A 62,821-nucleotide genomic window follows, 5' to 3' on the forward strand; every position below is an offset into this window, starting at 1 on the left:
CGAAGAAAAGGGCGAATTTATACAATATTTCTTTTAAAAAGTACCATGGGGCCCACTTCATGTGATGATCCAAACCATTCATTTGTTGGGCCACAACATAAAAAATCTGCACCCCATAATCCATCTCCGCAGGATGATCCTAACACTCCGATTTATAGGGGACTACCAGTAGAAGAAACCTCTATTGATCAAAGGGTTAGGATCATCTTATGGAGCCGATTAACAAGGTGCAGCCTATTTATGTTGTGGCCTAACAAATGAATGGTTTAGATCGTCCTGTGAAGTGGGCCCCACAGTACTTTCTGAAAATACTGAACTCCTCGCAAGCACAACACAATCTCAAGAATATGACGTGTAAATTGTGAGTTCAACCTTTTGAATTGGTTCGAGGGAGATGGTAGGCCCCACTGATCAAAACAAACATAAAGTGTAAAATGGTGCGCCCCAGCATGCTATGCATGTGGTATCAAATGGTGGGTCCCACCCTATCAAAATGTAAGGTTTAATGCATACCTTCTCTACTTATTACAAACAATTTAACTTATTTGTCTCTGATTTTTATTTTTTTTGCATAACTTTTCTATTTTTCAATGCCAAATTACCCCATATTAACAACTTCATCATGTGATAAAGATCAACGATCTGGAGCATATCAATGGCTAAGATGATCACAAATTCCTTATCGTAGGTCCCACCATAGTGGGCCCAGAATTGGCATGAAAAAAATATTAGTGGATTTTTAATTAAAAAATTAAAATGAAATTTGAGCCCTCTTTTAATTTTTTTTTTTTTTTGTCATTTTGATAATTTATTGATTATTAAATAACAACCATTCTGTGCCCCCCAGAAGAAATTCCTGGCTCCTTCCCTGCCCACATGCCTAGTAGTTTTAAAATTAAGGCTTTCTCTAATTAATGCTTGTCCCCTCTTTTGTCTCCTACCTTTACCCTCATAAATCCCAGGAAAAGAAAAAAACCCGGCAACCAAACAGAGTTAACTGAAAACACTAATCAATCATAAGAGTTTTAACTGATAACACTTCTATTTATTTTTTATTATCAACTTCCAAAGAGACAAAAGTGATGATAACATGGAGGAAGAGCTTATAGAAGTTTGAGTGGGCAAATCATGGGTGGGACTGGCAACAACATTTCACAGAGAAATCAACGTACATGCATTGGCCAGCATTATTGAAACCCCTTTTAATGCACTCCTCGTAGCAATTTAGGAATTCGTAGCAGTGCTCAAAGCAGGTAGTCACTAATTGTGCTTCAACCTTCTCAACTGCATGCACACGTTACAAAAAAATATATATATGAGAAAGAAAGTAATACGGAGACCGAGAGTGCCATCGAGCAACGGATCTGCAATGAGAATGTGACATGTGTGCACGAAAAAAACTACTTTTGTTATTTCATAATTCTTAGGATTGGCACACGTCATTTCTGATATTGTGGCGAGAACTGATGCAGTCCAAATCATAAGGCTGATTTGTTTCTATTTTCTGCATGATTATGGCTGATTTGTTTCCAATTTCATACATATCAATTAGATAGATTTATTTCTATTTTCATGCATGGCCAAATAAGGAATATGTTTATTCCTTGCATAGCTAAATAAGGCAATTTAAGATTGAGTTTACTTTTAAATATTTTGGTTGCCTTCAATATGAAGGTGCCAATTTTAGATGTTTTCTTTTGCTTGTATGAGATTCCATAAAAGAGGTAGATGAGACATGTACTCGGACTTCTGATTTTGATTATCAAATCAATGAATTGAAGAGAAATGTCCGTTCTTGAAGTTTTCTTCTTTTTTTCTCTATTTTGCTATCGTAGGACTACGATTTCTAATTCTTGTGATTTATTTTCGCGCTTCCGTTGTAAGCGACTACATCATCTGGTATCAGAGCTTGAGTATGTGATTGAGTATTCGCCGATGGCACTAAGAATGAGGTAGATTGCTCGATCAGCGGTTTATGATGTGATAAAAGAATCCTAAGAGGAGATCCTAGCGCTGAGGAGGCAAGTGGAGGAACTCACGGAGCAGTTGAGATCGGTTCGTAATACTTCTCAAGCCGAAGATGACAGATCATTGTGGTACCCGGATCCCGCGAGAGGGGTGGGGCGCGAGCCGCCTCGCACTCTCTCTTGGTCTCTCGTTTCCACGCGATTGGCGTGTGCATTTTAATGTTGATTTGAATTAATCTTTCCTGTGAACTTGGGATCACTAAGGCAATCCGAATTCCACACGAAAGAGACTGACAGAGTCGCCACCTAGATGTGGGATCTAGGACCCGTAATTAACCAGAAATCTAGACTCGCTACCTGGTTACGAGAATGGAAGGTATGGGGAGTTATCCGCCACATGCACCATTCCTGCCCGATAATCGGTCTTCGATTCCAAAAGCTAACTCTTTTAAATTTATTTTAAATGGCTCATTCAACTCTATGTTAATGTGCGAACTAAGTGACATGCATCCTATGATCTAATTTCAATGTGAATCCTAGATGTGTATCTTGATTTATTAATTTGTCTGGATTCAATCTAAATGAAAGTTCTCCTAGAATTCTAATTTCAAGGAAAGCCCTAAATAATTTGATTAAGCATTTACAAGAAAATTAATATCCAAAACACCACAATTTGTTGTGGTGCCGACTCGCGGGTGGTATGCCATCAGACATCCAAGCTGCCTACGTACCCAAGCCTCATTGGGATCAGAGTCGACGTAGTTCGGTGCACCTAAGCCAAGCTACTTATGCCTAACTCAACTAGGACACCGACCTAGACAGAATTGACTGTTTCAACAGTTTTGAGAGAAGTTATTTAATTCAAGTTGAGGATTTTATTATCTTAGGATTTCATCTGAGATGCTATATGATTCTTATCTAAATGCAAATTGTTCCTTAGACTAATGCAGGTTTGCCTACATCCTAGGTTACTAGGCTCGTCTTAAGGAAAGATTGGGTGACTAGTGTGACTAGACCTATGGCACGGTTGTTATACATAACAAACGTCCGTGATGAGGCTGGACTCCTAACTCTAGGACTCCCTAAAACTTAGGACACGACACAACACTAGTGTTCCTAAATTGGGTTCTAATGGTTCTTAGATTGGAAACCATAATCCAATGGTTCCGGAAGACTCGAGACAAATCAATTCAAATTCTTGAAGTTAATTAATTTCAGATTTCATGGATTTTCGATTTATGGACACTTGAGGATTACCAATGGTTCTAGGGTTCACCAATTTCGGCCCAGAATAGCATCCAAGGAAGGGAATCGTGCGTTCTTTCCTTGCGCAATTTAATACTTAGGTTATAACATCTTATTGCCTGGCATATCTCAGGATTTCCGTGGACAGTAACCTCGGAGCCAACAACATGCTATAGCTTAAGTATTCAAATTGTCAAAGATCGGTTGCAATTGGGATACGATTATGGATGCACTGACCATTTTTCCAGGGAATTCTAATGATCCTAAGATTTCTGTTTCAATGGATTAGGGAGTTAATGTGTGACAGAGATTTAAGGTTCTTTAGAAATATTCAGATGATTTTCAATTAATTTCGGATTTTCAATGAATTTTATCAATTTTAAACATATGAGTGATTTTACAAGTGAAATTGTAGCAAACGAATTCGAAATGAGTTGAAATTTCTACAGCAGCAAGATATGATGAAATGTAGCTTACGGAAAGAGTTTTACAGATTTTTACATTAAGCTCATATTTAATTTCGATTTAACAATTGATTGACCAGATTGCACAAATAACACAGAAACCACTAGAAATATGAATCTAAATTCAATGAAATTTCTACATTAATAAGATATAAGTAAAAATAACATACTGAGAAATTTTCATGAATTTTGGAAACCATTTACTATCAGTTTCAGATTTTTTAATTTTCAGACCAGATTATGAATTAACCCTACATCCCATATGAAAACAGATCCAAATCACTTGAAACTTTTACAGTAACTAGAAATGTGAGATTGAAGACTACTGTAAAAATTGTAAGAATTTTAGTTGTGATCTGATGTCAGTAACAATTCCTCCAAAAGCTGGTAAATTTCAAAGAAAGCATAAAATAATATACCAAACAAATTCTCAAAATTCTCAAAATTTCATGGTAGAATGTACTGGTATCATATTAGTTTCCCACGAAATTTCATTAATTTTGGAATTCATTTAGTATATATTTTATTTTCGAAACACTCATGGAGATCATGATTTTGAGCATACATATTTAATTTTCAACTAAATCCAATTAAATACTAAAAATCATGCAAATATACCAAATAATTCTAGAAAAATCTAAAAATTAAGTACCTACCTGTGATCGAAATCCTCGCCGAATCCGAGAGCCGAAAAATTCGAAAATCGCACCGCCGCTTGATCCGCTTCCGCTTTCTTTCTCTTTTTCTTTGTTTTATTTTCTTTTATATTTTTTTTTTATATGGAACAAGGGAGAGAGATGGGGAGAAACAAATAAGGAGAGAAAGTAGATAATGATAGTGTGAGAGTGAGAGAGTGAGAGATATTGAGGGAGAGAAAGAGAAAACTATCCAAAAACAATGTGTTCCTTTTTTTTTTTTTTCTCCTCTCATCACCTCTCTTTATATAGTGAAAAACTTAGTGGAGAGGTGGAAATAAACAATGAGAATGGTGGGTGTGGTGGAGAATAATGGAAATAAACAATGAGAATGGTGGGTGTGGTGGAGAATAATGGAATATATAATGGTAATGGTGGGAATTGTGGTGGGGAATAATGGAATATATAATGTGAATGGTGGGTGTGGTGGAGAATAATGGAAATAAACAATGGTAATTGTGGGAATGGTGGTGGGAATAATGGAATATATAATGGTAATGGTGGGAATGGTGGTGGGAATAATGGAATATATAATGGTAATGGTGGGAATGGTGGTGGGAATAATGGAATATATAATGGTAATGGTGGGAATGGTGGTGGGGATAATGGAATATATAATGGTAATGGTGGGAATGGTGGTGGGGATAATGGAATATATAATGGTAATGGTGGGAATGGTGGTGGGGATAATGGAATATATAATGGTAATGGAGATAATGGTGTTATTTTAAAGGGAAAAATGAAGTTAGTGGAAATGGTAGAGAAAGTTAAGTCATGCTAATGGTGAGTCCCACATCAGCGGGTTCCGCACAAGCGGGTCCCACATCAGCGGGCCCTACACAAGCGGGCCCCACATCAGCGGGTCCCACAGAAACGGGTCCCACATCAGCGGGTCCCACACAAACGGGTCCCACACTAGCAGGTCCCACACTAGCAGGTCCCACACCAGCGGGTCCCACACAAACGGGTACAAATTCTCCCTAGTTTAGATTTTTCTGAATAATCCTTCTCAACATTTAGCGGGAAAATGCGAAACACGACGGAAATGACCAAAAATATTTAGAAATGTAACAAACGGATGCGGGAAAGAAAGACATTGGAAAACCGACGGAAAACAAACCCTAATTTCTTTATCGATTAAGGTAGAGCAAAATGGGGTGTCTACAGATGCCCCTCTTTGGTAGAGATGACGTAGTCATCGAATACCAAAGTCAAAATGACAGAGCCATTTTGCGTAGCTTTAATCGACAAAAGACTCTACACAAAACGGAGCCTAGACGCAAACATTTACTACCTAATGCAAGACCCTAAATGAAATCCTAGAATTAGAACATAATAAGAAATCCTGATGCGGTGCCGTTCACAAACGGGCAACGAGAGAATGAGATACCAGTTTCGAATGGATTCAGAAGAGAAAGAACAAAGATCGTTCTCAAGCGGTTTTTTAAAGAAAATGAGACATCTTTCACAAGCGGGCTCAAGGAGGATAAGAGACCATTCACAAATGGACTCAGAAAATGAGGTACCGTTTACAAACGGGCTCAAAGAGAACACGGGACCATTCACAAATGGACTCGAGAAACGAGGCACCGTTCACAAACGGGCTCAAGGAGAACATGAGACCATTCACAAATGGACTCAGAAAATGAGGTACCGTTCACAAACGGGCTTAAGGAGAGGACGAGACCATTCACAAATGGACTCGAGAAACGAGGCACTGTTCACAAACGTGCTCAAGGAGAACATGAGACCATTCACAAATAGACTCAGAAAATGAGGTACCGTTCACAAACGGGCTCAAAGAGAAGACGAGACCATTCACAAATGGACTCGAGAAACGAGGCACCGTTCACAAACGGGTTTAAGGAGAAGACGAGACCATTCACAAATGGACTCGAGAAACGAGGCACCGTTCACAAACGGGCTCAAGGAGAATAAGAGACCATTCACAAATGGACTCAGAAAATGAGGTACCGTTCACAAACGGGCTCAAGGAGAAGACGAGACCATTCACAAATGGACTCGAGAAACGAGGCACCGTTCACAAACGGGCTTAAGGAGAAGACGAGACCATTCACAAATGGACTCGAGAAACGAGGCACCGTTCACAAACGGGCTCAAGGAGAACATGAGACCATTCATAAATGGACTCGAGAAATGAGGCACCGTTCACAAACGGGCTCAAAGAAACAAGATAGCTTCAACAACGAAGAATTTAGAGATTTTTCATAAACTTGAATTTGACGTAGGATTGGATTTGATGAATTTTTGATTTTTCAGAAATAAGGCACCGTCCACAAACGGGCTCAAGGAGGACATGAGATCATTCACAAATGGACTCAGAAAAATGAGACACCGTTCACAAACGGGTTCAAGGAGAAGACGGGACCATTCACAAATGGACTCGAGAAACGAGGCACCGTTCACAAACGGGCTCAAAGAAACAAGATAGCTTTGATTGATGAATTCAACAATGAAGAATTTAGAGTTTTTTCATGAACTTGAATTTGACATAGGATTGGATTTGATGAATTTTTGATTTTTCAGAAATAAGGCACCGTCCACAAACGGGCTCAAGGAGGACATGAGACCATAAATGGACTCAGAAAAATGAGACACCGTTCACAAACGGGTTCAAGGAGAAGATGAGACCATTTAGAAATGGACTCGAGAAAAGAGGCACCGTTCACAAACAGGCTCAAAGAAACAAGATAGCTTTGATTGATGAATTCAACAACGAAGAATTTAGAGATTTTTCATGAACTTGAATTTGACATAGGATTGGATTTGATGAATTTTTGATTTTTTTGAACTTAATGAAATCGAGGATGTTATAGATCGTGCCTGACAAAGATATCGGAAACTAGGACTTTGACGAATGATGAAACGGCAAACCGAAGAACCATTACTAACAAGAATGGATTAGAAACACTTTTATGAAACTTCAACAAGATTTTTCTCAAAGAGACTGCTGGTCTTGTCTTTGGGGATTTGGATGACTGAAACCTTGAACAAGACACTTGAAATTGGTAATCTAGAACAGCGGCTCTCTTGGATATAATCATGGAAAAGTGGGACTTGCCTCTTGATAGGTGTTTAGATAAACATTTCTTGACCAGGAAAGTATTTAACTAACTGGAAGGAAATTCTGAATTTTAACGGTTCATCTTTCTGAGAAATTGGCTCGACCATCATTGCATCTGAGGCTCTTCCAAGTTTAAGATGCCTTTTTGAGGTATGATCTTTTTACGGAAGCTGGGCTTTCTGATGTTTCCACTTCTGAATTTTTCTGAGCTGATCTTTTTTGAAATGAAGTTGTTTGACTAAATTCTCGAGCTCTTTCAGGTACAATTGAAGGGAGCTGCCTAGGCCGGGCCTCCTTCACCAAGACAGTTACATCATTTGGACATAGGAACGACGATTGACTCTTTCTAAAGAGAAAACTTAGATAAAAGACACTACTCAAAGGATTGAGGAGCTCTGAAGGAATGAACATAGAATAACAACGATTGATTAACTACACTGACAGACACAGTAATGCTTCTGACTTAGTTAACGTTTTATTTGGTAAGTCTATCCTTTCAAGGAATTTTATTTTTTTTTTTAATTGGTAAACACTGGACTTTTTCCTTAAAATAGTAATGCCTCAATGATTTAATTACAACTCCTAGGATTGCTTAGCTCCAATGCCCCCAGTTTTGAGGATGTCACTTGAATTTGCTTGAACTTCAGTTGATCTTCAGTCCTGATACCGGCTGTAGCCTTCTTACAATGATTCTCTTACCATGACCAAGTCACATCTTCAGGGTTTTTAACTTGGCGGACCGTGGTGGCCTTAACTTTTGCCTGAACCGCCCTTCTAGGTTTTCGATTCAGCAGGCTATCCCCTTAGCTTTTGCCTAAGCCGCCCTTTCGGGTTTTCAACTTAGCAGGGGAACGATCTTAAATTTTGCCTAGACCGCCCTTTCAGGTTTTCAGTCTAGCAGATCTTCAAACTCCGTTCCTTTTTTTTTTTTCACTTTTTGTGTTTTCGGTACCTAGATCAATAATTCTGAACACTGGAAGGACTTTATAGGTAGGATAGGGTTTTTCAAAGAATGGCTTAAGGCTCGACAAAGATTTCGACCGAACCTATGAATAGGTTGCATACATATCCCAAGATAGGAATCAGGTCGTGTGTAGTTCAGGGCGAATGCCCCTAGTTTGAAGATAAATTGTTTGAAGGTTAATTGATTTTTTCCTTTTTTTCTTTCTTTCTGGAATGATTGACCTCTCTTCTTTTGGAACTGGTCCCTCTTTTTTTTTTTTTTTTTTTGGAACGATTACATTTCTTTTCCTTTTTTCTTTTTTTTTGAATCGACCGAACTCGGTTTAACCGAGCTGCCTACGTACCCCAGTGTAGGGATCAGGTCTCGCGTAGTTCGGGGTAATGCCCCGAGTTTGATGGGTTTTCAAGAAAATTTGATTTAGGCTCGAAGGGTTTGCAAATCGGTATTCTTTTGACATTGGGTTTTGATTTTGGGATTTAATCGGCCAAAGGAGGCCTTTCGATGTTCAGATTGGGAATCGATCTAGGTTACTAGAGTCCGTCTGGTACTGATTATTTATTTCTTTCATTTTTTTTTCATGGAGTTTGACGGCATTTCCAGGTAAGAGATAATGTATCTTCTTCTTCCAAGATTCTAATGCGTACTTTCGACTTTCATAAAGCGAAACTTGTTCTTTGACATCCTCCATCTATGGATTTGTAACTCTTGATATCTGATGATCACTTTTCAATGCTTGCTCTTGAACTTCTTATCTTGAATTTGTTGGCTTTATGTTATGAATTTGAGAACCAAGGTCATTGACTGGAAATATGAAAGTTGTTTCCACTCTATGCCCCTTGTATAGCATATATCTTCTCACTTTCTTCATTTTCTTTGAGCTTTCCATCTATGTCTTGCCCCTGGTATCGGTTGTAGCTTTTCTAGACAATCTTCTTATTCTTGAAACAATTTTATCAATTCTTCACACTCTTCAGAGGGTAATGTATTTTCAATCGGCATTCACTGAATCAAAGTTTCAGTCCCAGTGTTTACCACTTCAATTTCATCTTTGAAAAGCTGGGATTGGCGCTCCTCCTCTTGTTCAAGTAATTGCTGTGACTCAAGTGGAGTTTCGTCAATTTTGTCCTCATTTGAGGAGGGAGTCTTACTTTAAGATCAGAAGCAAACTTAAGAAACAGACACAAGTGAATTATTGGACACGACCTATCCTGAACATGCTCAGGATTCACAACTCTAAATAAAAAAGAGAGATGACTTGCCATGGACTAGGCATTAACCTTGAAATGTAAAACCGGACTCAACAATTGTACTGACCATGATGACTGATTCGCATAGGAGAATGCCCCTATTTCAAGGATTATGAGAGTAAACTCCGAAGGACTTAGCAAAATATTCTTGAAAAAGGTTGCCCTTAGAGTAAGAAAGGACCAAGGATACAAGCAAGATTGGATCATCTGGACCAGGCATGATCAGATCATGAGATTGCATAATCAAAAGATTGTGAGATTCTGCTCCTGCCAGTTAGGGGATGGCATGAAGATACGATCGAATTGTATGACAGAAGAATGAAAGACGCACGATCAAGAGATTAGATGAGATAGCATAAGATTGCTTTCAACGGATAGATCATGAATGATTAATCCTATGAGATCTTTGGAAATGATGGGATTTATATCCTAACCCAAAGGGAATTTTTTTTTTCACATTTTATCAGTGTTACCTGAAGGCATCAACCCTAATCCTAATCAAGCGGAGTGGAGAGAGGATCTCGACTCATGACTTTGTTCGTGTACCTAGGACCGATCGTAGCCATTGGAAGATGGTCTACGGCCTAATCTAGACACAAATAGGTAGGATATCCTAAACTAGGCTCACACACGTGATACACATGTGTTCGTATACTACATGCATGTGTGGGTTAATCTAGGGGTAAGGCCAAGAGTTCCCTTAGCGCGAATCCCTGTTCGATATACTGTACCAGTGTCCGCCGTATCAGTACGTGAACAAGAGATCCGTTTACGTACCATACAGGTACTAGGCTAAGGGTGGAATGCTTCTCTAGCACAGAGGCACCAGGTGATGAAATCCCAGTCAACCATGCTAGATAACACTCCGGGTTCCTAAAATAGGATGTGTGTGTACGTGAGATGCAAGGGTTTAGATGCAAGTGATGTAGGTGTGTGCAATATGTTTGCGCAATCTATGATGCCTTCAGGTTTTGTTAGATTAAGTTCAAGTAAAATGTGATGAGAAACTAAAACAAGACAAACTAATCTAACAAGTATAGAGTTTTTATGAGCCAGTTAAATTAAATTCAAATGAATTATCTTTTGAAATTTTAATGAAGTTAGGTGGTCCCCAGCAGAGTCGCCAGACTGTGGTACCCGGATCCCGCGAGAGGGGTGGGGCGCGAGCCGCCTCGCACTCTCTCTTGGTCTCTCGTTTCCACGCGATTGGCGTGTGCATTTTAATGTTGATTTGAATTAATCTTTCCTGTGAACTTGGGATCACTAAGGCAATCCGAATTCCACACGAAAGAGACTGACAGAGTCGCCACCTAGATGTGGGATCTAGGACCCGTAATTAACCAGAAATCTAGACTCGCTACCTGGTTACGAGAATGGAAGGTATGGGGAGTTATCCGCCACATGCACCATTCCTGCCCGATAATCGGTCTTCGATTCCAAAAGCTAACTCTTTTAAATTTATTTTAAATGGCTCATTCAACTCTATGTTAATGTGCGAACTAAGTGACATGCATCCTATGATCTAATTTCAATGTGAATCCTAGATGTGTATCTTGATTTATTAATTTGTCTGGATTCAATCTAAATGAAAGTTCTCCTAGAATTCTAATTTCAAGGAAAGCCCTAAATAATTTGATTAAGCATTTACAAGAAAATTAATATCCAAAACACCACAATTTGTTGTGGTGCCGACTCGCGGGTGGTATGCCATCAGACATCCAAGCTGCCTACGTACCCAAGCCTCATTGGGATCAGAGTCGACGTAGTTCGGTGCACCTAAGCCAAGCTACTTATGCCTAACTCAACTAGGACACCGACCTAGACAGAATTGACTGTTTCAACAGTTTTGAGAGAAGTTATTTAATTCAAGTTGAGGATTTTATTATCTTAGGATTTCATCTGAGATGCTATATGATTCTTATCTAAATGCAAATTGTTCCTTAGACTAATGCAGGTTTGCCTACATCCTAGGTTACTAGGCTCGTCTTAAGGAAAGATTGGGTGACTAGTGTGACTAGACCTATGGCACGGTTGTTATACATAACAAACGTCCGTGATGAGGCTGGACTCCTAACTCTAGGACTCCCTAAAACTTAGGACACGACACAACACTAGTGTTCCTAAATTGGGTTCTAATGGTTCTTAGATTGGAAACCATAATCCAATGGTTCCGGAAGACTCGAGACAAATCAATTCAAATTCTTGAAGTTAATTAATTTCAGATTTCATGGATTTTCGATTTATGGACACTTGAGGATTACCAATGGTTCTAGGGTTCACCAATTTCGGCCCAGAATAGCATCCAAGGAAGGGAATCGTGCGTTCTTTCCTTGCGCAATTTAATACTTAGGTTATAACATCTTATTGCCTGGCATATCTCAGGATTTCCGTGGACAGTAACCTCGGAGCCAACAACATGCTATAGCTTAAGTATTCAAATTGTCAAAGATCGGTTGCAATTGGGATACGATTATGGATGCACTGACCATTTTTCCAGGGAATTCTAATGATCCTAAGATTTCTGTTTCAATGGATTAGGGAGTTAATGTGTGACAGAGATTTAAGGTTCTTTAGAAATATTCAGATGATTTTCAATTAATTTCGGATTTTCAATGAATTTTATCAATTTTAAACATATGAGTGATTTTACAAGTGAAATTGTAGCAAACGAATTCGAAATGAGTTGAAATTTCTACAGCAGCAAGATATGATGAAATGTAGCTTACGGAAAGAGTTTTACAGATTTTTACATTAAGCTCATATTTAATTTCGATTTAACAATTGATTGACCAGATTGCACAAATAACACAGAAACCACTAGAAATATGAATCTAAATTCAATGAAATTTCTACATTAATAAGATATAAGTAAAAATAACATACTGAGAAATTTTCATGAATTTTGGAAACCATTTACTATCAGTTTCAGATTTTTTAATTTTCAGACCAGATTATGAATTAACCCTACATCCCATATGAAAACAGATCCAAATCACTTGAAACTTTTACAGTAACTAGAAATGTGAGATTGAAGACTACTGTAAAAATTGTAAGAATTTTAGTTGTGATCTGATGTCAGTAACAATTCCTCCAAAAGCTGGTAAATTTCAAAGAAAGCATAAAATAATATACCAAACAAATTCTCAAAATTCTCAAAATTTCATGGTAGAATGTACTGGTATCATATTAGTTTCCCACGAAATTTCATTAATTTTGGAATTCATTTAGTATATATTTTATTTTCGAAACACTCATGGAGATCATGATTTTGAGCATACATATTTAATTTTCAACTAAATCCAATTAAATACTAAAAATCATGCAAATATACCAAATAATTCTAGAAAAATCTAAAAATTAAGTACCTACCTGTGATCGAAATCCTCGCCGAATCCGAGAGCCGAAAAATTCGAAAATCGCACCGCCGCTTGATCCGCTTCCGCTTTCTTTCTCTTTTTCTTTGTTTTATTTTCTTTTATATTTTTTTTTTATATGGAACAAGGGAGAGAGATGGGGAGAAACAAATAAGGAGAGAAAGTAGATAATGATAGTGTGAGAGTGAGAGAGTGAGAGATATTGAGGGAGAGAAAGAGAAAACTATCCAAAAACAATGTGTTCCTTTTTTTTTTTTTCTCCTCTCATCACCTCTCTTTATATAGTGAAAAACTTAGTGGAGAGGTGGAAATAAACAATGAGAATGGTGGGTGTGGTGGAGAATAATGGAAATAAACAATGAGAATGGTGGGTGTGGTGGAGAATAATGGAATATATAATGGTAATGGTGGGAATTGTGGTGGGGAATAATGGAATATATAATGTGAATGGTGGGTGTGGTGGAGAATAATGGAAATAAACAATGGTAATTGTGGGAATGGTGGTGGGAATAATGGAATATATAATGGTAATGGTGGGAATGGTGGTGGGAATAATGGAATATATAATGGTAATGGTGGGAATGGTGGTGGGAATAATGGAATATATAATGGTAATGGTGGGAATGGTGGTGGGGATAATGGAATATATAATGGTAATGGTGGGAATGGTGGTGGGGATAATGGAATATATAATGGTAATGGTGGGAATGGTGGTGGGGATAATGGAATATATAATGGTAATGGAGATAATGGTGTTATTTTAAAGGGAAAAATGAAGTTAGTGGAAATGGTAGAGAAAGTTAAGTCATGCTAATGGTGAGTCCCACATCAGCGGGTTCCGCACAAGCGGGTCCCACATCAGCGGGCCCTACACAAGCGGGCCCCACATCAGCGGGTCCCACAGAAACGGGTCCCACATCAGCGGGTCCCACACAAACGGGTCCCACACTAGCAGGTCCCACACTAGCAGGTCCCACACCAGCGGGTCCCACACAAACGGGTACAAATTCTCCCTAGTTTAGATTTTTCTGAATAATCCTTCTCAACATTTAGCGGGAAAATGCGAAACACGACGGAAATGACCAAAAATATTTAGAAATGTAACAAACGGATGCGGGAAAGAAAGACATTGGAAAACCGACGGAAAACAAACCCTAATTTCTTTATCGATTAAGGTAGAGCAAAATGGGGTGTCTACAATCATTTGTGGGCCCCACTGTTTTTAGCTCGACCGAGTAGATAAGCTTATCTACTCGACCGAGAATATATATATATATATATATATATATATATATATATATATATATATATATATAGAGAGAGAGAGGTGTTCCTACGCAGCTGCTCAGATAGCTTATATGGGTAGTTGCTTCAAAAACTCATGTGGCCCCACATTTTTGGGGTGATCCAAAGCATTTATTTGGAAGGCCCTTCCATGAATAGGGTGTTACCAAAACTGAGCCATTTAGGATCATCCTAACCCTGCCATTTATGGAGGGAAAAAATGGTCAGAAACAGTGTCTGTCCATTTTCCCCTCCACCTTTGATTGGGTTAGGATGATCCTATAGGGCTGATTTTTGGTACACATCCTATCCATGGAAGGGCCTTTCAAATGAATGCTTTGGATCACCCCAAAAAATGTGGGTCACATGAGTTTTTGAAAGCTAGCTAAGCAGCTGTGTAGGAACACTATTCTCATATATATATATATATATATATATATATATATATATATATAGAGAGAGAGAGAGAGAGGTGTAGCTACACGTATGTGTAGCTAACTTAGCTACACCGACGGCTTAAAATACAGTGGGCCCCACATTGTTTGGGTGATGCAAACCATTCATTTGATGGGCCCTCACATAGATAGGGTGTGCCCAAAAAATCAGCTCCATGGGATCATCCCAACCCTATGATTTGTGGAGGCAAAAATGGACGTGTAAAAACCTTTACAAATCTATCCATTTTTGCCGCCACAGATTGAAAGGTTGGGATCATCCGATGGAGCTGATTTTTTGGGCACACCCTATCAATGTGAGGGCCTATCAAATAAATGGTTTGGATCACTCAAACAATGTTGGCCCACTGTATTTTAAGCCGTCAGTGTATCTAAGTTAGCACACGTATGTGTAGCTTCACTTAACACACACACACACACACACACACACACACACACACACACACACACACATATGTGTGGGTGTGGGCGAGGTTTCTGAGGTATCGCGCAGGGTGAGCAGCCCTCTACAAAACATCATCTCCATGTAGCTTCACTCATCCAACTCATTCATTCTATAGAACCTCACATAGATTAGCAGTTCCTAACAAACCATAACCCTAACCATAACCCCAATAATTACTAGCCATCCATTTGAAAACCTCAACTAATCATAACCATAACCATAACCCATAACCATAAACCTACCTATAACCTACAAAACTAATGGCGTGGATGAGTCAACCAACTATGGGAGATAGGGTATCTAGAGGGCTGTTCAGGGTGAGTGATACCTCAGAAACCTTTTCTCTTATATATATATAGGGATAACGTTTTCTGCACGATACCTCACCGTGAGCAGCCCTCTATAAAACACCACCTGCATGTTGTTTGACTCATCCTACCCATTCATTCTAAAGGACCTCACATAGATAGGGTGTCCCTACGAAACCACCTCCATACCATAATCCTAACCATTCGATTTATAGGAGTTTAATTTGCAGCCATCCATTTGGAAACCTCCACTAATCATAACCATAACCCATAACCCATAACCCTAACCCTAACCATAACCCTAATCCTACCTATAACCTACATAACCAATGGATTGGATGAGTCAACCAACTATGAGAAATGGGGTATCTAGAGGGCTGCTCACTGTGAGCGATACCTCAAAAACCTTTTTCCCTATATATATATATATATATATATATATATATATATATATATATATATATATATGAGACACCTAAACTGTTATAGAAATATTAATGAGCTCTATAGAGAGCGAGGAAGAAGAAGAACAAGAAGTTGGTTACCAGAAATGGAAGCTGTGATGAAAAGAAGGAGCATAAGGGCAACAGAGAGTCGCTTCATTAATCCGAAGGAAGCCATTGTTCCAGTCATGGCAATATCAAACAGCCTAATGAGCCAGAGTGAGCGAGGAGAGTGCTAGCTTTGAGCCCTTTTTATAGCAAAGGATGGGGTTTAAGCCTTTTGATTTGTTTCTATACTTCTAGATTTCATTCTTTATGTGTCAAAAACATTGTTAAAATTAGAGAGCCACGCAAATGACAATATATATCTTGATTTGTATAGCATCTAGTGATTAATTTGTTTGGGTGCTGTTATCTATTGTCGATGAACACAAAAGGCAAGAAGATCCTAGTAGGGATGTCATGTGATTAGTATATTTGGAGTAAAAAATACATGTACAATAGCTCTCCCTTATCCCTTTCATTCTATGTTAGGATTGTTTCCTAACATAGCAACACGTGTGGCCTTTCCACTTATTTACATTTCTATATAGAGGGCCGTATGAACATGTAAAGGTGGTACAATAAAGGTACCACCATTGATATTTGATCCAACAGCAGCTCCTCAAGAATTGAACTGCTGTTGGATCATATATCAAGGATGGGATGATGAGTACGTGTTCATAAGGCCCTTCGTCATATAATACCTTTCAAGCTTTCACCTCTTTGTCCATGGAGATTAATCCCACTAAATAACCATGGTTTTTAATCCTGCCCCTCGCAAAAACAAAAAAAAAACGGTGAAAGGTTGATTTTTAGGTGGGGGTAATTGCCCCGTTTACCCTATTTCCATTGAGTTCCTATACTTTGCCCCTTCTAAAAAAATAGGATGTTTTAAAGTAGGGAATGTTATTAAAAAAATGCAAAGTTTTGCTGAAATTATAAATCAAGGGTACACTTTTTGAAATCATGAAAGAGAGGTTGTTAGATACTTTTAAAGTGGTTTTAATTAGGACAAGAATACCCTTCTTGCTTTTCCCTTAACCTTTTAAGCTCTAATCCCAATGCACTTTCACCGACCCTTTTCACCTTTTATCTTCTTCTTCCCCAAGCCTTCCAAACGGTAAAAACTCCATTGCCGTTGCCATTGCCATTAGAAAAAAACTCCATTGCCATTACTGTTAGGAAAAAAACTCCATTGGTTCTCTTTATTTTGCCTTGGATAATAAATCTAGGGAAATGTTATCAGCACTACTGTGTTTTGATGTGGGCACTCCTCAATTTATTAAAAGTACGGTATGGCCCGCACCATAGGATGTTCCAAACCGTCCATTAGATAGGCCATAGGTTATATAAATGGGACAAGGCTCCTAACTCTAGGCTTTACATGTGTAAGCAACACATGTTCGTCCCTATGTAAATGCAATACAGATGTATATAAACACAGGTACTTCCTAGTTGGGTTTCACTAAGTCAGTAAGTATATACATAATATATATAAAACAAAGTAGGGCTCCGGACTCAATCTAATGGGTACTATGCATATGACCATACCCTTGATGTATAACGCCAGCACGCCCAGCATTATACAGAGTATGTTCACCGCTCATCGACTGCTGTAGAACACCAGCACACCCAGTGTCTACGGCTGCAGCTCCGGCGCATAGCTTGGAAATAGATTCAACAGTACCATCAATGTGTAATAACATCCCAGTCGGGCACGCATTGAATCTATCCCGTGGAGCCAATAATGAAAAACAATGAAAGAAATAAAATAAAAAAAACAAAAAAAAAAAACAATGCAATATATAGAAGGGGTACCGCTGCGAGGTCCACCTGGCAGGGTGCATAGTTACTTGTACACTGTGACATAGAGTCCAGTGTACGAACTATGTCCGTTTTACACACAAAGTGTCCAGGTGCTGAGTATACTACTGGTGCGGTAGCACTAGAAGGCCGGTATAGCCCTCACGGCTCCTACTCATAGTATCTCGAATAGGTCATCTGATAGTATATCCACAGCAAACCATAGCAGAAAGTAACCACAAAACAGATAATACAAGCATGGATGAAAGTGGTGTGTGAATCCCTCGTTTTATTTACACACCTATCTGGTGCCCTTGGATTCTAACGATAGAATTCCCATTTAAAATGATTTTAACTCAAATTTCTCCCAAGTTAATAAAAATGGTATTTTTAAAGAGTTAGGCAATGTTTCAAAAACTCCCCAGCAGAGTCGCCAGCCTGTGGACCCCGATCCGAGGACGAGTGAGGGAACGGGTCCCTACATTCTCCTCTGGATCTCCACAACGTGAAGGAGAGCTCTACCAAGGAACTCTCGAAACGGATGCCACCCTCACAGCATATCATGAGTGGCGATATAAAAAGAAAGAGATACATCCTGATCCGGAGCCAGGGCTCGAAACCAAGATATATCTAAAAATAACTCAGAGTCGCCATCCATGGATGCGCCATGGAACCAAAACAAATGCTCTGTTTGCAATGGATAACCAGAGATACAAAAGGTCCGTGCCTGATGACGAATGGAGAAAGTCCGAAGAGCGCCCCCAATTCGCCCGAGTGCGAACACTTGGTCTCTTATGCCCTAGAATCCTCTTTTTACCCTCCACCATCAGATCTAACTTTTGGAAACCCCCATTAAAACCCAATCAACCCAAACCCATTTCGTTTTCATCTTCATCACAGTGCTCATCTCTAGCCTCCCCCCCACCGACCATCATCTTTTTCTTCTTCATCACAGCCACATCACCTCCTTCTTCATCAACCACCTTCTCTTCCACGGCAGCCAATACTTTAAATCCCTTTGAAACCCATTTCAAATTCCCCATCATCAGCCCCTTTGATTTCAACCTTCAACAGACCCATTCTCATCTTCAAATCTGAGGTTCTCGACTCCCCTTTTCGGCAACATTCATGGAAATCCGGGTATCCCTGCACCATATCTGAACCCCATCTTCTTCATCTCACCCTTAGACCCCATCTCTAACCCCATCCACTACTTCTGCCATTTTCATCATACCCTTTTCCATTACAATCAAAACCCATCATCCCAACTTTCATTAATGACACCACCCATTCCACCACAAGCTTCATCTCCTCGTTATCATCGCCGTTCTCATTCCTAATCCATTTTCCCGCAATTCCGGCAGAAATCTGAACCTCCATCACTGTCACAAGATCTGATCTGAACCGACTCTGCAATTTCGATGACTTAGTGAATTCCGATCATTTTTCAGCGAGCATTTCCGTCAACAATTCCAGTGACAATTTCAGCAGGTATTCAACTGATTTTCACTTTCATTGATTAGCTTTAAGAGCCTCATTGATTGATGCCTGAAGTTGTGTTTATCTATGTGAAGTGAATGAGATCAGTAGTGTAACTTCTTTTACTTGCATATAATGTCTGAAGGTAACTAGTGATATAACATAGGAGAAAAATGAGCATTAATCTGTTACTCGATCTGAGATACTAGTGGCTTATAACCCTTACATGTTATGTGTTTGACGAATTGCTTGTGAAGGACATTTGAGATTTGTATTCTTGAAATTTTTTGACATGCGTGGTTGTGGATACCTTCTTTGTAGTGAGAGTTAATCTCAAATAAATTCAGTTCATGTCTTATCATTTGGATCACTCTTATTGTTGATTTGAAGGATATGAGTCCCCACAAATTAATCAACACTTGATTATCAAGTCTCATCTTTTGTCCTAGACCATTAATTCATTGTGGTTTCTTCACGAGCAATTAGTACATATATTGGAGTTTTGGACTCACAATGTTCAGGAATTGCTTGTGTTGAAGAGGGTTACTTACATTTGTGTAGTAATTTTAGAATTAGATTTGGCAGGTGTTTGATCTTAGTTTAAAGTGGGTGGCTTCTTTGAAATTGTTTTCAAAGTTGATAACTAGTTACCATTTGACACAACTTCGAAAGATGTAATGGGACCTATTCGCTTCCTGTCTCAGCTAAAGAATGCTCCTTAGTTCGGTTCCATCCCATTTGGAATGTCACTTCCATTCCCTAGCAGCCCAGTGGAATATGATTTCCATTCTCGAATAGCCCAGGGGAATTTAATTTTCGTTCCCAAGCACCTCTCGGAATATGATTTCTATTTTCAAATAGCTTCATTGAAATATTAGAATCTTGTGAATTTAGCTCGTTATGCTCAATTTGATTGTAAATGGATACCCCTTTTGTGAGCTTTGTAGAAAAATGTCACAACTTATTTCTTGTGTCAATTGAATCATACATGCTTTGTAGGCTTACCTTGGTTTATAAAGTCACAATGTTCTGTAGAGATGCCATGTTCATAATAGCCATGATTCAAAAATTGAATATAACTCGTTAGATTTGGAGCCTCTTTGTAAGTTATATACAATTTGTTGATTTTGGAATCGTAGCTGATTGAATATAATTTGTTGAATTCAAAATTCTTCAGAATTGCATATAATCTGTTGACTTTATATCATATAGCTGTAGGAATTTTAGAGTGAGAGGTAATAGATGAGTCTGATCCTTACATTTTCATGTACTAAATGAGATGAATGAGCTTAATACTATGTTTATCACATATTTAGGATCAGTAGTTATGTCCAGGATGACTCTGTGTGTTGTCATTGCTGAATTTTAAGCTATGAAATCATGAATAAATGTGTATGTGCCGCTCCATTTATATATTTGAGAAGATTGCACTAGTCCAGTCTCTTGAGTCTTATAACCATTGTATGTATTAATCCTTTGATGATAAGTTATGATCGTCTTGTATCTTTGTCTTGGTTATCATCGAGTCTTGGTCCTTTGCTTGTTTGCCTCACATTCTTATGGTTTAGGGAGTCAGTCCTAACCCTTTTAGGGAGTCGGCCCTAACCTCTTTAGGAAGTCGGCCCTAACCCTTAGGAATCCATCCTACCCTTTGGAAGTCGCCCCTACCTCTAGAGTTAGGAATATATCCTATCTTTAAAGGTCTCACCCTGGGAGTCTGTCCCACCCCTAAAGTTAGGAATCTATCCTGTCTTTAGAGGTTGTCCAACCTTCAGGAATCTGTCCTTTTGTCATAGAGCCTTAGGAATTTGTCCACTAGTTTAGGAATCAGTCTTTTCAACTCAATAAACCTCTTCTCTTCCCGCCTTAGAGGCTTCGTAGGTTGAGGGATCACTTCCTCTTTAGGGAGAGTTAGGAGTCTGTCCTACCGTTATAGGGTTTAGGAGTCTGTCCTACCCCTATTAGGTTTAGGAGTCTGTCCTACCCTTATATAGTTAAGAGTCGGTCCTATTCTTATAGAGTTTAGGAGTCTGTCCTACTCTTTATAGAGTTAGGAGTTTGTCCAACCTCTATAGAGTATAGGAGTCTGTCCAACCTTCATAGAGTTTAGGATTCCGTCCTTCCATCTTTCAAAGTCAGTCTTTGCATGTTCCTAGGCTTTGTAGTTTAGAAACATTCCGAACTACGGATGGCTTGATCTCTAGCTGAGGGGTACGTAGGCAGCTCAGGCTTGCAGCTGGCATCTTGAGTCCAGTCACAACTTCAAAAACTTCCATAGCTTCAAAACCTTTCAAACCTTCCAAAAATACAAAAATTCTTCAAAATAACCTTGCAAACTATTTTTTCAAAAGATCTTCCCATAGAGTTAGGAGTTTGTCCTAGACGTTTTTGTGTGTCTGGTCGTGTGAGTGTCCCTAGAGTTAGAAGGCCTTGAGTCGTGATCGGTCAGATATTTAATCGAGCCGATGGCTAGACTAGAATGCACTTAGATAGCCCAGGATTTTCCTTATGACACACAGCCTAGTCACGCATAGGGTGTAGGGCCCACCTGCATTAGTTAGGGCATATAGGAGGTCCTAAAAGTTACCATTCACTTGAACTTAAGTAATAGCGCAAGAAGCTTTAAAAACTAGTCAAGTCTAGTTGATCGAGTCTAGGATAGCAGTCCTAGATGGTTAGGCATCGTAGTTTAGAATAGGCCGCCGAACTACGTCGACTCTGGTTCTTCCCAAGGCCGGGATACGTAGAGCAGCAGGGATGGATGGCCATCCTGGTCCGAGTCAAGTATCACATTAGAGTCTAGGGTTTGTCATGTTATGTGTATTGTTGTGTTTTCTTACTTTCCTATACAGACCTTATACCTTTAGCTGCAGCGTGCATGTGTTTGTCCACCAGAACTTAGACACCAATTATGCATGCCACCTATAACCTAGCTATTCTTAGGTGACATTTCTTTCATTTCTTTTTGTGTGTGTGCTTATCATTCATCTCCGATGCATGCATGATTAGATAGACGTTATCTCGGGTATATTCGTTCCCATTTCGCATGATTTTCGCCCAAAACTCTTCAAGGTTAATAATAAATGGCATAAGAGACCAGGTGCTTGCACTTGGGCGAATTGGGGGCGCCTAACCCCTTCCCCATTCGTCATCAAGCACGGACTTTTTGTTTCTCTGGTTATCCGTTCCGATAGAGCATAGTATGGGATCCAGGGCCTACTTCCTTGGATGGCGACTCTTCTTTGTTTAAGGTACGTTTCGAATCTGGGCTAGTCCCCGAATCGAGAGGTATCTCACTTTACATCGCCACTCATGCTGTGAGGGGCACTCTTTCGAGAGTTCCTTAGTGGAGCTCTCCTTCACGTGGACGATCTAAAGACTTTCTGGGGGCTCGTCCCCCGCCTCTCTCGGATCGGGGTCCACAGTACTCGAGACAAGATTTGATACTTGAATACGACAAAATCTAAGAGCAATCGAAGCTTAATATGAATTCTTAAACAGATAGCTTGTTTAAAAACTAGAGTTTTTATATGGTGTAAGCATGTATTGTCCATTATTTTCAAAAAGTACTGTACGGCCCACACCATAGGGCGATCCAAACTGTCCATTGGATGAGCCACAACGTAAATAGGTTGTGCCCAAAAAATCATTTTTGTAGGATGATCCTAGCCTAACCAATCTATAGAGGTTTCCATAACACGCGATGGAGGGCTAGGATCATCCTGTGGATATGATTTTTTAGGCAAAGCCTATTTACATTGTGTCCCTCAAATGGACGGTTTGGATCTTCCTATTGTGAGGGCCGTACAGTACTTTTTGGAAAAAACTGAACTATACAATCATACACCATATAAAAAGGGAAATGATAAATGCACCTGTTTTCATCACTTGGGACCCATCTACAATGTATCTATGACTGCAAAGAGGCTTATGTACTTCACTTTTGAAGGAATGAAGTGACCTGATTGCGACGTACAATGCAGTTGGGTGTTCCAAGTGATGAAAAGGGGCGCATTTATCATTTTCCTATAAAAACTCTGAAAACCAGGGGGTGTGGGAAGATCAGAATGCCGCACCTAGTAGTCTCTAAATAAAGGGTAATTTTGTCATTTTCAAATTTACATTCTCTTCAGTTTGAATTCCGTGTAGTGACTGTCTGCCTGACCTCATTGGCAAAAAAGAGTCAAATGTGATACAGTGGGCTACTCTTTTTGCAAATTAGCAAACTAGGTTTTTCTTTTTGCAAATATTAGTGGCTTACTCTTTTGCAAAAACCTATGTAAAGATTGTTTCTTAGGATAAATTAGTGGTCTTTTGAGTGCATCATGTGGGGTAGAAAATATTTATTTTTTCCCTAATATGAAGGGCCAAAGTTAGTTGAGGGTTTATTAATTTGGCAGGTCAAAGTAAAATGTAAGGGATGTACCATGTGTGGATCCCAGAATATGTATATATTTTGAAGGCTTCATATGGGTATCTATCATACGTGGGGCCCAATTTATTTGAGGGTCTATTAATTTTGAACTAACAAAATGATGTATGGAGTTTTATATGAATGAGTTCAACAATAAGCACTTTGAATGCTCTTTATGGGCGACCATCTATGGTAGGGACCACTTTAGTGGAGGGTCCATTGTTTTGGTGCCCCACAATACGATGTATGAGGTGCTACCATATATGGTAGGGACCACTTTAGTGGAGGGACCACTCAAGTTTCAACTTTTAATCTTCTTTTCGCATTTCATTAATCGCTTTGCTGATTTCTTCCAAGCCCTCTGCAAATCGTTTTTGTCCTTTAATCATTTTCAAAACCAATGCTTTAATTTCCTCTAGATCTTCACGTATCGATTCTCAGAACTCCGAAGGCGCAACTATGGCACAAGATCAGGCCGTAACGGAAATAAACAAACGGAAAATAGAAATGAGAGGGGGAGAGGTTGATTCGAGGCAACCAGACCTCCTAATGGCTCAATTCGGAGGAACCATAACTCTCCAAAACAAAGTCTCATTTGCTGTAAATTTATCTTCTTGTTCCATTTCATTGAACTACGACTTATTAAATACAAACACAAAGGTAGTTACACATGAACTACCAATTTTCCCACTTAAAAGACACATAAGCAACAACCAACATCCATTACCCTAAAACCCATAAACCATAACTAAATAAAAATTACAGCAATAACTAAATAAAAACTACATCATAATCCACCCCACATACATCATAAGAAATGTAAATAAAAAACATGTCCTCATAGATAGGATCGAAATAGATCCAACGGTCTAAACAAAGCCTTACGATTCCTTTCTTGAAACAAGACAAAATAGAGAGAAAAGACACTCTCCTAGTTGTTCTCCAAGACTCCCTTTTTCACGCCACAAAGACGAGATGCCTTTTGCTTATAGATTTCATCCACTTTCCTATTTAAAAGGAATTCAAAAGTGTGGGAAGATTTCAAAATATTTTGTGGGCCCCACGAATTTTGCAAAGATACATCCCACAAATTAATAGACCCTCGAGTAACAAGGGTCACACAATTAATTGACGGGCCACATGCATAATTTGTGCCCCACATGAGACAAAGTACCTATTGTTAGGACTCATATTCAATGGTCAAAGTACGTACTCATTGATGCTATAATAGATTGGGAGTTGATTTTTTTCACCCCTCTGTGGGATTATGCACCCCCTCTTTACTGAATCGTGGGCGCATAATGTGACACGTAACGCTTTTTTGACGTCAAATCACATTAAAAGGCGCATAATGGGAAAAAATCATTTCCCAATAGATTTCCACTGTCGTACGACACGTGACCGTTCAAAAAACACGTGCAAAGAAAAAAAATAAAAATATCTGTCTTGTCTTTTATGTTTTTAAACAGCTGTCGGAGGTTCTTACAGTTTTCAAAAAAGCTATCAAGAAGGCAAAAGGGACAAGCTGAATTTGTGCAGTTATCAAAATTCTGTTTGTTTTAATATCACTAAACAAAAAAATGTAGGGTTTTGCAGAGAAGACGACGAGTAGCAAAATCGATGGGCTGTAATGAAGATAAAGGGCCGTAGGCTGGACATGGGACATCTGCGTATAATCTAGGCCGTTGATCTAGTGGGCCATAATAAAAGGACCCACATGGTTCTTGTTCCATACCAAACGTAATATTAGATCTATTGATATTAGAGGAATTCTAGACTGAAGGGAGCCCTTGCAAAAATGAGGTGAAAAGGCTCCCCCACTGCATGATGGTGATGTGCAGCCAATAGGAGAGCCCTTTCACCTCTTTTTTACAAGGGCTCCCTTCAGTCTAGACTTCCTCTTGATATTAACAGTTCTTATCTAGCTTATGTTTACTGGGTGAGACCCTAAACAGTAAACAAGACATCCAATTATCGTAGGGGTAGTAAAAATAAGATATCCTTCGAGATAAACGGACAAGATCACATCCATGTGATACATTTGGGGCCCAAAGGTGACTGTTCTGAAGGAATCCAAACAGTGTCTTTTTAGTTTTTAGCATAACCGTTAGGTTCATTCCCAATTAGTCAACAATGGGTCCCACATAAGGTACATCTGTATGTAATTGAGACCGTTGATCTGGTGGATCAACATGAGGTGATCCACATAATCCTGGTCCCATGTCAAGCATGCGATCTTAGGGTCAATTCTAATCAGTCGGCATTGGGTCCCACATGATTCACATTTCTATGAGGCGACTCTATAATCCTAGTCCCACACCAAACACACTTCTAAGTTCTAACCAAGGTTTTAAACTTCAGTTTCGATACTGGTTTCGGACCTTCCGGAAATTGAAATTTCGACCGAATTTGAAATTTTGGCAGAAATCTGGCAAAACAAAGAAAATAGTATTTTATTTGATATAAAATTTTGGCCGAAATTTCGGTAAAATAGTAAAATAGTTTTTTAAAAAAAAACAGGTTTTTTGGGCCCGAAATAAAATACCGTTTCGGGTAAGTGTGATTTCGGTGTCGGTCTCCACCGAAATCCAAAATTTAAAACCATGGTTCTAACATTAAAACCTTCAAATTTCAAAGTTTTGGATTTTGAGAACATGTTCTCAGTCCAAAACTGATTATTGGACTCAAAATTAATGCCCCCAGTAATTTTAGATTTTGACAAATAATTGTTCGTCCAAAATGATTCAAAATTTCATTTTAGATTGTGACAACCAATTGTTAGTCAAAACCCCATTATTGGACAACGGTTTTAGACTAACAATCAGTTGTCAAAATCTAAAACGAAAAGGGTCTAACATAAAATTGAGTCCAACAATTAGTTTTGGAGACACAATTGGTTCTCAGAATCCAAAACAAATAGGGCCTTAACTTCAGTGTGCTCAACCCTAAACCAGGTCTAATAGATCAAGAGGCTAGGATCATCCCCTCAATAACGTCAGAACAACGGACCCCGATCATATCTTGGGCCCACATGTGGGCCTGAGAGATAATAATATTCTCCCCTTTTTTAACTTGGACAACACTCTCTAGTATGAAAGCGAAATACTAGTAGGGTGTTGTCCCGAGTTAAAAAAAAAAAGGGGCCGAATATATTTCCACTTCATAGCTAATACCAATTGAGAATGAGATTTTATATAGTGTATGCCCTTATAGTCCTATATTTTTCTAAAAGTATCAGACTATAGGATGATTCAAACCGTCCATGTGATGGGCGTAAATAGGTTGTGCCTCAAAAATCATTCATTTCCATAGGATGATCCTACTCGGCACAAAAACTTAGGGGAATTGCTAGCGTCCATCGCAAAAGGCATTTCACAGCTGGCTGGTCTGTAGCATGTCAGATCACCCACCTCGTGAATGGAGACAAAAGCTGTTGTCTTCATTTACGAGGTGGCTTGTCTAACATGCCACAGACCCCTGCGAAATGCCTTTTGTGATGGACCCTAGAAAATCCCAAAACTAAGTATACCTGTCGCTTCTTCATAAATCATAACGCATGGTTCAATTATTGTGTGTACGTCATACCATATCTTAAAGTATAAAATTCCATTTAGTTGGAGAGAAAAGGACCCTTATTTTTTCGCTCCCCTCATGGATTATACACCCCACTGTTAACGTGAAAAAAAGTGTTAAGTCTGCCCACAATACCAGTGGGGCGCATAATCCTACAGGGGGCGAAAACATCATCTCCTAGAGAAAATTGTAGTATTTTATTGTGTCGAAAGACTAAACCAAACAAAATCTACCCTCACTCGCTCCAAATCAATTTCGCATATTTTAAACTCGAAACAAAATTTCGCACAAACCGTCTTTTCATTTGTCTCATTATATTCTCTGTCTCTCTGATATTCTTCATCAATGCGATGCTTCTGATAAATGCCCTAGCTCTTGGGAGAATGACGATGACGGGAAACTTCTTTGTAGAATCAGACGATATCGTGTTTGGATCGTTTTGGTGGTTAATCTATGCAGGGATCTCATGTTTTCTTGTCCTATTCGCCGGAATCATGTCTGGATTAACCCTAGGGTTAATGTCACTCGGTCTTGTAGATCTAGAAATTCTCCAACGTAGTGGTACCTCGGCAGAGAAAAAACAGGCAGGTTTGTGCTATGATTCGTTATTTCTTTTGCATTTTGTTTCGATTCTTTTGAAATTGTTCCTTTTCTTCTTATAGATGTTTGGATACATGGATTTTATAGTTTAGGATTGTGAAATCCTGGATTTTTTAAGCTAAAACCTAGGGTTTTTAAGCTAAAATGTGGATTTTTTTTACAAGATTTAGAGAAAAGAGAAGAAGAAGAATCGAATAGGAGAAAGATGGAGAAAACGAAGATACATGGATTTTTATAGTACAGGATTGTGAAATCTTGGATTTTACAAGCTTTAATGTGGATTTTTTAAAGCTAGTATTTTGAAAGCTAAAATGTGGATTTTTTTACAAGATTCAGAAAAAAGAGGAGAAGAAGAATCGAATAGGATAAAGATGGAGAAAACAAAGATACATGGATTTTATAGTCTAGGATTGTGAAATCCTGGATTTTAGAAGCTAAAACGTAGTTTTTTTTTAGCTAAAATGTGGATTTTTTTACAAGATTGTGATAGAGCACTGTTCTATCAAAATAGAAAAAAGAGAAGAAGAAGATTCGAATAGGAGAATGATGGAGAAAACAATGAGTTAATTCTTGTTATAGCCGTTTGGATACATCGATTTTATAGTCCCGGATTGTAAAATCCTGGATTTTTTAAGCGAAAGCCTAGTTTTTTTAGCTAATGTGGATTTTTTTTTTTACAAGATTGTGATAGAACACTGTTCTATCAAAACAGAAAAAGGAGAAGAAGAAGATTCGAATAGGAGAAAGATGGAGAAAACAATGAGTTAATTCTTCTTATAGCCGTTTGGATACATGGATTTTACAGTCCAGGATTGTAAAATCCTTGATTTTACAAGCTAAAACCTAGTTTTTTTTAGCTAAAATCTGGATTTTACAAGATTGTGATAGGACATTGTTCTATCAAAACAGAAAAAAGAGAAGATGATGAATCGAATAGGAGAAAGATGGAGAAAACAATGAGTTAATTTGAGGAAACTCTGGCCTCCAATATGCTACAGCACTAAATGTGATTATTTCCTTGCTGAATGGCCATTTGGCATCTACATGCTACAGAAATTAGGGAGAGCAAAATAGGAAATAGAAAAAAGCATAATAGGAAAGGGAAAATAAGGAAACCTACTACAATAGAAATAATCTGAAGAAGGAAAGACAATCGTTACAGATTGAGTAACAGTTTGGAGAGACATCCGGCGAATTAGTCACAAAATTTCTGAAGGTACTAGATTCAAAGTATATTCAGGAGATCACATAAAGTTATGGGTAGAGAAATGGTGCTCTTAGCTTCCTTTAAAGGACCTTTTCCCCAAATTGTGCACTGTAGCAGCATAAGGATGCTTCAGTGAAAGACTATTTTGGGAGGAGGGGTGGCAGGATTCTTTGGAGACCAACATTTAGAAGGAAATTCTTTGATAGAGAATAGCAGTCAATGGTTAGCCTACTCGAGACGTTAGAAGGGTGCTACATCAGCTTGTTAGGAGTGGACAAGAGGGTTTGGATCTGGGATTCTACTGGGGTCTTCACTTTTAAATCCTTCTATCACTAGCTTGTGCCTTGTCCTGTGTATGGAAATTTCTCAATCAAATCTATTGAATCTGGGGCTTTTAATGCGTTGTTATGTTGTTGTCATTTGTTGTGAACTTAGGCCTACTACTAAGAACCAAATGAAATCCAATGTTAGAAAATCTTATCTAATTGAATATGAATTCGTACTTCAACACTTGCCATTGTGAATTTCACAACAGCCGGAGTTATCCTCATAACAAACAGGAGGGTGGCTCAATGGCTATGATTTGTGGACAAGGACATGAGTGTCGCGTGTCGACACGGACACGGTAAACCCCCAAGATTTAGAAACGGGGACATGGATAAAAGAGAAAGTAAATATAATCATAATTTGTTGATATTGATTTGTGTGTCAAGTTTCGACATGGATACGAGTTGTCTAACATAGCAATATCTAAAAATCTAGAAATGGTGACATGTACATACACATAAAATTATTGATTATTACATAAATACGTGTCCACACACCCACATTAACTCTAACACTCCTAGCAATACATTAAAAGTGTCCAAAGGAGTGTTGACACGTGTGGACACGCGTGTCGTGTCTAGTGTTGACACGTGTGGACACGGGTGTCGCGTCTGACACGGCAAGACACTTGTGTTGGCAATAAATTCAAAGTGTCTGCTAAATCATAGCTCAAAGGGTTTATGGAAATATCTCCCTTTGACAGATTCAAGCAACAGCTCAATAAGGCTCTGTTCACTTCTTTTCCCCGGAAAGGAAAGGAAAGGATTTCATTTTCCTTTCCTTTCCAGGTGACATGGCAGAAGGGAAAGGAATGAAGAGGAAAAGGCTTCGTTTTCCCTGGAAAGCCTCTTTCCGATATATTTAATCGGAAAGCAAATCTCAAGTATAAGGGAAAAAGTCAATTTCCACATCATTTTTAGCCGTTAAATAAGAAATTCTACATCTGATAATAGTTTTCCCTGGAAAATAAGTGAACACAGAAATTCTGTCTTGTCAGGGGAAAAAAAGGTTGTTTTCCAGGGAAAACAGCACCAGGGAAAAGAAGTGAACAGAGCCTAATGGAAAATTTTTATTCTTCAATCTCGTATTAGTGAATGTTCTATTGCGAAGCTCATTTGTTAGTCTATCAACTGTGTGTATCTTGTGAAACAACCAATTACTTCAAAAGCTTAAGCTATTGGAGGTGGCGTTATTTAATCTTTTATACTTTAACACTCCCCCTCACGTGTGGCCCCTCTTTTTAGGTTGGCCTACAGAGGTGGCACATGTGACCCCTCTTTTGGGTTGGCCATTACATGTGGATTTCTAATATCAAAGTGTTTTGAACTCGGGACCTTTTGCTCTGATACCATGTTAAACAACCAATTCCTCCAAAAGCTTAAGCTATTGGAGGTGGCGTTATTTAATCTTTTATACTTTAGTTTTAACAGATCTCATGAAGCTCGTAACTTTGTCTTTGATTATTTTTTGCATTTCTCATTCCTTCAGTCCATTTATGTTTTGCAGCTGCTATCCTTCCAGTGGTTCAAAAGCAGCACCAACTTCTTGTTACTCTCCTCCTATGCAATGCTTGTGCCATGGAGGTATGTTCTTATTGAAGTTCTGCTTTATCCGTAATAGTTTTCCTTTGATTTATTAATATGACGTATGTTATTCCTGATAAAAAAAAAAGTGCTGTTGTATTTGTGTGCATATCACTCTCCCTCCCTTTTCATCTTGTTTATATTTTCATAATCCAGTAATCATATCTTGGAAACATAATTTTATTGGTTAGTGGTTCATATCTTTCTTGAACTTTGTATTGGTTCAATATAATTGTAATTCCTGTGTGTGGGAGATATCTAATATTCAGTGTACATTTTGGCAAGCTTATGTGCTTTTTCACTATTTTCTAGTGGAGGTTGCTTTATGTGAATGGAACATGTGTTCATAACATGGGCATTGAGAAACATACTGATAAAAAAAAATTTAGCTACTTAATGGTTGTATTATGTGGGCATTGAGATACAATAAACTAAGATAAGTATTGAGGTCTAGAATGGGTAGGAAAAGATTACCTTAAACAGGAGCTGGGCTGGATAGAAATGGATGCGCAGACCTGCATAGTTCGAAGTCCTCATGTCAATATCTTCAAGTCACATTGTTATTCAACCTTCTTCAATGATCAAAATCCTTCTCTGATGAAGGCATCTCTTCTGTCTGTCCCACCTTTTCTGTACTAGATATATTTTTTGGCATTATTATCTGTTGTTCACTGGAGGGCTTGGTCATGTTGTATTTCATTTTTTTCTCCTTGCTGTTTGCCACAGGTTTTCTCTCTGATATGTATCTTGCTTTAGGGGACAACTTGTTCCCTTGGTTGTAACTTTGTGTTGCATTGGAATAAAATTTGTTCTTTGGCAGTATTTCATCCATCTTCTGGCATGTGGCAAGGTAATTATGCTAAAGCTCTTTCCAGGTAGATCTGTCCGAGGGAAGTTATCCTGAGATTTCCCTTTCTTGAGAGTTGAGAGTAGCTTGTTGGGATGCCTTCAAGCTTTGATTCTGCTTCTTTTTACATATTTCAATAAGCACTGCTAGTCTGAATTTATCTCATACCATGCTTTCTTGAAAGTTGATGATTCATAATGGCTTTGGAACAATCACTTTGTGCTAGATAAGAATTTAAGATGGTGACAGTGTTTGTCTTCAGTAAAAGTACATATCCTTATAAACTCCACCGTAACAAATTTGCTAAATCATTAGCACATCTTGGCTCTTTTTCACACATTCTTTTTATTGATTTTCTTGTTTTAGAAAAAGAAACAATGACCGTCTCTCTGACCTCCTTCCTAAGCCACCACTAGATTTTCTTTTCCTTTGGTTTGCATGGTAAGGAGAAGCAACATCTACTGCACTCAATTTGGGCCTTGCTGTCACTTGTGGGCCTGCCTGTTGCCCAGTACGAAACTTCACCTGAAAGAAATCTTGAAAAGACGACAACGACTAAAAGGCGAAGAGATCTTGGGCCTTGGACTCATTGTGTGCCACAGGGCCAAAATATTTATGGGCCACATTAGTATGCTAATAAGCCGACGGAGTTGACCCAATGGAGCTCGCAACCTGATGGACCCAGAGAGAGGGTGAAGCACCAAGAATATTGCTGGGTGACGTATTGCCTGTTTAAACCTTGAGTTTGGTCTTCTTACTTCATCAATGACCTTCTTTGGCAAATGGGCCTTAAGCATTAGGCATGGAGACCATTCATTAACAAGCGAATCTTTCCTAGGCCCTAGCCTCTTCTTTATTGCTCCCTATTTTAGTCTTCAAATAGAAATTAAATGATCTAAAATTATTAATTGATTTATTGTAGTTTCTTTGTATATTAATTTTTCACTTTTTATTACCTTTTAAAAAAAATAATTGTTCACTTTTTATTGTTATTTCTTTTGTTCCTATGTTAGTTCCTGTTAACTTCTTGCTGATGGTGGCATGGTTTGACTACTTCTACCTGCAGGCCCTTCCCATTTGTCTGGATAAGATTTTCCATCCAATTCTTGCTGTTATCATGTCCGTGACATTTGTTTTGGCTTTTGGAGAGGTAATTGTGTTTGGAAACTGTTATGCTTAACTAAAGTTTGGAGTGTTGTGTGATTTTACTTAAACTCTGGAAGTTAATTAATTGTTTCCTTACCATGTTTCAGGTTATTCCACAAGCCATTTGTACAAGATATGGACTTGCTGTGGGTGCAAATTTTGTTTGGCTTGTGCGAATTTTGATGATAGTTTGTTATCCAATAGCTTATCCTATTGGGAAGGTATCATACCATAAATTGCTAAGGGTTTAATTATCTCTGAGGAAGCTATACACTGTCATTCTGCATACTGGATTGATTGTAGGAAACTTCAGTAAACCATATAATATAACTTCTCTTGTATATGATAGAAAACTTGTTTCTACATTTGATAGAACAAAAAATTTTCTGGTTTATAATGTTGTGATTTTCTCTCTAATTCAATAACTTGAATAACATCTTAAAACTTATTAGACAAGAAATATTGAATACAGTGAAGACATTTAAAATCTATTAGGTAAACTTCTATTGAAATTTCTTTGTAATCTATTGACTCAGCATAATAAATATAATGTAGTTCCACACCAGTTAAGGTGATGGGACCCACATATATCCTTCCTACCATACAAAATATGGAATATGGCTTATTTCATGATTTTAAGAAAATTTTCTCTTAAAATTCATTTGTTTTCTTCTTGTGGGCATAACTTGTTACTCAAGCATCCATTTCAAGCCCATGAATACTTGTTCCAAGGAGTTTTATTGAGATCTAAGTTCTTTGTCTCTGCAATTTTCACCAAATTCCATCATTTTTAACCTCAAAATGGGTCCAATCCAAAGCTTGGTGACGGAAATTCTCCCTATGTTATCTCAAAATTCCTAGAAAGTAGGAAGGAATTCTTTCCTTCTTTTTTCTACACAAATCCCCTTGTACGACCAAAACAAAAAGGGCACTGTGATGGCTGGTTTTAATGCCACCCAAGTCATGATGCGGTAATGGAGGTGGGGATGTTCTTTTAACTCCACCCAAAGTGACGGTGTGGCAATGGGCGAGCTGATTTTTAGCCACCTAGGGCATTGTTTAAGAAGTTACACGAGGCACTTGGAAATAGGGCATACCATAGAAGCATGTCAAGTAATTCCCTATTCATCTAACACACTCAGACAATTTTGCTCTTGACCTTGGTGTATGTAGATGAAATTATGGCCACAGGTAGTGATAGACTTAAATATAGAAGCTGAAAAATAACTTTAAAGGGGATTTTGATGTGAAACATCTGGGTGAAATCTGCACTTTTTCCATGGTGTTGATATTAAAAGGACTTAAGGAGGAATTCTATTGTCACGGAAAAAATATCTGTTGTAGATCTCAATAGAGGCACTTGGAAATAGGGCATACCATCTAACACAGTGACGGTGTGGCAATGGGCGAGCTGATTTTTGCCACCTAGGGCATTGTTTAAGAAGTTACATGAGGCACTTGGAAATAGAGCATACCATAGAAGCATGTCAAGTATTTCCCTATTCATCTAAGACACTCAGACAATTTTGCTCTTGGTCTTGGTGTATGTAGATGACATTAGGGCCACAGGTAGTGATAGACTTAAATATAGAAGCTGAGAAATAACTTTAAAGGGGATTTTGATGCGAAACATCTGGGTGAAATCTGCACTTTTTCCATGGTGTTGAGATTAAAAGGACTTAAGGAGGAATTCTATGGTCACGGAAAAAATATCTGTTGTAGATCTCAATAGATTTCACATGTTGAATTGTAAAATTGTTAGTACCTCGACAATTTACAGTAGGAAGATCGATGGAAAGGATGGTGAGAAATTCACAGATCCTCATACTTATCACAACTTGTTAGAGGGCCTGGAGGCTCTAGTATCTTACATTTCCTACACCGAACATCACCTATGCAGTTATTCAGGCTTGTTAGTATCTTCACGATCCGAGAGATGGGCCCTTGTAGGCAGAAAATGAATTATGAGATATAGTTGAGGCACATTATACTATGATCCATTTTACAAAACTCTTCAAACCAAGAAATCCTGTGTAAGGATACTGAATAGGCAGATTATCTCATGGTTTTGCATCCTAGTAAACGTCTGCTTAGTCTGTTGGAGTAGTAAAAAATAGTGAATTATGACCCGATACAATGCAGAGTTAGGCTAATGTGGTTATGGCATTCACCACAGAACTCACATGGTTGAGATAAGTCCTACATGAGCTTCATTGAGGACTAACTTTCATACTTTTTTTTTGACAATCGAAGTGCTATTATTTTATCTCAAATAATGTTTTGTATGGTAAGACAACACATTGTGATCTGTGCTCCCTTTGTTCAAGAGAAAGTTGAGAATGGTGAAATTCTTTCCTTGTATCTACTAGAGATTAAGCTGCAGAATTTTTTACGAAGGGGCTAATCACAGATCACCACCTAGACTTGGTAGGCGAGTTGACATGTTCCATGGAACGCATCAGCTTGAGTGGGAGTTTTGTATTTCGCTTGGTCAAAAAACCCTCATTAAGGGTGTTTTGGTCATTGTGTTTTTTTATAAGATATTTTGTATCATATGTTGAGTTATGGAGAAAAAAGTTTCATCTCTCTCTCTCTCTCTCTCTCTCTCTTACAAAAAGTTTCATCTCTCTTTCCATACGAAATTCTTCACGTTGACTCCCACAACCTCAGTATTAGAATTAAAGACATTTTAAAAACTAACAAGTTGTGCGTGCCTGATATTCATGCACCAGCTTGTGTGAGCCATGGAAAGGTTATTTTATCATTACGTGATTTACATTGTACTTACATGGTTACATTATGGAGTCTTTTCAGTGTCACTATTTTCTATCATATTTGTAATAAACGTTAGCATAAAGAGTTAGATCAAGGGGGTTATCCATTTTCTCTCAAAACCATTTACCAACAGCTGGTTCTTATAATGCAACTCTTAAAATAGTTGTTTCCAAACACCTTAATGATGCCTAAATAGAAAATAGAAGGCTTTTGTGTAATTATTCTGATAAGTAGTTTTACTTCAAGGCCTTACTCTTTGCCTTGTATAGTTGTATGTTTTGATTATACCGCAATGAGACAAAAATGTATTTTAAACTTCTCTCCAAACTGTTATTATCTAATTTTTTCTCCTTGCTTCATATCTAGATCATGGTTTTAAATTTCGACCAAAATCCAAAATTTCGGAATTCGGTCAAAACCGAAATCGGGTATTTTACCAAAAACAGTACTTTTTTCGGCAGAAATTTCGGCCTGAAATTTCGTTTTTCCGAAATTTCGTCCGAAAATCAAGTAAATTCCGCCCAAAAATCTCAATTTTAATAATTAAATAATATTTTCCTGAAATTTCGGTAAGTTCGGCCGAAATTCAGTACGTAATTGAATAATCTTTTTATGGTTACCGGATTTTGGCCCGAATTTAAAACCACGATCTAGATACTCTTTGATGAAGTTGTTTTTCTATAAGTTTCTGAATGGAGTTACTTTTTTTTTTAAAAGCTTCTCTGCATGATATGCATTTAATCTTGCCTTGTACAGATTCGTATCTTTCTAAAGATTGCATAAACTGAAATGATGGGTCACTTGTTTATTTTCATATTGCCTTGTTTAGAATTGTTGCTTAATGTTTTAATGTTAATCTCAATTCTCACAGTTAAACAGATCTCAATGTAGGAACAGAGTCATATCTAACTTGTTGAAGTGATTTCAGCTTCTAGACTGTGTGCTGGGACATAATGAATCTGCATTATTTAGGCGGGCTCAGTTAAAAGCCCTTGTATCTATCCACAGCATGGAGGTAGGCCTACTTTAAAATGGAATCTATGTGTTTTTTGAACTATAAATAGGTACTTAGTTTACATATCATCATGGGCTAGTGGCAGCAAAAATGTATCAATATTCTCTTATTTTGACCATTAGCATTTCATAATTTCATTATTTTTTTCATTTTAGGCGGGTAAGGGTGGTGAACTCACCCATGACGAGACAACAATTATCAGTGGAGCACTTGATTTGACTGAAAAGGTACAGTTTCTAGTGAAACCAATGCATTTCAAAGGCTGCATTTTAATTGTTTATTTACATGCATTTCATTCACAAATATTTCAAAGTTCAGCCATGATCTATCATCTATCTTGAATGTTGAAGCTCTAAAATTAACTCTATAATCACGAACGACATTATGCAAGTAGTCTGGGTGTAAAACAAACAGAATGGTGCATAACTATATGAGGGGGACCATCCCAAGGTTCAAATTTTAATTTTTAGGTGTCTTTTAAGTCTCTTAAGTTATAAGAGGCGAACCATGGTCTTTTTCAACCAATATCACTTTGTTTCTTTAAGTTGTAGGTGTTTAAAATGGGCCCCAAGTGTATTATAAGAAATCTTAATTGACAGGGGTACTTAAGTCATTTATCTTATTAATTCACTTCAGTTGCGACCATAGGGGTCCACATGACATAATGTGAATCATGGCACTTAAGTGATTATTATGACCAACATTGCAACATAAGAGAGGCCTTATATTTATGAGACTTGCAGTGAATTAGTTTATTTGTTTATCTAGGAGTCTTAGTTGGTTTGTGAGTCCTAGGTGAGGTCTATTTTAATAAGGAAAGTCTGGAAAGAGTCAAGTTCATAGAGTTCATAGGAGTCCTGGGTAGGAGTACCACTTAATTTGCGTGAGTTTTAGCCTTTTAGGAGTCCTAATTCTACCATAATCTTGACTTTCGTGAGAAGCACTATATATATTGAGAGAGAAATTATATGGTGTCCGAGCGGACATGCTCTTGTTCATTGGTATGATGGAAGTACCACCCTTGATATTTGATCCAACAGCAGCCTCTTGAAAACTGTGCTGCTATCGGATCAAATATCAAGGGCGGAACCTTGAACACAAGTATGTCTGTCCACTCACTGTATAAAATCTCATATATATGGCCTTATTTCTCATTATGGAAGATGAATAATATTGGTTTTTTTTTTCTTTTTTTTTCCATTTTGGCTTTGGGACGGTGTAATGCCTTGCCGAGGGTATGATGCCTTAGATCCTATGGTGTGATGCCTAGGAGACCCCTGATATGATGTCAGGTCTTTTTCTATCCCTAAACGTTTCCCTTTTCGTCTCTTCTTCTCTCCTCCATTATTTTTTATTTTTCTTTATTTTCAAAGCCACCCCTGATATGATATCAGGTCATTTTCTTGATCCCTGATATGTGTAAATGCTGATTTGGTGTGGTCATGTTTGAGGCTTTCTTGCCGATCTAAATGTAGGTTTTGGAAGTGGTACGAGGACTCGCTGGCGGCTGGCCTCATTTAGTACTGGGACTTGAGAATACTTATTCACAAATAAAAGTGGGAAATGGACTTTGGGCTATGTACTGATATATATGTCTGTGTTAGACACGGCGACCCTGAAAAACTGCTGAAAAATTCATACAGTTATATGAATACTGGAAGATGTTGATATATAAATAATTTTTCAAGAAAGTATAAAATACATTACTTAAAGGAAGATGATATTTTCACTCCCCCTGCATTATGCGCACGCTCCCCTTATAACGTGATTTGACATGAAAAGTGGGCAACTTTATCGCTTTTTGACGTCAAATCACGTTATAAGGGGGGCGCATGCGTAATGCAGGGGGGGTGAAAATGTCATCACCCCACTTAAAACATGCCTACAAAACAGGAGTATATCAAAATTGTATAATTAGTGAACAAATGTTTTTGTAAGGGAAATGATATATTCACCCCTTTTTACTTGGGACAGCTGTATTTACACTACAGGGTAATGCACAAGATGGACAAATATATCACATCCCTTCTGTAAAGCAACAAAAAAGTACATTTAAGATTTTCCTAATAGCTTTATTGTCAAGGCAGCAATTGAAACTGTTTTCCCTGCTCTTTATCTTATTGCATGAAAAGTTTTTCTATTTGCATTCTGGAGGTTTCCTTAAGTTCTATTGTCAGGATATTTCAACCTCGGTTAAACTGGTTGATCCATACAAGAAAATTTTCCTCCAAGTGTGCTTAGTTTCTGACTCAAAATGTGGTAGGCATTGCCCCATAAATGGGTTTGCGTTATTAGTTATATATTTATTGCAGTTCTCATTATCAACACATTGCTTAGCTGGGATTCTAAGCATCAATTTTTGTGTTATGGGATTGATATATTATTCTGAAAATCATGGCTTTTTCAACAGACTGCTGAGGAGGCTATGACACCTATTGAGTCAACGTTTTCATTAGATGTCAATTCCAAATTGGACTGGTGAGTTTTGCCCCTTAGGGGTATGTTTTCGACTTTTCGCCATCATGTTGTAGCTTGATTCATGTTAGTGGAACAGTGGTGAAGACAGCTACTATATTTCTCCTTTCACATATTATTGTTTTTCATAGTCTTTTAGTAACCAATACCCTTTGAGCTGTTGCGGCAGTGCTCATAGCAACCTTTTACATCCAATCGGCCTGATTAATCTAAATAGTTGTGCTTTTTATTAGTTGATAAGTGATCGAGACAAGTATATGAGTTGGTGATTTTCTGATATCCAGGGAAGCAATTGGAAAAATTCTTGCTCGGGGCCACAGCCGAGTGCCTGTCTATGCTGGAAATCCAAAAAATATAATTGGCCTTCTACTGGTGAGTCAGTAGAATATAAAGCACATTTAGGGGACCCATATTTTTAGTATATATTGTTTGGTATCAGAAATTTGTCGATTCTAGAATATTGCCTTTCTTTGAACCCTTTTAATTCAGAACATTATTAATTTGAATTAGGTGAAAAGTCTTCTCACAGTACGTGCTGAGACGGAGACCCCAGTCAGTGCTGTATCCATCAGAAGAATTCCACGGTGTGCTCATTCGACCATTTTATTTTTTTCAACTTATTCATAAATACTATGTTAATATCGGGAATATTACCAGGGTTCCAGCAGACATGCCTCTCTATGATATATTGAATGAATTTCAAAAAGGAAGCAGTCATATGGCAGCTGTGGTGAAGGCTAAAGGGAAAAATAAGAACTCTCCACGTGTTGGTGATGGGGAAAAATATGAAGAAAACACATTACCTGGCACGGATTCCACATTAACCACTCCTTTACTACATACACAGAATGAAAAATCGGAAAGCACTATTGTTGACATTGATAACAGGCATTTCAATATAAATAAGCCAAACTCATTGCAACAAAATGATTCAACAACCAATGTGGTGACTCGTTCAACGGAAGATATTGAAGATGGGGAGGTGATTGGTATCATCACCCTTGAGGATGTATTTGAAGAACTCCTGCAAGTAAGCCATACAATGCTCCCATTCCTTATTTTTAAGTTTTATTGAATTTATTTTTATTTGTGTTGGGATTCATAGTCCTAATGTTTATAGTTGATGATTGCTTTGTGTGAGATGACCGAAAACCATCTAATATGTTCTGAGATAAACTTCCAATTTGTTTTATGGATTGCTTAGCTTCTCAGTCATGTATCGGTTCCTTCACAATGCAGGAGGAGATTGTAGATGAGACAGATGAATATGTTGATGTACATAAAAGGTAGGATGAGAAGGAAATTACCTTGCATAATATTTTTTTACAAGGGTACCATTATATTGCCTCAGTACATATGCATTACAAAATAGATGATAACATCTTATGGTTCATGCAGGATACGTGTGGCTGCCGCCGCTGCTGCTTCATCTATGGCAAGGGCTCCATCAATTCGAAGGTTAACCGGTCATAAGGTAGTGGTATGCTGTTTCATTTTTGTTGTTTATTTCCTTTTGTAGATCATCAGCCTAATCTTAACTGAAAGGACGATACTTGGCTTACATCCAAATATTGGCTTTCTAAGTTAAGATGAGATCAAGGCACCCAAATTTTGACCGTTATGGTTAAAAACTTAAAATTATCTAAGATGCTACATGTTTGGGACATAGCACTCAATTGCCCACTGAATTTATGGACTAAGGTTTGCAAGAAGTTATGATTAGGTTCAATTGAGGGTGATTGGATTGCTTATTGTTTGTAGCAAAGAAAGTATGATTTATGTTTGAATACAACTCACTCGTATTCTAGCTGTGGTTGAAGCTTCTTTGTTTTTTGTTTTCTTCAGGGAGCCCACAATCGGCAAGGCCAACAGCCAAATGCCGTCCCAAAAAAATCCGCAGATGAAGATTCGAATTCAACAAAAATTCAAGCGAATCCCGTGGAACCTCTTCTTGGAACCAAGAGATGAAAAGAATGAAACAGTAAGGTAAATTATCATTCATGGGGTAGTGTCTCAAAAGAAAGCCTGCCCCATGGTTCTCTCTCCCAGTAATTTGTTGTAATTTTGTTGAGAATATGAGTAACTTGGCCACAAATAAGTTGGTAATGAAAATGTAGCATGTGCTATATATCTACCAAAATAGGTAGGGTGTTATGATTGTTGAGGGACATGACCAGCCAATTGAGTCTTAGGCATGTAGTAAATTTATGGTTAGTTTTGTAGCTGTGTGGCATGTTTTGTCTCCACTATTATTCATTGAAACAAAAATCAAGCTAGTACAGTATATGGCAGAAACACACACCCTCACCCAGTTATGACTGAGTTGAGTCAATCTGGGCGAGTCCCGAGTCTACCAGCCAGGTCTTTAAACTATGGATACATGGATCTTGTTAGAACTTAGAACCTTGCAGTGCTTAAATGTGTTGGGTCTGTGCCTTCCTACATTGCCATGGATTCTTTGCATACTGTGCTGAAATGATTTTTAAAATGAATCCAAAGGGGGATTCATACTTCCTAAAATGATTGTTAATGAAACTAATAGTAAAAGAAAAATTTTGGAGAATAAAATCGAAAAGTCATTTAACATGGCTTCTGACGATGAGATTAACACAATATTATAAACGCTAATGGCTAAATTATTCTTAAAAAACTTAGAATGGATGCCATGGATTAAACGGCTAAGATCAGCATGAAGGAACTTGCATGATCAAATCCGTTGATCCGGACAACCGTAAGTCCGGTAAGATGCCCTTGAAAACACCTTTATTGGATGATCTTGGCCCTTGATTGATCAAGACTAGACTGCCTCTTGATGTTCTAAAAGATCAACGGTTTTGATTTGGATTTGGATTTGGATTTGAGTTTTGAATACAAAATGAATAGATCCGGCAGCTCATGTTGAGGGAGACAGAGAGGGAAAGGGGTACTTCCTACTGGAGGGGAGAGGTTGATGAGAGAAGAAGGTGAAAGAAACTGCCAGATTTGTGGATTTCCAATTGCTTATTTCCACAGCTTATTTGGAAATTTGATTTTTTTCACCGTCAACCGCTAATTTGGAAATTCAAGAATTTGGTCCGATCCAAATCACAACACAAAAAGGGCTGCAAATGTGAGAAATCTAAATCAAATTCTTCTCGGCATCCAAACGGGCCCTAATTGGGCCTCACATTTACCTCTTGTATGTGATTCAGATCCGTTGATCTAAACAACAACCATAATTCGGGCTAGATGGCATTGACACCACCTTGATCTGATAACTCTGAGCCCTTGATCATTCAGCCAAGAAATCTAAACCATTGATTTTTCAAGTCCTTTATCCGTTCGGGAATGAAACCAAGACTATGTCGGTAGCCTCATGACATTTTACTACGTCAACTCCTTCATTTCATATTCATCCGAACCCAATACAGCATACTGGCCCCACCTTAGATTGATCTGAACCGCTCATTTTATAGACAATGGTTGGGATCGATCATCTATGGCCCAAAATCCACGCCAATAATCCTGATTTCCATATCGTAATTGTTGAACTAAAAAAAATTTGCATTATTGGACATTATTGTTTTTGCACCACCCAAATGGACGGTTCAGATCAACCTCGGAACAAAGCATTCGTCTTTTTCTCCTTTATTTTCTCCGAAAACGCGCTCTCGCTTTCCCAACATTACGTAGATAAGGGTGCCAATATCAATTAAATATTAAACAACTTTACATCTAAATATATTAAACCAAACCCCTCTCTCTCTCTTTCTCTAAATCACAATCCGAACATTTTCCCCTCTTCTAAAAAGGTAGGGTTTTTCGATCGCTGTGATTTGGAAACCCTAGATTTTGATTTTCTTTTGTCTCTTCTATGATCTTTAATTTTGGTGTTTATTCGAATACTTCTAGTTAGATTTTATCTTAATTTCTCTACATTTTTTTTGTTCTTTTGTAGATCTGAATCTGATACTCTATTTGTAATTAACGAGACTCTGTGCTAACTTTGTAGGCGATATTTTCTTTTCTTTGATCATTCGGTGTTTATTCTAATACTTCTAGTTGAATTTTAGATTAAATTCTCTAGTTTTTTTTTTTTTCTTGTTTCTTGTGCAGATCTGATATTACATTTGTAATGAAGGAGACTCTGTTCTAACTTTGTAATCCTAATTTGAGTCTTACTTTGTGACTTGTTAATCGATTTTTCCTTTTGTTTGATAATCTGATCCTTGAAAAATTGCCAAAAAAAAAAAATGGTATTTTTTGTTTTTCCTTTAAGATATTAGAAACAGGATTTCATTTCAAAAAGAGTAAAATAATTATATCAGCAATATGATATATGCTGATACCATACATATAAGTTGATATATAGCAACCTGTTTGGAGCACAATAAAACATTCTTTTATGAGGTTCTTTTTTTATTGCACACAAAGTATTATATTTATTTTAATCAGTAGCAATTTCTTTTCTTAGAGTCCTTTTTTTAAATTTTGCAAACATGCAGAAAAGATTTGCTTCTCCAATATTTTTCATGCAAAGAATTATTCTTGTATGTGATTAAGATATCACCTAAAAATATACTTTATTATACATCTATTTGGGACCTAAGTGTTCTTCTAGGAGCTGGAGGTGTTTCAACTTTCAACTTTCAAAGTATATGTTTTTTTTTTTTGCTTATATGAAGATTTCTTGAAGAATTATGATATATTACTAATTTATGAATGTATTATAATGGATCTCAAGGTGTGCTTATATAGAGCACATACAAGATAAACATAGAAAGAAATAAACATAACCAAGGCAAGAAATAATTCTAGAAATCCTACCTACTAAGATTAGACTAATTGCTAATTTAAGCTATCTACCTAATCTAGCCAGGTTACCCCATTCAACCCACTTGCCTAATCTAGCACCATGGTGATCCAACGGTGTGAATTCAACATAATCTGATTGTGAGATTCCATCTAAATGGCACTTATTGTTTTTTCTTTTTGAATGGCATTGTTTACTTTTTTTAATAGTTATTTTAGATTTTTTTGTGTAAGAAACCTAAGGTTTTTATACTTCTAGAATTTTTGGTTATCCCGAGACAATTATTATTGTTATCAATGATTATTTTTCCATTTATTTTTATTGCAGACTAGTAGCAATAAAGTAAGATGGGTTTCAATTTGGTCTTCAGTTCTCTAAAGGAAGTTTTTCCACAGGTAGGTGGTTTTAGTTTCATTAACTTTATATTCTGTCATTCCATTTTTCCTTTTTGAATCTATGCATTTCTTTTTATAATTTGGTGGTCTTATTTTGAAGCTTAGCTATTTTTGAAATCTTCTTTGTGTTCATCTTATAATATTATTGACTTTGTGATCGAATAGTGAATAGTTTTAGGACTTTGAATTCATCCTTTTGGAAATAAATATCTAAACTATGTCATTGGCTGAATCCTGATTGCATGTGGTTAATAGGGAAAGTTTGTACTTCTCCTTGTCCTAGGAATTTCACTCTATTGTTTATGACATATGATGTTTAGTTGTTTACTTCTCCTTGATGTTGTTATCACTTCCTTCAAAACAGAAATGACATTTTTTCCTTGGATGATATCAAATTACATTTAGGGCAAAAAAACAAGGATACATAAAAAAGAAAATAACAATGAGAGCAATATCAGAATATGAATACACCGACACTCAGGCAATAATCAGAAATTGATCAGAGACAACTAAGAATTGGCTATTACCCCACTCTGTGCAAGTGAGTTTGCCTCTGAATTAGCATCTCTTGCAATATGACTAATGTCAACCAGAACGGTCAGATAATTGGTCTAAAGCACCCTCAATTTCTATTGCTAGGTGCTAAGGAAAATTTGCACTTGATGATTTGTCATTGACGATTGTTTGGGTGCGAATCCTCCCTTCTTTCAGGTTTGTTTCTGCATTTGACATGTGGCATGGGTGGAGGGAGATATGTTGGGGAGAAGAACATAGAATGGTTATTTCTCAGGAGTGGTGCCCTCGTTATTTGAAGCTAGACATTGTTGGCTCTAGTATAGAGAATCCTGGGCCGTCGGGTATTGGAGGGCTTCTTACAGTTGACCTAGGATCTATTATTTGGGCCATGTGAAAGGATCGGCTAATGGAGAGGCCGATAAGCTTGCCAGATATGGATTAAATTGGGCTGCCTTAGAGTTTTTTTTTTCTCCCTCCTTGAGGGTTGTATCTTGTGTTTCTTCTGCATGTTTTATTTTCTTTGGATTGACCATCTCGGTCATGGGATTCGTCCATTTACATTAATATACCTTATTACCATTAAAAAAAGGATAATTTGCACTTGATTTCATCCATCTAATGGCGTTTAGTGAACCTCAATCCCTATCGTCAACAACAGGGTTAAGGAAAATCAATCATAGCACTCCATAATCTTTAATTATACATCCTTTTACCTCATGTACCCAGATTGCCAATACTTGAACCCCAGCTTCAAAAACATTAGGAAGTGGGCTTCCATCACAGTAACTTTTTAAGAATTTTCGCACTAACCGAATGTCAGGCTCACATTTTTCCAAGTTCTGAAGCTCTCGACATCTCTGAAAGGTTTCAAGGGGGTTGCTCACCAAATGATTCTACTAATCATAATGCGTCTGAAATCACCACAGTTCTGGTGTGGCAGATGGCACTTAAGAATTAAAATATTAAAAACATGCAACCCTTTTGAACTTCTGGATACTTTTTGAATTCTGTGTGGAAATTTTTGGGACTCCATTGGGCAGCATGTTACAACGCATGCTTAAGAATCCATGGCTTTGGTTTTGGCTTGCTATCCTCTATGTGCAATTCATAGTTAGAGCAGAATGTGTTCTACATTATTATTTCAGTATTTATTTTTTATCGTAATAATAAAAAATGATCTAGGTTATCCTATGGATAATTTTTTCGAGAGTACTATCATAATTAAAAGAATTATATTGCCAGCCATCTGAACTCTGTCTTCTATTTCTGTTTCTAGATCCTCTCAAATTCAATTGAATAAGCCATTAGCTTCTTATTCTGGAATAGGTTGATGTTCGTGTACTAAAGGCTGTTGCTATTGAACACTCTAAGGATGTGGATGCAGCGGTGGAATTTATTCTTCTTGAGGTTCTCCCAACTTTGTGTACTCCACTGGAGGCAAAACAGACATTTTCTGATAATCAAGAAACCACATATCCATCAGTTGAAGGTAATTATTTGTATCTTGAGCTGAGTTGCTAAAGCTAAGTGCCTTTCTCTTGACCTCTAAATCATGGTAGTGTTTATGTCCTAATTTGTACTCGTGCATTTTGTTGTTTGTGCTAAGCTTTTCAGTCATGATTTCTTCAGCAGAGAATCAAGAAGTCAACCAAATAGTTGGATCACATCAGGTTTCACATGCATTACCGAGCTCTGTGACACATGAAAATACTTATTTTAGTGATTGCTTTAGTGATACTCCACTTGCCATTATCCAAGAGTTACAAGGACTATCAGTCTACGACTCCAATCCAGCTGCTGCAACCGATGTCTTTAGCAACTTGTGTTCAGATACCATTTCATTTAAAGAGGAAAGTTTGCCCACCAATGTTCAGCATTTTCAGTCACTTTTTAGTGAAGAAAAAGTGCAATCTATTGATTCTGAAATTGTGGTGGATGAAGAAAAAGTGGAATCTATTGATTCTGGAGTTGTGGTGGAAATAGGTGTTGGCACTTCTCTAAATGAATGTGAGGAACCTAGATCAAGAAGTTCACTGGAGAATGGTAATGAAATGATGATTTTTTACTCTGAAATGGTCGATGTTGATGACGAGCCTTTCCCTACAAACATTGCTACCAGATCTGGACAAATTGTTAGCATTGATTTTCTTGAAGAGTTCATTGAAGATGCTAAAAATAACAAGGTACTGTGATGTTTGACTTGTGGAAATCCTTGCTCAACATTTATAGTATTTATCAAATAATAATTTCTTGGAGCACAGTAAAATTTAACTGGTATGTTACCAGGTGATTTTGTAATTCAGTTTTCTTTCCTTGAAAACCTTTACACAACTTTAAATTCCAATAGATGGCAACAAACCCAGTCCCACAAATTTTTCTCATAAAAAAATGACTTGAATAGAGCCAAATAATCATATACTCAGACCGTCAAACATTACATGCCAATAGATATACAGCAGATCCGTACTTTCTGGATTTTTTTTTGTCAATCGGCCTTAAACATCCCAAGCTTTCTCCAAAGCAGTCAAAATTTTTTTTCAACAAATGGAGATAATTCAAATCCTACATACCGGTACTTGATTCAATCAATGTGGGGTAGATAAGGTAAATTCGTCAACTGTGAAGGCCCTCACATGATGTTAGATTCAATCTTCATGCTTCGTTAAGGAGTAAGCACATCAGATCTGATCTCCCTTGCTGTGATACTAAGTTGAGAAATTGTGAATAGTGTCCAATTGCCCTATTCATGCCCCATAACTTTCTTATATTGAGTCACCCTTGGACAATTTACAACGTAAAAAGACAAGTATGCCCTTGTAATTTAACAGTAAAAATTAACAAAAATAACCCCTTACGTAACATTTATTATGATAGATATATCATTTTTTTTTAAGTTGAGATGTTTTAGTTATATGTTTTAAATTTACAGTGGGATGGATTCTCCATTAGTTTTAAGATCTATGCCAATTTTGCAAATCATGCAGTTTCTAAAACATTTTCTACAATGGTGCAGAAAACCTTGTCATTAGCTATGGAATCGGTAATCGGTATGGTGGGAGAAGTGGAGCTTCAGGAGGAAGCAACTGAACAAGCCAGAAAGGAAGCCTCTGAGGGTGGTCTAGATATCCTTACCAAGGCGGAGGACCTTAAACAGATGCTGCAACATGCAAAGGAAGCCAATGACATGGTAGTGTACTTGTCTCTCGTGTTCCGCTCTTATCATTCTTCTTCTTGCTTGTATTTGACCATCTTGGTCCTCTTTTTTTAATAAATCTTTCAACCATTCAAATAAAAAAAGTCCGAGTTACCTGATTTGGCAGCACGCGGGAGAAGTCTACGGAGAGAGAGCCATTCTAGCCACGGAAGTGCGAGAGCTTCAGTCCCGTCTGATCAATTTGTCAGATGCAAGAGATAAATCTCTGTCGATCATTGATGAGGTGCTAAACTTTTATATTTTTTTTCTTTGTTCTGCTGGTTCTACTGTCACTCTTGTTAGAGTTTTGGTACTGCTTTAGTTCTCATATGTTTGTTCTTTATATATCACGCTGCCAAGAGCCTATATTAAGACCACTTAGTTAAAGGAACCATTGTAATATGGAGGGTGAGTTGATAGTATTTTGATATCTTTTCTACATGGACATGAAAATTTGTAACTTGATTCCAGCTGCAATTGTGATTACTGGACAATTTTGTATTCATCTCGTATCATTGTTCTTTTTACATCATGTTGCTGGTAGCCTATATTAAAATCAATTTGTTGCAGAAATCATGGGAATATGTAGGCAAGGTTTTAAATCTCGGTTTCAGTTTCGGTTTCGGTCGTCACCGTCGGTACGAAATTTCGGACGAAATCTTGTAAAAATTTCACCGAAATTTCGGTGAAATTTTTCCGAAACGTTTCACCGAAATTTCCGAAATTTCACCGAAATTTCCGAAATTTCACCGAAATTTTGTACTTCACCGAAACGTTTCACCGAAATTTCCGAAACGTTTCACCGAAATTTCCGAAATTTCACCGAAATTTTACCGAAACGAAACGTTTCGGCCGAAATTTCCGAAACGTTTCGGCGAAGTTTGGTACTTTTCCGACTCACAGTGAATTTCGTTTCGGTTTCCACCGAAACCGAAATATTTCGGCCGAAACGAAACGTTTCGGCCGAAATTTAAAACCATGTATGTAGGTTGATTTGGGAGTATCTGTTATATATTCTACTTGGACATGAAAATTCATAACTTCTCTCCAGCTGGAATTGTGAATTTGATATATTTTCTACTTTTACATGAAAATCCATGACTTCACTCCAGCTGCAATTGTGATTACTGGAACAATTTTGTATTCCCTTTCTTGCCTTATGTTTGCATGTATATTCATCATCAATATTTACGATCCATTTTTTTGGAGGATCTTACGAAATAATTGTTTTATGTAATTGGTGTCATCAATTCCACCATATGGTGTGGTATAAAATACATTGTTGTATATGTCACCTTTCTCAAAAAAAAAAAAATACATTGTTGTATATCTTTTGAAGAGCCGAGTGCTTCTGGGAGCTGAAACATCTTAATTGCAAACAGTTGGTTGACAAGGTAAAATTCATTGAACGCAAGTTTGTCACTGAGGGCTCTGTGTATGTCTCTGTATTATCTTGAGGGTGCTTTAGTAATGCTTCTACCTAATGTATGCTAGGTACATATTGCGGTTTGATTTCTTCTCTTATTCCATTCCCCTTTGAAATGATAGTCAATTTGTGTGATTAGGTTTTGGCATGGAACATTGATTGGAGGATATGTAGCACTGTTTTGAACAGATAATTCACTGAAAGGCAAGAAAAGAAACAAAGGAGATCACGAGGCACAAGAATGGGCCCAAAAAGAAAATGGAAAGCATAAGAAAAAGGAAAAGGAAAAACAAGAAGATACTAAAACTGCATCAATTATGAATATTGCATATGATGCGAGATAATTGTTTCTGTACATTTAATGGGACTTTAAAAGTTCAAATACCCCCATTGAATTGGCTTAATGTGAGTCCACATATATCTAGATGCTTAGATTGGTAGATCCTCCAGGCTATGCCTAGCGATGAAAAGTGTTTTGCCATAATGAACTTCAAACTATGGAACGGTCTCTCCACTTGTTAATATTGAAGTAGCAATGCAAGGAAACTATTAGGAATCCACCAAAATTAGAATACTTGATAGTGACTTTGATCAATGGCGCACACAATCTAATCAGTCCTTGCCAACAATGCTTGAGAGATAAAAATAAAATGATCTTGATGCTATCAATATAAAGTAAAACCAAAAAACCTGTAGGGAAAACTCATAATTATTCATTTACCTCCTGAAGAGTACATCAAAACTTCAAATATATAGGTCGAATAACACCTTAAAACTCTAGTTTAATTCTTATTTTATAAGGCTACAACAAAATAGACAGTATATTGTATTTTGCTGCCCTAGAATACCCATAAACTAACTCTAAAATCGTAAAACTTCTAAGCATAGTTTTAAAACTCCCCCACATCATCGCGGACTCCTCCGACTCCCCGAGTTGACTCCCTTTTCCCTTGCCCGCTTTCCGCTTTTCACCACCGCGTACCGCGTTTTGCCCTACATAGTCAATAAAAACTCCTTTGACTCTCTAGAGTTGTGACCGCATCAACCGAGTAGTTCTTGGCCACGTCCTTGCCGAGTCGACAAGGATTTTTTCTTGCTCACATTTTGATCCGCATTCGTGTTTTAAACACTGCTTCTAAGACTAAATTTCTTACTTTCTGAATTCAATTAAGGACTTCCTTCTAAGCCCAAAAATACCACTTTCTCAATTTGAAAGCATTTCAAATTAGAAAGATTTCAATTTCTGCCCTATAACACCTTTTTCCTTTCGCTATCTTGGTTCAATTCTACATAAGGAGAGATTAAAGAGGATGTTAACCATAGAATAAGAGCAGGTTGGTTGAAGTGGAAGCTTGCCTTAGGAGTTCTGTGCGACCGTAAAATCCCTACCAAGTTGAAGGGAAAGTTTTATAAGACAACTGTGAGGCCAGCCATGCTGTACGGCTCAGAATGTTGGGCCACCAAGAAACAGCATGTGCATAAGATGAGTGTAGCGGAGATGCGAATGCTTAGATGGATGTGCGGCTACACAAGATTAGATAGAATTAAAAATGAAGACATTCATAAAAAGGTGGGGGTGGCACCAATTGAGGAGAAGATGAGAGAGCACCGCTTAAGATGTTTGGACATATCCAAAGTAGGCCTTTGGATGCTCCGGTGAGAAAAGGCAACTCATGCCAAATTGATGGAGTAAACAGAGGTAGGGGCAGACTGAAAACAACTTGGGTAGAAACAATGAGGAAAGACTTGATAGCTAGGAACAAAACATAGAATATGACCTTGGATGGGATAGAATCATAGTTGTCAATTCTGTTTCGGTCGCCATTTCGTTTTGGCCACCGAAACGGAATTTCGGTGGGATTTCGGTCATTTCGGTGCATTTCGGTCGAAACTTTTCGTTCACACAAAAAATATATTAAAAAATATGAGAAAAATCCAAAAAAATAAAAAATCAATAGAAAAAGATGAAAAACTAATAAATAGTCCAAAATATGTGTCCCAAAAGGCATATTCATTACTTAAACACATAAAGTCTTGCACAAGTGCAACTGATAGTCTGATACATAGAAAAACATTAAAAAAAAAAGATACATGAAAATGAAACATAGACAATAGCTAGTAGTAACAACTCTCAGTCATCATAACCCGGATGATCATACTCAATGTCTTCTTCGTCGTCGTCGTCGTCGCCGCCGCCGTCATCACCACCTGGACCACCAGTATGGACATCTTCTTCAAGAGGCATGAGAAAGTCGTCGTTGTCGTCCCCGGCCCCAACCACAACAGTAGGTGCTTCAAGATTTTCCCACCCAATGTCTTCCGGCGTGAATATGACATCTTCTTCTGCAACCCAATCCATCATGACATCCAGATGGTCTATGCTCAAAGGGTCACTAGTGGTAGATGATTTCCTCAACAAGTCCCTGAAAAGGAAAACATTAAGTTTAATCAATGTCAAAGGTTAAACTTAAAAGCTTAAAGTGATGAGGTGAGAGTTGAAAACATTATATTACGTTGTATACCTTTCTCGAAACTTAAGATTGTAATGGACAAACACCAAGTCATCTAATCTCTGGTGCTCCAACCTATTTCTCTTTGCAGAGTGAATGTGTTCGAAGGTGCTCCAATTCCTTTCACACCCAGTCGCACTGCAGGTCTGACTGAGAATTCTTCATCCTGCTCTTCTTCTTCGTCTGGTGTGCCATAAAAACCTCCAACCTCTGCTCTGGATATGCTCATCCTAGCCCTTTCTTTTCTCTTTGCATCTAAAAGGTGCTTCATTCGATATTTTACATCTTCAGTCACTTTTTTGCATGATGCTACTTCACCAGGAACAGCCGCTAAATGTTCTTTCAAGCGGGTTATACCTCCACCCGATATGACTTTGCCACAGAATATGCAAGTTATTTTATTTCTTTGACCCGGAACCAATGTACCGTAAGACCATGCCGGGTCATCCGATCTAGCGGGTGCCGAACCAATAGAGGATGCTCCTGCAAAAGGTCCCGAACCCGACCCACTCATTCTGAAATGAAGTAGAAGAAGGGGAAAAATGAATTAGAAGAAAGAAAATTGAAACAAATTACAAAAAAATGAAGTAGAAGGGGACAAATGAAGTAAGAAATAAAAGAAAGGAAATGGAAAGAAATAAAGAGAACCTTGGGGTTGAACTTGAGTTGAAGAGAAGAAGAAAAAATTAGCCTTCACTCACTTGAAATAAGCCTTTGGAAATAGTTCTTGACTTCTTGTAGTGGTAAGTTGAATGTATGCCTTCCCTTTGCTCCAAAATAGACTTGGATTGAGTTGAAGAAGAGGGTAGACTTGTAGGAAATTTAGTAGAATAGATAGTGTAAGTGAAAGTAGAGAAGAGAAGGAGAATCACTTATGTGAAGGTGGAGGAAAAGAAGGTAGGGAAAATGCTATTTATAGAGTTTTTTATTGATTGTGCATTTAAAAATGACTAAAATACCCTTTCCAACAGCTATAAACGGTCACATTTTGAGGTTAAAATGGTCAAAAACTAAAAAGAGCCGTTGCAGGGGCATTGTCGTAAATTCTGCAAGTCAAACTAGCCGTTATGGACGATTTCGGCCGGAATGGAGAATTTCGTCCATTCCGGACGAAATTCCGGATTTCGGAAAATTTCGTCCGGAATGGACGAAATGGAACGAAATTTCGTCCGAAACGAAATTTTGTCAATTTCATTCCGGAATTTGAACGAAACGGTATTTACAACTATGGATAGAATGGAAGAAAATGATCCACGTAGAAGAACCCAACTAGAGTCAGGATTAGAGCGGGATAAATTCCTTTCACATTCGTCCTGAAATTTTTCTAAATGATTCATTTAGCAGACCCCAACTAGTTTGGGACAAAGGCTTTGTTGAGTTGAGTTGAGAACACCTTTTTCCTTTTGCATGTCCCAATAAAACCTTCTTAAACTTTACTAAAAAATTTAATAAAAATTACTAAAAATCACCATTAACCATAGTAACTTAACATGTTGTTTTCCGTGATTAATGGAGTTCTGTAGAGCCCAAAATCACCATTAACCATAGTAACTTAGCCTGTTGTTTTCTTTTTCTTTTTTGAAATGATAATATATTAAAAGGAATCGAGAAGATCCACTAAGAAAAGAATACAAGGAGAAAGAGAAAAAATACAAGAAGAACAACAACCCAGGAAAAAACTAGGGAGGCATAAAATCAAACCACTCCTCACTAGATCTAATGGCTCCCGATTTGGCCAAACAATCTGCTTCACCATTTGCTGATCTTCTTACATGAGTAAAAGAGGCTAGAGAACCCGAAAGTCTATCTAAGATCTCTTCGATCATGGAGAGGAATCTCCATGGAGGTGGAGCAGATCCCGAAATCCATTTCACTACATTGGATGAATCTCCTTCGATAATTACTTTGTCCAACATTCCTGCTTCCATATGCAAAATGCCTGAAAAAGCCGCTTTAACTTCCGCCTCGTTAGAATCACATAAACAACACGGACCTTAATAAGCCCAAATTACCAAACCTTTTTCATCTCTAAGAAGACCACATCTTCCCCCCAAACCAGGATTCCCAAAACATGCTCCATCAAAATTAAGTTTTAAGAAACAGGGCGGTGGATTAGACCATTGTTGGACAATCTTTGGCTTGGAAGAACCTTCAGAGCAAACAAGAAGCCACCCCTCCCACAGAGCATAAGCAGAGATACCAAAAAACAGAGGAGAGCTTTTAGCCCATTGAATCGAAATTGCTACAATCCTTTGAAAGGTCCCGTAAGCTGACTTGGCCTTACCTTCAAAAACTCTATCATTTCTTTCTTTCCATATCGACCACCACATAGCCAAAAGGCAAATCCTCCATAAAGCTTGCCCCTTTTTCTTCCAAGGCACATAATCCCAACATTGAAGAATCTGCAAAATAGTATTTGGGATAACCCAAAGAATACCGAATCCAACAGTCCCCAAATCACCCTTGCGTACTTACAATGAAGGAAAAAATGATCAATTGACTCCCCATCCTGAAGACATAGGGGGCAATGATTCACCAGTATCATTCCTTTCTTTCTTAATAAATCCATTGTTTGAATTCTCCCCCAGCTAACAGCCCAACCGAAAAAAGCCACCCTTGGAGGGCAAGAAAAAGACCACACCTTTGCTACTAATTCATCAGGATCTCCGGCCACCCAACTTGAATAGCATGATTTTATAGAAAACACTCCAGACTTACAATGAATCCAAATTCTCTTATCCGATCCTACTCTTTTGATATAGGGTCCTTCAATCATAGTAAACAAATTTGAAAGGGAAGATAATTCTCTGTCAAAAAAATTCCTTCTGAATTGAGGGCACCAAATGATCTTGTTCTCCAGTCTTTCAAAACAATCCATCACAAATACCTCTTTAACAGCGGCCACCAAAAATAACTCAGGAAAAATGACTTGTAAGGATTCTTCAGAACACCAGGCATCTAGCCAAAATCTAATTCTACCCCCCTTGTAAACCTTAAATCGACACCCATGATTAATGGAGTTCTGTAGGGCCCACCATTGATGTTAGCATGATGCAAGATCATCTTCACTGAGTTATGGGCCCAAGTTGTTTTCGGTCTGCCCCTACCTCTGTTTACTCCATCAATTTGGCATGAGTTGCCTCTTCTCACCGGAGCATCCAAAGACCTACTGAGTTATGGTCTGTTCAAAAATTGAAGGCATGGGCTGCTGGTTGTAAAGAGGCTGAATTGATTAGGAGGAGATGGTTAGAAAATTTCATCGGGAAGATTGAGGTGAGTGATGACAATGGTATGGCTTCTGAGGCTGATAGGGAGGAAATGGGTCGTGCGAAAAGGAGCATATGGGGATTCTATTGCAGGAGGAGATTTCATGGAAGCAAAAAATCGAGGGTGCAATGGTTAAAAGATGTGGGGCGAGATAATGTGGAAGTTTCTCATTTGCAGTTTGCAGATAATACTTTGTTATTCTGCTGCCCTGAGGAGGTTTTTATATTAAATTTGAAGGCGACTATCAGGTGTTATGAATTGATCTCCAAAGTTAATTTTCATAAATCTTGCATGTTTGCGCTTAACTTGCCATCGGATAGGGCCTCTAGATTTGCCAAGATGTTGGGGTGTAAGTTGGATTCTCTTCCATCTATATATTTGGGGTTACCTTTGGGTGTGAGCATCTCTGGGATCCGATTGTTGAAAGAATTGAGAAGAGACTTGATACGTGGAAAAGAAATCTTATTTCTAGAGGTGGGAGGTTGGTGTTCGTAGAGGCGGCACTGGCTAATATTCCCACATATTTCTTATCTCTTTTTAAATGTCCTGTTAGTGTTGTGTTGAGGATTGAGCAGATTCAGCGAAGATTCTTATGGGGAGGGTTCAGGTGAGTCCAAGGGTATTTCTCTTGTGAAGCGGGGGAGGTGTGTACACCTTTTAAGTTCGGAGGTCTTGGGATCAGGAGGATTCGAGAATTTAATCATGCTTTACTTGGGAAGTGGTTGTGGAGATTCGGGCAAGATCAATTCTGGGTGAGAGTTGTGAGCAGTAAGTATGGTGCTAAGTTAGGGCAGTGGGAGTCGAATGATATGTATAATTTGAAGGGGGTTACTGTGTGGCGTGACATATTGAAAATTAAGCACATGTTTAGTTCGGCAATCCGGATCAAGGTTTATTCGGGGGATCGAATCAGTTTTTGGAATGATGCTTTGTACTCCACCGAGCCCCTTTGCCAATTGTTTCCGGAGCTTGTCGCATCTTCCAAGGATGCGATGGTCAAAGATTGTTTTATTCGTGAGCATGGGAGTGGTGTGGATGCCGGCATTCATGAGGAATTTCTTCAAAAGAGAATTGGAAGCTTTAGCTCGCTTTTTTGAGGTGATCGAATCATGCTATATCAAATTGTCCGGGTCGGATAAGAGAGTTTGGATTTGGGACTCATCTGGGTTTTTCTCTATGAAGCCTTTTTATTCACATCTTTCCCCATGTTTTGTCCCTTCTATTCTTGCGAAGGTGTGGAAATCTTACTGTCCCCCTCGGGTGTGCTTTTTGGGTGGGCGGCTTGTAGAGACAGGATTCAATCCATTAACTTTCTTCAAAAAAAGGGTATGTTTTTGGAGGATCACTGCCTCTTTGCTTGGAAGATGGTGAGTCGACTAATCATCTTTTCTTGCATTGGAAATTTGCTAGGAAGGTTTGGGGTTTTATTCTAAAGAGATTTGGTATCTCTTGGGTGTTCCCTTCTTCTATCTTGAAGGTTTTGTCGTGCTGGGAGTTAGTGCCTTGGAAGAAGAAAGTTAAGATCTTGTGGAATATTTGCCTCTTTACATCCTTCTGGGCGATTTGGAAGGAGAGGAATGCTAGGGTATTTGAGTGGGTACACAAACCAGCCCATAGAGTTTATATTAATATTATTGCCTCTGTTATAGCTTGGGCTAGGTGTTTGTCCCTGTTCCAGTTTGTTTCTGCCTTCGACTTATGGGAAGGTTGGCGAGTTTTGTGTTTGGAAGGGGAAATCAGACCCAAGGTGGTGCAAAAATGGAGCCCTCCGCCTCCGGGTTGGTTAAAGTTTAACTAACTTTGATGGCTCGAGTTTTGGAAATCCCGGCCCGGCAGGTATTAGTGGGCTGTTCCGTGATTCCGGTGGGGAGACTCTATGGGCATTCTCTGGTCCACTGGGGGTATGTGATTCCAGTGGAGCTGAGGTTAGAGCGGTTTTTCAAGGTATTAAAAAAATGGCTAGTGAGGTATATTGGATACTACTATTGTGGGAGGTGATTATTTGAATGTGGTTAGATGGCTTCAGGGGTGTCGCCTTGGAGATTCTAGTCTTTCTTTGATGAGATCCATGACATTGCTCATCCATTGCTTTTGCTCATGTTCGTAGATCGGCTAATGGCAAGACGGATTCATTAGCTAGAGATGGTGTTGTCAGAGCGGGTTTGGAGTTTTTTTATTATCTGCCCCCTTGAGGCTCTTGTATTTTTGTGTTTTTAGTTTTCCCTTGTTGTTCTCCTCTGGGTGACCTTGGTCTTCCCTTTTCTTTTTATATATTTATTGATTACCTTTTCAAAAAAAAAAAAAAAACTTTGCTTCCACTAAGTCGCCACTTGGTTGTCAGAGACAGTGCAAGCCCCAACAGTGGATTCTAGTTTTACTAACAAACAAATTAAGTAATTAATGAGATACTTGTGGTATTAACTCCTATGCATTTTTTTTTGTTTGAGTGGCAAACTCCTATGCATTGTCAGTATCTGAAGTTTTGTTAAGCAGCCAACAAGAGAGAAAATTTTGCATTAAAGGAGTCAGGGTTCCAGCTCAATCAAAGGCGACGCCATAAAGAATCTGCAAACAGACTGTTCTGAATAATAAATAGTGATTCATAATATATAAATTACAATAACGAGTGACAATGGAGTACTAGCACTAGGTTCCTTGGACATTTGGTAGAAATGATTATTTAGAGCTAAATTTGACATCTGTTTTTACTGAAGTTACTCCACGCAGTTCATTTATTGAAGCATCATGTTAGAAGAGCTTTCTGTTTCATTGATTTATCGAACACAGATGTGGTGTTCATTTTCTGTTTGTAGTTACCATTTTACAGGTGGTATTAACTCTGTCAACGACTAAATAAAGGTTGTAATGTTTGACTTAATTGAAATCTCTGTCCGATAGGCTTGCTAAGTAAAGCTCACAAGTGTCTCCAATATTTTCAAAATATAGCGATTTTATCGCGTTAATAAAACGACAAAATAGCGAAACAATCCCGATTATTTAGAAATATAGCGATGTTTTCATTTACCGTGATGATATCATGATAATATCACGATATTTTAAATAAATATATTTTTAATGTTTTTTCCGGATATAAACCCAAAAAATAAAATAAAAATTAATGTATCGTGAGATTTTCCCTCAAGAAATTTCCCAGAACGATATTTGTGACATTGATTCTCATCACATGCCAAAAGTTGTGTATACCAACTGTATCTCTTTAAACTATGGCATTTGTTTCTTGCCAGATGAGTCGAGATCTTAAATCCCGACTAGCAGTTGCAAAAGCAGAAGAGGAAGCAGCTGAGCAGGAGAAGCTAGAAAAGGAAAAATCTGCACGTGAGGCTCTAACTGATCAAGAATTCATCATGAAAAATGTGGTTGAAGAGTCAAAGAAACTCCAGCTAGAAGCCGAGGAAAATGCCAAGGTAATCTTATAGTTGACAGGTTGAAAGTATGCTGTGTAATAGAATTCCTGGTAAATTCACCATGTCCCTTGAGCCTAGAATAAAATCAGTCTCGGTGCTATCTAATCTTCTTCTTGTGTGCTTCAGTTACGGGAGTTTTTGATGGACCGTGGTCTCATTGTTGATATATTGCAGTAAGTCTTCATTTTCCTATTTATTTTGCATATGTTATACTTATTGATTTGGAAAGTCCAAGTATAAGCTAAAATTGATCTAGAGAAAACTCTTGTGCGCATTTAGGTCAATTGGTTGGTCAATCATTGATTTCCTAATCATGAAATGCATTGCAGTAATCTGATAAAAAGACATTGATTTTTGGCCATTTATAAACATTAGCATTCGGGATTGAGCCTCTAGCTCAACGGTCAAGGCTTTGTTCTTTGTAAATGGGTCCCCACTCCCCATGCATTCGAGGCTTTTTTTTTTGGAGGAACATTTCAAAGGATTCTTTCTCTTGTAACTTAAAGTTTACACTGAACAAATAAACCTTGATTTTATGCATGAACACGAATGCTCGAATCCAGGACTGACTTAGAGGTACAGAAGAAAGTCAACAAGAATTTCTGTAGTCATATGGAAATGATTAAAACTATAACTCTATGCCACTCACATGTACTTCTGAGTACTCGTGAGCCTCTAATTTGTTTTTACTATGTTTTCTAGTGATGGATTATAAAATGAAGAAATTAAGAATGTCCCATTGCTTAAAAAAAACATTAACCTATCCTGAATTTCAAATTAAGTCAAATTCCTCAGCAAATGAGAAACTGAATCATTTTCCTTCATTTATTTTGCAGAGGAGAAATAGCTGTTATCTGCGAGGATGTTAAATCTTTGAAAGAGAAAATTGATGGGCGTGTACCAATCAACAAATCACCATCATCAAGCCAAATGAGTTCCATCTTAGCCTCATCAAACATGTCCCTTAAGAGCATACCAACAGATCACAGTCTTGAGCGGACCAAGTCATATGAGAGCTTGGAAACCAACACATCTCTTAAGAGCATATCATCAACCAAGTCATCCGAGAACTTGAAATCAACAGGCCAAGAGCTCTTAAACTCTGGGCGATTTGATGCTGTAGAGCTCGATCAGAAGGAGAAAGCCATTGGTGATGATCATAAGACATTTTCAGAGGACGATTGGGATTGGGTTGAAGCTGAGTTAAAAACGGCTGAACACCAGAGATGGTCAGAGCCTTCGGACAGAGTAGGCATTCCAGCTTCTGGCTCTATGATGCAAATAAATTAACCAAAATACTAGTGTCCTAGCAGCTAAAGGAACTATTAAAATTAGGAAAGATAATATTTCAAACAAGATTGTTTCTAAGATTTCTCTCAGGATAATTCTGGGCTCCAAATTCCTAAAAAGATGCAGCTGCATATACTGCATCACTCTATATGTATCTTCTGGTACCTGCTTAGTATCTCATTGGAGGATTTGATTTTGTGTTTTAGTGTCCATATGCCATTTTATAAGGTTAGGTATCTTGCTACTATTCTGTTAGTTGATGGAGAATTGGTTACCAAGAATCTTTTTTTCCCAATGTTCTAAGTCTCTTTGAGGTTATATAGCTTTCTCAAGTTCAGCTTACTATAGATGGTGTGTATTGACAACTATGTAAATATCTTCTTTACTCATTATAAAGAGAAACTTGTTATTGATAATCTCTGTTATAGAGTACTTGTTTAGTTGCTTACATGCTTCTGTTATTCAATCCATCATGCATGTAATGGGTAAAACTGCTAAGCCGAATGCTAATGGAGGTTTTGTATTATTTGTGGGTGTGTATCTATGGAAATACTTGCTCCGGTGGGCCACTTATTTGGATGATCTAAACCTTTCATTTCTTGGTCCTCACTGTAGATAAGCTGTGGTTGAAAAATCCTCTGGATAATCCAAACCCTTTGATTTGTGGAGGTTTCTATACTCTCTATTTTTCAACTTTCTAACCCATCCATTTCATGGTGAAGATTCTGTGGAATGATCTATCTATATGCCACGGGCCAACAAATGAACGGTTTAGATAATCTGAGTAGGTGGGTCCCACAAGATCCATCAAGCCCTTGATCAAGCTTCATTTAGAGTCCTATGTCCCTCTTCAAAGGTCATATGCACCGTAAGAGAAAATTTGTTATGTTTTGGGAAAGGGGTTTTGCCAAAAGAAGCCTTCTACTTTGCTTTGTTTGTAGAGGAATTGAGTGATTTCTTTGTTGGGAAATGATTATATCACTTCTCTTCTGGTTAGGCAACATACAACAAATATTTTCACATTTGAGTGATTTTTTTTGCAAATCTGACCAAAATACCCTGTCATGCTTGAGTTTTGATAGTGTGGGTCGAGCATGACAGGTATTTTGGTCTTTTTACAAGGCAATTTTTGTCTTACCACATGAAAGGACATTATGGGTATTTTGGTCACAAATTGGTGGCATGACCTGATTTGCAAAAATTCACTCAAATATGAAGACTCTTCTTAAATTTTCAAACCAGAAGACTGTTTTACGATATATTCATCCCATTTTGTTCCCCGGGCTATAAATTTTGAGCCCAATAATCAGTTTGGAACTCAATCAGTTGCCATAATTTCAAACGAACAAGCCCTAAACATAATTTGGAGGGCCAATAATCAGTTTGGGGCTCACAATTGGTTGTCACAATCTTAAACGAACAAGGCCGAAGTGAGATCATCGCCGAACCAAACTAATGCCCATGTTGGGCCCCAGACCGATTATTGGCCCAAAATTATTGGGGCCTCACAATCAGCTGTCCCAATCTCAAACAAACAGGGCCTTTGGATTTTGAGAACTGATTGTGAGTCCAAAACTGATTATTGGTCTCAAAATTTAACATAATTGTACATTTAATAATCAGTTTTGGATTCATAATGGGTTTTAAAAAACCAAACAAACAGGGCCTGAGAGCCTATAAGGGGCTGTTTGGATACGCGGATTTTAGAATCCGAAATTTCTTCAAAATTGTAGCTAAGAGACGAGAAGAAGCGGACCAGCCATCGTTTTTTACTCATTTTTGACTTCTCGTCCTTCTTTCCATCAGCAAGAGAGTAGCAGATCCTCCCATATTTCCAGGTTTTAGAAATCTTAGGATGTAAAAGAGATTTGTAAAACCTGATTTTCTCACTTAAAATCCAAGAAGCGCTGTCAGGACAGCATACAGCAGCTTGATCATGAACCCTCTTTTACACTGTTTTTAAACTAAAAACTTGAATTCTAAAATCCAAGTATCCAAACGGCCACTAATAGTTTTGTATTATAATGCATGGCTATATTTTCCCTCTTGAGAAAATATGGGTGAGCGGAAATACATATGGAAGGCACTTGTTCAATGATCCAAACCATTTATCAGCTAGGCCTGGCTTTTCAAATGGTACCACAAAAATGCTCCCCCATTGAGTTATCTTAACCCTTTGATTGTGTTCTGACCATGGTATCAAATTTCAGTTTCTGAATGCATTTCGGTCGTCACCGAAACCAAAATTTCGGCCGAAATCAATTAAAATAATATTTTATCTCATACAAAATTTCAGTAATTTAGGCCAGAATTTCCGGAAAATATTAAATAACAAACAAACTCAAGATTTTTGCGTGAAATTCCTTAAATTTCTGTCGAAATTTTGTAACGTTTCGGGTATAACCGATTTCAAGACCGAAACCCAAAATTTTGAACCAAAATTTCGGATTTCAGTCTAAATTTAAAATGTAGGTTGGAGATTTTTTTTATTTATTATTTTTTTTTTTAATGGCTTGTAGGTGGAGCCCGTTATATCGCTTGGAGCGACTCCGCTCCACTTTAAGAATTCAGTGGTTTTAGCCACTTAGAAATCAGGATTTGGAGAAACTGACTGAACATGTCGGATTTGGTGAACACCATTCTTTTTTCTTTCTTTTTTTCACTCTCCGCAGATTAAAAACAAAAGCCCTGCAGAGAATGATTAAAGAACACAATCTAGGGGAAACGATTGATTTTTAATATTTT

At 37.9% G+C, this 62,821-nt stretch overlaps 2 protein-coding genes across 5 annotated transcripts; both read left to right on the plus strand.

Annotated features, from left to right (window-relative positions):
* The first annotated feature begins 27,579 nt into the window (after positions 1-27,579).
* LOC143864189 (DUF21 domain-containing protein At4g14240-like) lies at positions 27,580-41,484 on the plus strand. 2 transcript variants are annotated; one of them, XM_077375109.1, is made up of 13 exons: positions 27,580-27,875; positions 30,928-31,004; positions 32,918-33,001; positions 33,105-33,218; positions 36,701-36,787; positions 36,943-37,014; positions 39,198-39,265; positions 39,547-39,634; positions 39,773-39,846; positions 39,920-40,292; positions 40,502-40,548; positions 40,661-40,742; positions 41,108-41,484. In XM_077375109.1, the coding sequence occupies exons 1-13, from the start codon at positions 27,638-27,640 to the stop codon at positions 41,228-41,230; spliced, it is 1,527 nt and encodes a 508-aa protein (XP_077231224.1). In that variant the 5' UTR covers positions 27,580-27,637; the 3' UTR covers positions 41,231-41,484. The 2 variants fall into 2 exon arrangements, with proteins under 2 accessions (XP_077231224.1, XP_077231300.1); XM_077375185.1 differs by having other exon boundaries at positions 27,581-27,875; positions 40,661-40,736.
* Positions 41,485-42,964: 1,480 nt separating this feature from the next.
* On the plus strand, positions 42,965-60,492 carry LOC143864333 (uncharacterized). Of its 3 annotated transcripts, none has more exons than XM_077375290.1 (9): positions 42,965-43,053; positions 44,382-44,449; positions 46,292-46,454; positions 46,580-47,148; positions 47,979-48,152; positions 48,286-48,402; positions 58,607-58,786; positions 58,913-58,959; positions 59,623-60,492. In XM_077375290.1, exons 2-9 carry the CDS (start codon positions 44,402-44,404, stop codon positions 60,074-60,076), a joined length of 1,752 nt encoding a protein of 583 aa, XP_077231405.1. In that variant the 5' UTR covers positions 42,965-43,053; positions 44,382-44,401; the 3' UTR covers positions 60,077-60,492. The 3 variants fall into 3 exon arrangements, with proteins under 3 accessions (XP_077231405.1, XP_077231472.1, XP_077231511.1); XM_077375357.1 differs by having other exon boundaries at positions 46,595-47,148; XM_077375396.1 differs by having other exon boundaries at positions 46,598-47,148.
* Positions 60,493-62,821: the final 2,329 nt, after the last annotated feature.

Source organism: Tasmannia lanceolata, unplaced genomic scaffold, assembly GCF_043159265.1.
Source record: "Tasmannia lanceolata isolate RefF3 unplaced genomic scaffold, GAP_Taslan_0.1 ptg000002l, whole genome shotgun sequence".
Taxonomy (NCBI): domain Eukaryota; kingdom Viridiplantae; phylum Streptophyta; class Magnoliopsida; order Canellales; family Winteraceae; genus Tasmannia; species Tasmannia lanceolata.

Coding starts and splice junctions, on each gene's coding strand:
- LOC143864333 (XM_077375290.1), top strand. CDS start 44,402: ATGGGTTTCAATTTGGTCTTCAGTTCTCTAAAGGAAGTTTTTCCACAG. Junction 44,450..46,291: donor TAAAGGAAGTTTTTCCACAG/GTAGGTGGTTTT, acceptor ATTCTGGAATAG/GTTGATGTTCGTGTACTAAA. Junction 48,403..58,606: donor CTCTGTCGATCATTGATGAG/GTGCTAAACTTT, acceptor GTTTCTTGCCAG/ATGAGTCGAGATCTTAAATC.
- LOC143864189 (XM_077375109.1), top strand. CDS start 27,638: ATGCTTCTGATAAATGCCCTAGCTCTTGGGAGAATGACGATGACGGGA. Junction 27,876..30,927: donor GGCAGAGAAAAAACAGGCAG/GTTTGTGCTATG, acceptor TATGTTTTGCAG/CTGCTATCCTTCCAGTGGTT. Junction 40,743..41,107: donor TAACCGGTCATAAGGTAGTG/GTATGCTGTTTC, acceptor TGTTTTCTTCAG/GGAGCCCACAATCGGCAAGG.